We start from the raw sequence: 72,089 nt of genomic DNA, 5'->3' as shown, positions 1-72,089 counted from the left end.
GTCCTCCAGATTTTGCAGGCATCACAAAAACCCAAAGAAGTGTTTAATAGCTTCTCTTTTTGTTATTGTAGCATGATGGTGCCCAATCTGATGATTTTGGTTTTTTTCAATTTTCCCTTGGATATCAGGGTGAGGAGGATTGATCAGCTTGTGTCATAATACCTATGTGAAAAAATTCAGGAGTTAGAATTGTTTTAAATTAGGTCAACTCAGAGAGGACAGTCCTAATGAACTAAAATGGGAATTTATTTAGAAGATAGAACAACTGAGTTTATATCCTTTATTATAAAAATTGGAGACAATCAGCAACAGACTTGTTATGATTCATCTTTTTTTTTTTTTTTACAAAAAAACAAATTAACCATAAAAATAGATAAATAGGTTCACAATATTCACCACTGATGATATGTGGAGGTGTGCTTTTGTGTGGCATTGCTAGACAAAGCAGGTGTGTAGGGTAGAGGGAGGTGGTTGATAATGATAAGTGAATTTTAGAACAGGTAGGGAGGAGGGGCAACAGAAACAGGTGGGAAATGGGTGCCTACTTGTAGAAATTTTACTACATCCATCTGCCCTCTTCAGTTTTTAACACAGTGAGTTTTCTGTATAGATTGAATGGGCAATTCCAGTACCTCATGGACCCCTAGACAAGTGCTTCTCACACTACAGTGCATATGAACCACCTGGGTACCTTGTAAAATACAGATTCTGACTCTGGTGGGGCCTGAGATTCTGCATTTCTCACAACCTCCCAAAGGACCACATGTTAAATAGTAATGCCCTAGAGAAATACTTACTCTACAGCTCTCGCTTAGCTGTCTCAAATCCCACCATTAACGCTACACTGCTTCCTAAGGTGAGATATTATCATTAGTCATCAAGATATTGATGTGAATTTGTTAATCAGATCTTTGTTGATTGGGTAGCAAACATTTACAAGCAAGGAATCATTTTCAACCAGAAAGTACTTTAATATTGAAAAACTATTTTAGCTGAATCCCATTTTACATCACAGAAGTTCACACCTGCAGGAACGGAAAAGGAACAATGATATAATATTGAACCTCAGTGCCCCAGACATACAAAAGGTAGTAGTGCCTCTTGTTCGGTTGCTGAACTATAACCCGGGAATTGGAGGCCTTACGAGGAGAATGGGGTGGAAAGTGAAACAGGAAACGATAAGGATATTGTATTGAGATCTGTGCCAGATGCTGTGTACAGCGTGTGATATGCTGTGCTGTCCAGTCTCTAAAACAACCTTGAAATAGGTTCTATCGTCATCCTCATTTACTTTCTGGGATACTGAGGCTTAGAGGGGCTCTATAAGTTCCCTAAAGTGACTTAGCTAGTAAGTTGCAGCCTTCTTTGTTCCCAGAGACCATCCTTAAATGTAATTTATTTACTCATTCATTCATTTGTTCATTCACTCATCCATTCAACAAGTATTTGTTTCTGTTCCTGGCAGGCTCGAACATGTTGGATTACAATAATGGTTAAAGAGAGTTTGTGTCCTTACACGAGGCTCACCCAGAGGAGAGTGCTGCCTAACCGGCACTGCTGAAGGCCTGTGGGAAGGAGGTTTCTGGCATCTACCAGTGTAACAGCCTCAGGAGCAAGGGTGAAACTTCGTAATTCCTCATTAACTGCAAGGATGTCTTCACCTGTTTTTCTACCTGTGGATGGCATTGCTCCAACAAAATACGCAAAGGATGGCTTGGTGGCAGCTGGCATTTTGTCACTGGGCCCTAACCCTGGTAGCAAACAGTGGCTGTGGTCCTAGTGAGCGAAGGCAGTCTATGGTCCCTGGCATTCAAGGAAGTAGCCTCAGGACCACAAATCTGAACCATGGAAAGTCTTTGGCTAGTAGAGTCTGAAGTGTCTTATCCATGCTTGTCATTTGGGAGAATAAAAACTTGGTAGTCTGGCCAGTGTTGCTCAGTGGTTGAGCATGAACCTATGAACCAGGAGGTCAGGGCACATGCCCGGATTGCAGGCTTGATCCTCAGTGTGAGGCATGCAGGAGGCAGCCCATCAATGATTCTCTGTCATCATTGATGTTTCTATCTCTCTCTCTCTAAAAAAAAAAAATAAAAATAAAAATAAAAAGTAAAGAAAAACATGGTAAAAATTCAGCAGACCTGTGAAAGTTGGGTGCTGTGTTCTGTTTCTGAGTTCGGGCATTCTAGTGATTGTCCTGATTATGGTGAGGGCAGACCCACAGCACTGACAGGGAGCTTCGGAAGGTGTCACCCTAACCTCTGGCCATTTCTCTCTCACCCTTCCCCAATCCAGTGGAATATTTGAAATAGTCAATGATGTGGGACCTTGAGAAATCTTTCCATGTGTTCATTCTCTGCTGGTACTTTAGTCAGAACCTCATGAAAATATGTCACCTAAAATCCTACATAGGAAGGTCTCCATGAACAATGGGAAGTTTTAAGGGCAACTTCTACACCAATCAAAGTGCTTCTCAGCACAGGAAAAAATAACTTGTAATTATGTATGGCAACAGATGTTAACTAGACTTATTGTGCTGATCATTTTGCTATATATACAAATGTTGAATCATTATGTTGTAAAATTGAAATGAATGTAATGTTGTATGTTAATTATCCTACCTAATAAAAGAGTAATATGCAAATTAACCATCACTCTGCTACACCCACAAGCCATGCCCAGCAGCCACGCCCACCAGCCAATAAGGAGCAAATATGCAAATAAACCCAACCAAGATGGCTACTTCCACAGAGAGTAGAAGGGAGGCTTGGGTTTCCCTGGCAATGGAGGAAGTCAAGCTTTCTGCCTGCCCTTGCTGGCCTAGGCCTCCACTCAAGGCTACAAAGTTTCAATGATAGAAGGTAAATAAATCCTAACAGAAATGGCAGCAGCCATGGAGCTGGAAAGAGCAGGAGGCTAGAGTTGCCCCCGGTGATGGAGGAAGCCAAACTTCTGCAGCCCTGGCCTGCCTTGGCCTCCGCTTAAGGATACAAAGTTTCAATGATAGAAGATACATAAATCCAAACAGAAATGGTGGCAGCCACGGAGCTGGAAAGAGCAGGAGGCTAGGGTTGCCCCCAGCAATGGAGAAAGCCAAGCTTTCCGCACACCCTGGCCGGCCCAGGCCTCCGCTTAAGGCTACAAAGTTTCAATTATAGATGATACATAAGTCTCAACAGAAATGGCTGCCGCCACGGAGCAAGCAGAAGGCTTAGCTCCACTCTAGGCTACAAAGTTTCAATTGTAGAAGATAAATAAACCCCAGATACCAGGGTCTCCACTTGGGTCGCCAGGGGGCGTGGCCGGCCTGCAAACCACCACAGGCCCTTCGCCCAGGCCGCCCCACGCCCCAAGGGAACCCACACCCTGTTCCAGGACATCCTTCAGGGCAAACCAGCTGGCCCCCACCTGTGCACCAGGCCTCTATCCTATCAAATAAAAGAGTAATATGCAGATTGACCATCACTCCAACACACAAGATGGCTGCCCCCATGTGGTTAAAGATCCTGCCCCCATGTGGACACAAGATGGCCACCACAAGATGGCCAGCAGGGGAGGACTGTTGGGAGGGATCAAGCCTGCAGGGGAGGACTGTTGGGAGGGATCAAGCCTGCAGGGGAGGGCAGTTAGGGGTGACCAAGTCAGCAGAGGAGGGAAGTTGGGGGCAACCAGGCCTGCAGGGAAGGGCAGTTGGGAGTGACCAGGCCTGCAGGGGAGGGCAGTTAGGGGTGAACAGGCTGGCAGGGGAGGGCAGTTAGGGGTGACCAGGCTGGCAGGGGAGTGGTTAGGGGGTGATCAGGCTGGCAGGCAGAAGCGGTTAGGGGCAATCAGGAAGGCAGGCAGGTGAGCAGTTGGGAGCCAGCAGTCCTGGATTGTGAGAAGGATGTCCGATTGCCCATTTAGGCCTGATCCCATGCAGTCGGACATCCCTCGAGGGGTCCCAGATTGGAGAGGGTGCAGGCTGGGCTGAGGGACACCCTCCCCCCCAGTGCACGAATTTCATGCACTGGGCCTCTAGTACCTTAATAAAAAAAAAGAAAAAACCCAAAGGGCTTCTCAATGATTATTTGGAATATTTTGCTGCAGGAAAACCTTTTGTGATCACTGTTTAATCAGGAGAGTGAGAAGTTTCCTTAACACATTTCCCGCAGCATAGCTAGAGAGCAGGTGAGCATCTTTTCAGGAACTGGATGTAGTGCTGCTGAGACGTTCTATCTCATAAACAGGTGGGACTGACTCAGAGGGGCAGCTGGAGGCAGAGGGGAGCAACTGGAGATGGCGGTGTGTGAACAGGCTGTGTGTTGGGGGCTTGCATCAGTCCAAGAGGAACCAGGAAATCAGACTCAGCACAAGGTGAGAGGAGAACTGGGACGGCAGGTACACCAAAGCCAAGGAACGGAGGCGCTTGGTGCCACTCTGTACGACAGAAAGAGAAGCAAAAGAAGGGGGAAGTCAGGAGGCTTTTCCTCTGTCCCCTGGGGTCCTGGAGCTGGGACGTGACGACCAGGTCAGTGCCTTGGCAGCCTTCCCTCCCTGTCGTCTGACATTGATTGATCCACTTATTCATTCAACAAATATTTATCAAACACCTACAACTTGCCAGGCATTCTTCCAGGCTCTGGGAATACAACAGATAACAAGGCAGACTCCCTGCCCTCGTGGCAAGGAGGAGGTCAGCCAGTAAGCAAATAAACATGTGAAAAGGTCATCAGAGACCATGGTGAACCATAAAGCAAGGTAGGAGGGTTGGTGATGGTGTGGCCTGGGTGGACTAGCTATTTGTATAGAGTGCTCAGGAATGCTGTCTCTGATGATGGGAGACCTAGAGGAAGGGAGGGGTGGGTTCTGCAGACCTCCTTAGCAAGAGTACTTTGAACAGTGCTTTACGGTCCTTAAGCATAGGAGGCCTGGAAAAGCCAGAAGCTTATGTTACATGGGCTTTAGCATCCACACAATTGGCATAACTCACAGAGCATTTGTAATGGCCTCAATGATACCTTATTTAATGAGATGTTGACTTTTTTTGTCCTCACCTGAGGATATGCTTATTGACTTGAGAGAGAGAGAGAGAGAGAGAGAGAGAGAGATCCGTTGCCTCCCAATTGCACCTGAACCCCCAGCCTAGGTATGTGGCCTGACCAGGAATCGTCCCATAACCTTTTGGTGTATGGGATGACTTTCCAACCTGGGCTCTTTCCCCCACCCCCTTTTTATTGTATTCTAAGGTTATGCCAGAAGAAATATTTGTACCTTTCAAATTAATTGACCCCACACTGAACTCAAGTGGAATGAAGCTGGCTCGGGGGTTTCCTACCAAGTGACATTTCAGATGAGACCTGGAGGATGAGTTAAGAGTCAGCCAGGGCCTAGTTGGTTTGGCTCAGTGGATAGAGCATTGGCCTGTGGACCAAAAAGTTCAGGGTTTGATTCCGGTCAAGGGCACATGCACAGGTTGCGGGCTCGATCCCTAGCAGGGGGCATGCAGGAGGCAGCCAATCAATGATTCTCTTTCATCATTGATGTTTCTTCTGTCTAACTCTCCCTCTCCCTTCCTCTCTGAAGTCAATAAAATTATTAAATAAATAAATAATAATAAAAAGTGTGAGAGTTAGGGGTGGAGGTTAGGGCCAAGTAGTCCAAGCATAAGGAACACCATATGAAAGCACCTGAGTTGGTATGCTCATCATGTCACTGTCAAGGTGATACTCCACAGCCTTTAATCTCCAAGCTCAGGATGGATACCTTCTCCTTAGTGCAAGCCAGTGCCAGTAGCCCCATGCACCCCGCAGACATCACGCACATCTTCTGTGCCCCTACCCCATGCTGCTCTCAGGGTTCTGTTTATATTAAACTAGTGGCCCGGTGCATGAATTCGTGCACAATGAAAGGAAATTAATTAGAAGAAGTATTTTAATGTCGCTATTTGCCCTTTCTCTATCATAGAAGTGTCAACCAAATTCACGATTGACAATGACAGACTGAAACACATGTGTGATTGGTGAGAGCTTTATATGTATCGTGCATGCGCACGTCAACTTAGCCTTTTATAGATATAGATAAACTTGCTTAATTAGACCTGCTCTCTGATGTAGCTAAACTTTTTCTAGCCCAGTGAAGCACCCCAACTTCTCTTTCAGATAATTGTCAGCAGCACAGCAGTAAATATCAACAGGAAGCAGATTATTATTGTAGATCATGCAGGGAGAACAAAGGGTAAAATATTTAACTGCAGCAGTGTTTGACTATATTCTGCACAGTGAGAAAACCTGAAGTCATTTCCAAGGTCCATCATTTCTTACTTCTTTTCAGTCGGGTCAAGTTTCTAAACTTTCTAAATCTCCGTTTTCCAGCTAATGAAAAGAAAATAGGATTCCATTGAGTCTTCTATCTACCTTCTACTCCAGGACTTCTGTGAGGATCAATTGAGATGAGGCACAGAAAAGCACTTCACAGACATTTGGTTAAAGTGTGAAATGTTTGCACCTGGCTATAAAGCAAGTTGTGTTCCTGGGCTGAAGAAACTGCAAGGAGGCTAGTCGTTGCTAGGGAGAGGAAGCTGGGCATTGCTATGTGACGTCATTACCTGGTGCCCACAGCCACCGTTTCCAGGCCTGGCTGGACTGTGGGCCGCATGTTGTGCCATGGGGTCTCAGCAGTGTCGGCTGTGATTTGGTGGGGTGTTGCTCTGGGGTGGTGGCAGGGCCTTTGGGAGTGTTGCTTTATGGGCGCTAGGTCCATGGTGCCAATTCTCTGTGTGCTTCAGGGCAGCTCCTGCATTGAATGTCTGCCCCCTAGTGGTCAGTGCATGTCATAGCGACAGGTCGGACACTTAGCATATTAGCCTTTTATATATAGAGAAGATGCTCCCTTAATTTTTAATGCCTTCCTAAAACCTTGAAACTACTGCTTGTGGCTCCTCTGTGGGCCCTGAGGGCAGCCGACTTTCTGGCCCTGAATCCCCGTTCCCTTGCTTCATTGACAGGCACAGCCAGGCTTATTCAGTGACATCTGGAAAATTAGGTTCCTGCTCCATGTTTCAGCTTTTAAAAATTACATGCCGTTCTACAATCTCACAGTCATATTTTGATGGCCCCGGGTTTTAAGAAAAGTTTAGTATTCTTTGAAGAAAATATGAGGTTATATTTATTTTTATACTAGATGTAGCAGAGAACCAAAAGTGTAATTATAGGTGTACCCAGTTTTTGGAAAAACTGATACATAAAAAATTCTCTAAAGATGGTTATATTTGGAGAGGATTTTTCACAGTAAATACATCACCACTGCCCTGCCTGGTGTTTCTCAGTGGTTAGAGCATTGGCTGGGCCACATACCAAAGGGTTGTGGATTTATGTATTTTTTTAAATATATTTTTATTGATTTCAGAGAGGAAGGGAGAGGGAGGTAGAAACATCAATGACAAGAGACAATCATTGATTGGCTGCCTCCTGCACGCCCCTTCTGGGAACCAATCCCATAACCCAGGCATGTGCCCTCGACTGGAATCGAACCCAGGACTCTTAGGTCCACAGGCCGACGCTCTATCCACTGAGCCAAACCAGCTAGGGCTGAAGGCTCATGGATTTGATTACCAGTCGAGGGCATGTATCTGGGCTGCAGTCCTGGTCAGGGTACGTGTGGGAGGCAACCAATGATGTGTTTTTCTCACATCAATGTTTCTCTGTCTCTCTCTCTCTCTCTCTCTCTCTCCCCACTCCCACCCCCCACCCCCTGCTCCCTCCCTTCCACTCTCTCTTAAAAAAAAAAATCCATGGAAAAAATATCCTTGGGTGAGGATTCACAATAGCAACAAAAGTTTAAGTTTCCAGGCTAGTTAGAACAAGAATAGAATTGTTTCCTCATGCTTCAACCTTCATAACATTAATAATTTTAGCAGCCTAGTTAAAGAGACTCCATTTTATACATTCCCTATCCACACTCTTTCCTTGCATGATCTGGCCCCTGGACACCTCTCTGAGCCCATTTTCTGTCACTCTTCTCCAACCACACCAGCATGTGGTGAGAAGATGGTGAGAGGCACCGCCCATCACCCTTCAGGGATTGAGATACTGCTGGCTGACAGTCCTCAGGAACTGAGAATAGCCTCCCCCAACATCTCATCCCACCCTTTTCCCAGGGCAGCCACAGCTGAATGACAAGCGGGTACAAGGGCCCAGCCCCCTCCCTCGCGTGGGACAGCTCTGAAGGGCATCCAATCTTCAGCACTCCCCCTGGGCTGTCTGGGGCGCTTGTTGGGACTGTATCCTGGCTCATCCTCTGCACAGTCTTGCTTCCTTCCACTCCAATCCCTTCTACAGGTTGATCCCAAGAGCACACCCTCATTAACATCTCCCGTGCTAATCGCCACCTCAGAAACTGTTTCCTGGGGAACCCAACCTGGGAAACAAAGCTCTTTGCTTTTCCTCCAATGCCTCAAGTACCCTTTTCCTCAGGGTTTTTGTAATTGCTGTTCCTTCTGCTTATAAGGCTCTTCTCAGAGATAGTCACATAGTTTACTCCCTCACGTTTCAAAGTCTCTGCTCAAATGTCCCAGAGCCAGTGGTCCTTCCTAAACTACCTGTGTGAACTAGCAGGTACCACCATCACCACATTGCTATCAGCCTTACTCAGCTGAATTGTTTTCTACAGTATTTATCATCATTTGATACATACTTCCTTGTTTGTTTAACTGTCTCTTGCTATACTATCCCCCTAAGGGCAGGGAATGCATCTATTTTGTTCACTGCTATTTCCATGGTAACCAGACTAGTGCCTGACACATAGTAGAGACTCAGCACCAAGTCAGGCTGGTACTGGTCATGCTCTGACCTGATGCCAGTCATTGGCCATTGACATAGTCCTTGCAACGGAAGTCCTGCCTGTAGGCTTTCATCTTGACCTGCCGATCCCTTGGATTCTGAGGCAATGCCTTCCTGGCTTCTATCCTCCATGACAAAGGGTCTGTCTGCCTTGTTAGTTCCTCCTCAGTTTTTCTGGAGATTGCAGTCCTGCTCCTATAGCGCAGTTCCTATTTACCTGCTATTAGATGAGCAGAAATCCCACCTCTCACAACCCAGATGTCATTGTATTGTTAATTACCAGACTCCCCCGCCTCCTAATCCAAGTCCTCATTCTCATCAATGTCCACACATGGTCTGGCCAGCCTACCTGTCCATGTCCAAACTATGAGCCACACCTCTTATCTTCAGCACCAAGGAGGGCATTGACAGGCAGTGGCACCGCTGTAGGGAAAGAAGGGCCCGAGTGTGTACCCCCGCTCTGTCATTTACAGGGGTACACCCTTGTGCAAGTCTTTCACTTCCCTGCGCTCTAGCTTTCTCCCTTGGGAAGTGCAATCATTGATGTCAGCCTCTCCCAGCGGCTGCCAACAGCACATGGGGACGTATGGAAGTGTCTGTGCAAAGCTGGCGCTCTGCAAATTTCTCCTGACTCTACCGAAATCCTCTGAAACATCTGCCCTAGTGTGTTCAGTGTGGTAACACCATGTCCTCAGCAGGAAACGCTGAGACTGGGTAGCTCTGTGTGCCAAATAGAATATTTCCCACGGGAAAATATTCAGCATTACATGAAGTTCCATGGCAATTTCAAACACATTGGAACAATACAACAATAACCTGTGCAGCCAAATATATTGTCAGCCAAGTACATACCAGTTCAGGGCATTCTCTCATGTACGGGGAAGCACAGCTTCACCCCAAATAGGTAGGCTTGAGTAGGCAGGTGGCTCAGAAGCATAATGATTTCGCTCTCCCATTCACACATTTGCCAGATTTAATGGAAACATTTATACTTAAACCTTGCCAAATTCCCAGAAACTTTTCCAGTTCTCATTATTATGTTATTCGAAGGAAGGGAGCAATTGCTTCCATGGTAGGATGTGGTATATTTAATAGAGTGCTGAAAGCAAGTCCAACACAAATGACCAATGTCGGCAGGTTGCACAAGTCTAGAGTTATTTCTGTGCAGGGCAATGTTTTTCTCCCTCTCGAGCTGGCTAATGATTTCCAGGGACTAGAACTCTGTCCAGTGCAATCCAGTTAGCCCACATTGAACACAGGGTCACTGAGGGGAGCTGGGCCCACTCTGTCTTAGCGGACTCCCAGTAGAAATGGAAACGGGGATGCGATTGGGATGTTCATTTGTAATTTGTGCTCTCGGTGTGGAAGTGGGTCATCAGCTCAGCAAAGAGAGTCTAAGAATACACAGTAAGGTCACCACAATATCTGGAGTCTGAGCTAGCATCTCTTCGGGAATTAAAACCCATGTGGACACATGATGAACGTGTTTAATATTCTTCCACGTGGCCAGGTATGGAGCTCCCCTGGCCGACCTGGCCGAGCTGTTTCGTGCTGGCTTGGCAGGCAGCTCCAGGCGTCATGCATGTGCCGAGCTCTCTGCAGTCCACGCTGCTCTCCCCGCCAGCTGCCTTTTCTCTGAGACTCTGCCAGGAGGAGTGTGTTTAAGTCATCGTTGGTTACTATTGAGTCTGAGAGACACAGTCTCTCTCCTCAGCACACTTGATCCACTGCGGTGGACAGTTTCCGAGAAGGCAGTCAGGTTCCTTGTTCCTGTCCAGCTCATGTTGTTCAGAGGCTCCCAATTTCCTCCTGGGAAGCTGAGTGCAGGAGTCCAGGGGGCATGTGAGCCAGCAAGTGTTTTCCAGGAGAAGCCTTATATATAGACTCCAGGCATACGACTCCGGGTTTCATTTTCTAAAAAGTATGAAATGCTGATGGTACGAAGGAAAAATTAAACAGGACACAGGGAAGAGTAAGTCTCCCTCAGCCCACTGACCGCCTCCCTGCCCCCGGGTTCCCTTCCCCAGAAGCAACTGCTGTTACTAACATTTTGTGTCCTTCCAGACAGCCTACACATACAAGAGGAGCTTTGATTTTTGAAATGCATTTTTATATGTTCAGCTGAAGTGGTTCATAAGACGCCTTTTCAAACAACTCTCCACCGTAACATAACTTTGGAACACACACAACACACACACTCACACGGACATACACGTGTGCACACACAGCCATTCTCTTAAGCATAAAACAGAGGGGAAATGATGCAACAGAGAGTGACTAGATATATTCCAGTGAGCTGCAGTGGTTAGTGGGTTCTCAGATGGTTCCAGAAAGCTTTTTATACAGAAATAGCTCAGTGAGAACACCCCAGCCTACCCAGCCCACAGAACCAATCCCAGGAACTTGTCTTTGTGCAATCTTCCCCGTGAAGCTCAAGTCTAAACACATCGGAGCTTGGCAGGCCACATGGTTACCTTAGCCGACAGACAAAATACTCTGGTTCCTCAGACTCTGCTGGCTTTTCCCCTCTGAGCCAGTGGAGTCTTCTTGTAGATTGCACCTGCTCCTTCTCCACCCCGAACAACATGCAGAAACGGAAAGCCCCCAAGTTTCTCTTAGTCATGCAGTTGACTAAAAACCCAACTTTCAGACTCTAAAGAAGAGGGAAAACCCAGTATAAAGTATAAAGCTAAGATACATATATACATATTTGGCAGAAATAAGAAAAATCATCCTATCTATGAGGCTGTTCTGAAACTAAGTGGGTGCATAGTGTTTTGCAAATTGGGAAGGCCTGTTTATCTTCAGAATAGAGGTGGCTGATGGGAGTGATACTGAGTAATCTGATAAGTTGTTGGTCTAGAGACTTTTTTCATAATTGAAATGTGATTGAGGACATTGAAGGACTAGCATTTACCTAAGTACTGACACAGAATAAAAGCTGTCATAATTATTTGTAAAGTCAGCCAATTTACAGGAAACTGACTTTAAAAAAAAAATCGCTTATCAAAAGCCAACATTGTAATATAGGAGCCACAATGAAACCAGTAGAAAAGGAGCATTTCCATTGAACAGCAGATGTACTGGGGAGTGTGGGCTTCACTCCTGGTTCAGGAGTAAGTATGGCTTTGGGGACCCTGGAAAGATCACACTCCGATCACACAAAATATTGCCTAACCTGGCTAGTGAGTTGCCTGAAAATCCTTTCTGGTTGAGAAAGCCTTACATTTCTCAATAACAGATAGAGTGTAATAAGCAAAAGCCCCTGAAAAGAACAGCAATAATAATAATAGAGGCCCGGTGCATGAAATTCATGCGCGGGTAGGGTCCCTAGGCCTGGCCAGCTATCAGGGCCGATCTGTGGGGTGACCAGCAGGGTGATGGGGGGGGGGGGTCACTGGTACCTGCCTTGGCTTGTCTGGTGCTGCCCCCTTGCTGGCCCTGCCTCTCCCCCCGCCCCCCACCGCCTCTGGTCACTTCCCTCTGTGGGGCGACTGGCAGGGCGATCAGGGGCCCCTGCTGGCACTCGCCTTGGCTGGCCTGGGGCCTGTGGGCTGGGTGCAGAACTTGTTAGGAAGGCAAATTCTCAGGCTCTTCCCTGGACTCAGCAGATCAGAAACTCTGGGGCTGAGGCCCAAGCATCTGTGGATTAATAAGTCCTTCAGGCAATTTGATGCATGCTCACGTTTGAGAACCACTGGTCTATATACCAATCATGTCATCCTGTCCCTACTTTGCTAGTAATGGGTTTAGGAACCCAGGCCTAGGCCAATCAGCACACAGCATCCCCTGATGTGCTATTAGTTCCTGGTGCAGGGAGTGGCTCTCTCTGTCCTGCTGGCAGCCACTCTGACTCTGGAAGAGCCTTAAGATGCAGCTGACACTGAGGATGGAAGGCCAAGTTGCAGAAAGAACCTGTGTTCCTGACACCAGGGTTCAATCAGTCTGTCCCGCCTTTGAACTTCTGATGACCTGGGTCAATAAGTTTCCTTAATGGTTAAACCCCTTGCGTTGGCTTTTCGGTTACTTGCAGCTGACAGCACACTACCAGGTGGGGTGGGCGTGATTACCTGTATTTGACATGGGAGAGAGGTGGTCGTTCACAGTGGTTCAGCAGCAGAGCTAGGATTGGAACCCAGGTCCCTGTTGTCAAGGCCCGCCTTCAAAATAAAACCATAAAAGGGCCAGGTGGGCCCCTCTCCTGAGAGCAGAGGGTTTTGTATGTATTTTTGGCGGGTTAGGGTACTGAGACTACAGGAAGGCAGTGGGCATTGACAGAGGAAGGATACCAAGGAATGAGGAAAAGGTTCAGAGAGAGGAGGGAGGATGTGTACAAGACAGATAATTCCTGCTGAATTCTATTCAGGGCTGGTCTATGCTCTGGTATTTCTTATGTCCTTAAATTGAATGATGTCCTTTCTCCTCTCTTTTCCCCCAAACAGATGGACATATGATGTTGTTTTGCAAGAACAACACTGGATGAGTGTAAAGCTAGTGTTCTTTTGAGGAGTAGGCTTCTTAGTCCAAGTAGTTCTATAAACTGCATCCACCCACACCAACTCCAAAGACACTCTGTAATTACAAAAGGAATAGTCTGGAAGATTCCACTTGTCAAGCAGCTAAAATGTAGCAGCAGCAGACCTTGCACAAGAGACAGATGCACAGCATGAATTCAGGATTTTTCTAACCCTGGGGATCCCTAGGCTCTGGAGCCCCTCAGTGGATGCCAACATTTGAGGGGGCTCTTGCCTCTGTTCCCCCGCACCACTGTCTCCATGGCAGGTCTGTTGCGTTCTCTCCCACCACAATCCTGCCTCCTCCGTTCCCCCTCCCAGGGTGATGTGGCTGATTTTAACCTGTCGTCTGAAGCCCAGTGCAGGGCAGTCCTGAGGTGGCTCTGGCTAAAGGACACTTCAGGGAAAACACGAAACAAGGCTTCAAACAAGGTGATAACTCCTCTCTCCAACACTCACCCACAGTTTCAAGTAAGGGCAGGTTACCCCCTCCAACAATTCTGATGAAGGACTTTCTCCTATTTGAAACAGACTGCTCTGGGAAACTGATAAGCATTTATTAAGTCTTTGCTGTGTGCAGAGCATTATTTAAGCCCTGGGAAAGGACCCGGGTTAGGGGACAACCCTTCCAAGAATGCTTAGAAACAACTATAAAACAACAAGTCAATAAGTAGACAATGACACTCATAATAAGATGAGCTAACACAAAATTGTTTCTAGGTACTGGGTGTTTACACTAATTTAATCCTCATATTGACATAGGCATTGTTTTCATCCCCATTTTACTGATGAGGAAACGAGGCACTGAGAGGTTAAGTCATTTGCCCAAGGTCACACAGGATTCCAACCAAGGCAGCCTGGCTCAGGGGTTCATGCTCCTAACCAGCCACAGCATACTAACAGGGTGGGACACAGAGAAGATGGGGTTGATAGACAGCTTTCTGGAGGAGTTAAGTTTTAATTTTTTTTTTTTTTATTTTTTTTTAAAATATATTTTATTGACTTTTTACAGAGAGGAAAGGAGAGGGACAGAGAGCTAGAAACATCGATGAGAGAGAAACATCGACCAGCTGCCTCTTGCACACCCCCTACCGGGGATGTGCCCGCAACCAATGTACATGCCCTTGACCGGAATCGAACCTGGGACCTTTCAGTCCGCAGACCGACGCTCTATCCACTGAGCCAAACCGGTTTCGGCTAAGTTTTAATTTTTAATCCTTACCCAAGGATATGTGTGTTTGTGTGTGGTGTGTGTGTGTGTGTGTGTGTGTGTGCATGTGCGCGCGTGCGTGTGTTTAATTGATTTTAGAGAGAGGAAAGGAGAGGGGAGAGAAAAACATCAATGTGAGAGAAACATCCTGCACGAGTGCTGACCAGGTTGAACCCATAACCTGGGTATGTGTCCTGACGGGGATTTGAACCTGTGACCTTTCGGGTTTACAGGAGGACGCTCCAAACAAATGAGCCACACCAGCCAGGGCAGGAATTCTTTTGATAAATTACGAGGAGTCAGTGCAATGTTGGGGGTGAATGGGAATGAGTTAGATTAACTAATTATATTATTTTTAATGACTGCAATGAGCATTCTTTAATGGGAGGCCTTTTCCATAAATGCTTAAATTTTATCATTCCACTAGAGGCCCAGTGCACAAAATTCATGCACGGGTAGGGTCCCTAGTTGCTGCTGGCTGCTGGCCACGGCCTCCCTTCCCTGGGTGCCGGCTGCCGGCTGGGGCCATCCTTCGTTCCGCACCTCCCCCTGGTGGTCAGCGCATGTCACAGCAAGCGATCGAACTCCTGATTGGTCCAACTCCAGAGGGGACACTTTGCATATTAGGCTTTTATATGTATAGGTAAGTACTGGCTATTGGGGCCCTGCTTGCTCTGAGTTCCAATATTGAAGTGCTTTAGAATGAGAGTAGTGGATCTGGAAAGGACGATAAAATCACCTGGTTCACCTCCTTATTTTATAGACAAGGAAACCTATGCTCAAAGAGCTTCTGTGGTGCCCAGACCAGCACACCCCGGACTCCTGATTGTCAGTCTTGGGTCTTTCCTCCCCCACTGCCCTTATGTGACCTCCTGAATGCAGCAGCCTGAGTTGGACTGGGCCTGGGACGAGAGGAGAACAGTTGGACAAGCGTTTCTCAGATGCTACTGGAGGTCTAAGTTGGTCAAAGTTGGGGGATTCTGAGGCACACCTGGCTTACCTATGTTGGCTGGGTCAGCCCAGAGTTAGGGATATGGAGAGGGACTCAGCGAGGTCCTGTCAGAGGGCTTCTGTGGAGTGGACTGGTCTGGGCTCTCTGATGGCTAACCTCTGGGCCTTCCTGCCTGTTACAGCGCCCCCTAGTGTCCCCACGCTGACTCACTCCCTAGAAGAGGTCCTGTGGTCAGGATGGGTGGCTCTGCCTGCCTTGGCTGCCATAAGCACAATACTGGCCACTGTGTTAGATTATAAAAAAGATAGGTTTCCTTTTTTTTTGCTAACCTATATTACTTTTAATGACTGCAACGAGCCTTCTTTAATGGGAGGCCTTTTTCATAAGAGAGATAGAAACATCGATGAGAGAGAAACATAATCAATCGGCTGCCTCATGCACACACACACCTTTCCCCCACCTCCCCCCCGGGGATCAAGTCCATAACCTGGGCATGTGACCTGACCAGATGTGCCCTGACCAGGAATTGAACCAGTGACCTCTTGGTTCCTGGGTCAATGCTCAACTGCTGAGCCACACTGGCTGGGCTCAACATCAATCCTTTTATATAAAGACTTGCAAATAAATATGAACATTCACAATCATCTGGAATTTATATGAGGGCTGGCGGGGTCCAGCACTTGAGAGCTCATGCTGATTTCCTGTAGGCTATCTTATTCCCCCATACCTACTACTATCTACACCCTAGGTCCTAGGGCCTAGGCGTTCGAAGGGTTATGTTCTTTTGCTAAAATCCTGCATCTTTCCCTGGACATGTGTCTGTCTGGGTACTCTGGAGTGGTTGCTAAGGAGCATACTAAGGGAAATTTAGTTGTTTGGGTGGTAATATAAGCCATACTACTAGTAGCTACTAGTAAATATTCCCCTTTGCTACCTGTCTTGCTCTAGGTGGACTTGTGACCTAGTCCTGGCCCAAGACATAAGAGGATTTCCGTGGGAGGGGAACAGCATTCTCCCTGATTAAAAGGAGACATCTGAAAAGAGCTTTTTTCCACCTCTTTTTGCTTTGGATGCTGCCATGTGAGGTGTGAGGGCGTGCTGCCTGGAGCTGTGATAGCAATATCGTGATTAGGTTGGTGACCAAGGCTGAAGCTGAAAGCTAACAAATAGAGGAAGGTAAAAATGCAAAAGATGAAAAGAGATGGGTTCTTAAAAGCAACACTGAGCTGCCAACCCAACCCTGAGGATCCCTTATTTCTAGACTCAAGTAAGAATTGAAGTCATTGGGCACAAGGACTGTTCGTTTTGTTACTTGCAGTTGAAAGCAGCCAGTTGACACAGATGCAATGAAAACGTGCACAAGTGCTCACATGGGCTCAAAGCGTCTTGATCTCTGGCTTCCATCTCTTCCCCACAGTCTGACCACTGAGCTTTTCACAGATAGCAATTCTGGAAGTTTGAGAGAGACAGTGCCTGTTACAGCATTGGCTTGGGTTGCTGTGAGGTTCGTCCAAACCATAAATTACTGTAAAATTAAAGAGAAATGGTAAAAAAGTACTTCTATGTTAGGCAGACACCGACTTTCATGTCGGAAGGGACAAGACACCGCCAAGCAGCTGTCTTTTCTCCTGGGAGAATGGGTGTTGTCCAATCTAAATGGCTGAGGAGGGAAGTTTTGGAAAAAAAACCTCTCAAGACAGTAACTTCAGAAATGACACACTACCCTGCAACGGAGTAGCTTCCTGGGCTTTAATATGACACTGACCTGAAACTTCAAAACCATAAGCCACTGATGATTGGGGTTTACTGAGAGTATGCACACACACACACACACACACACACACACATTAGTTTAAACTGAAAAGTTAGGACCCTGCAAAATGCCCAAGTATTTCAACTTCTTATTCCTCAGTGTTGGCCTAAAAACACTTATCTGCATATCTGTATGTACAAGACAAGCTTAGTATTCTCTCGTTAAGGGCACAAAGCTCAGACCTGTGAGGTTAACAGAGGCTCTATGACCCCTCTCCCGTTTCCCAGTCTGATCTTGGTGTGAAAACTGCAGTTAAGGTAAGGTAGGGTCCCTAGCGGCTGCATGGCGAAGCTCTGCTGTGGAATGCCAGAGGTTGATTCCAGAGAGAATGCAGCTTCTAGACATTTTATTTGGAAACCAAAGCCTCAAGGCAAAGGAAACGTTTTTGAGTTGGTCCGAACACCACAGCTCTGAGTGGGATCCAGGTGAGAAATGTGGATGATCTTCTAAAATATCCACGGCACACCATTTTAAACACAGACTGAGTTTGCAAATCATTTAGGGCCTTTGAGAAACTTAACAGCTCACCCTCAAATCTACTTAGTTTATTTGACTCTAATTTTGGTAGAAGAGTTCTGGTTTAGAGAAAATGAAATGTATTTAAAATTAATTTCCTGGCTATTTGCCATTTATCTGCCTTGCCAAGGTGTTCCTCCAGAGTAGACGTTTATTACTCCAAACATCAGCCAGGGCAGGCTGACTGAAGAGCTGACTCTCTAGGGTGGGGACATTTGCTCACAGGTCCTCAGGGAAGAAGCCTGCAAGGAACGGATCCGTCTAGGGACCCCTGTGCTGGCTGCTAGTTTGCTTTGGATACTTCTTCCAGGCTTTTTCAAAGTGGAACTCTAACCGTGAGGTTGCAGGGCACCTGCTGGCTGTGTCCGGCTCTCCATACTTGAAGTTGGACTGAGAACTGGGCCTGCTTGGAGAAAAGGGAGCGGTAAGAGGTATGGAGAAGTGATGGCGTTTTGGATTTTTTCTTCCTGAACTTTGATCACGTAAGTCAAAAAAGCATTGCCTTTTTGCTCAAGCTGGCTCAATTTAGGTTCTATCATTTGCAACCTGAATCCTCAGCTGTTTTTAAAAACTTGTGTATATACCCCACTTCCCCTCAAACAAGTCAAATATTTTCCACGAACATGCTAAAAGAATTTTGAAAAATAAAGTTATTTTGTAAATCAAATATTTACTTTCAAATTTGTTTTATGCAAATTCAAATTTTTAGGTACTAGGTTTTCTTATAATACTTCAGTGTTATATACAATGGGAGGGAATAACAATTGAAATACAGTGTAGGCGAAATTCTAGTGTTCAGATTCAATTTGAACAAATAGAAAAGTGTGTTAGTCACACAGAGAGAATTAAATATTTTATTTTAGATGATAAAAATGTTATACCCACTCTAATATATCATAAAGGATAACTGAATATTTGCATAAGTAATGAAAGGGCTAAGAAATTATTTGGGTTATAATCAGAGGAACATAATAAGCGTAAATCTGTAGAAGGGTATTTTCCAAATAAATTCCAATAAAAGGCTAAACATTCTCAAACATTTTATATATATTATTTCTGATTAACATGTTTTTCCTGTAGTGTCAGAAAAATCACAACAAATTTGGTCAATGTATAAGTCAGTTTTCTGAGTTCTCTAGTGCCATCTGTTTATCTGTTCAGAACATAGCACATTAGGGTAGGGGAAGAGAAACACTAGGGTGAGGGGAGAGGAATGCCTGATGATGCTGACACAGTTAACTAACAAGCGGTGAGGCTGGAGACCAGAACCCAGTGGGACCATGTCACTGAGTGGGGCTGCGAAGGGAAAGCAGAGCTGAGCCCAAGAAAGTCCAGTCAGGATCATGTTTACAGTGGCTCAGGGTTCTGGTTTTTAATGTGTTCAGAGACAAATTCCATCAGGATGTGTGGTTTTCCGTCATCAAGCCTTTCTTCTTGAATTTGTGACTTCTCAACTGAGGCACTTGGCATACTTAAGGGAAAAAATGAATACATTCAGATTCAGTTTTGTCAGATATTAAGCTAGAAAACCAAAAATTCGTGTTTCCTGTAAGAACTGCACACACACAAACAGGTTTTGCTTATTAATGGGGCAGGTAAGAAGAGGAAGTGGAGTTTAGCTCTTTCAAAAAGACAAAGGGAGAGGAGACAGTAGGAATGCAGAGGAGCCCTTAGGAATGGAGCAATTAATACAAGGAAACAGTTTCCATCTGTGATGTTCTGCTTCAGGCATCTGTACCTTAGGCACCTGTGCTTGAGAGGTATGCTTCAGGATCTACCTGTGGTTAATTTCCCGAGGGCTAGACACAGATTTTCTGAAGCCTTGCCAGGCATCTGCCCCCTTCTGAGTGCGAATGCTTCATTTCCTCAAGTGATCTGAATCCTGCCAAGCCAAGCGGGCCCAGGAAGTTGTCGCATGGTGTCCCGTCGTGGCATGCTTCCACTCTTCTGAATATCTGGGCCAGCAGTGGGACAGGGACACCTGTATGTTTGGCTCATATGCTTTTCAGGTAGAATACACTTGACTAAATAAAGGGAACATCATCCCGCACCCTCTGAACCTCCACATCAGCACACAATCCCTCCATCAAAAGGAGAATTCATTGTTCCCAAGGCGGAGGGGTAAGAGGCTGCTCTGTAATGCATAAGACCCTACAGCAAAATCAACGGTCCAAATTAAGTGACGGGCTGATGCAGCCCACTATCAGCAGTAGGAATGTCATTTGGACCAGCAGTCGCCAACCGGTGGTCCGCAGATCGCTGGTGGTCCATGAGGTCCGAAAGGTTGGCGACCGCTGATCTGGACTACTTTTAGCAGGTGAAAGAATGTCACCCCACTGAATGTTACCTTAAAAGTATTTTATCAGAATATAAGGCCACTTCACTGTTTGTAACCTGTACAAGTTAATGTTTGCTTTGAAACATCATTACATACAATACTTTCTCCCTTGGGTGCTCTTTATTTTGGAGGAGTGTCCGTACTCCAAGCCTTTTCTCTAAGCTCTACGAACCAAAGTTATGAAGTAGCTGCAAATGTGGTCTTAATGGGATGTCATTTCCTTGAGTCTTTACTACTTAAGGTAATTGCTAAATGTGCACCATTTTCTGGGGATCCTTCTCTGAAAGGGAATATATTGATAAAATATTTTACGGAGCAGTTAAGATCGTTTTAAATCTAGCTGAAAAGATTAAGTTATTATTCACTTTGAAATGCAAAAGTACTTGATTGATTTTCTGACTAATTTGGAATTCAGAATCTTTGTGCTACACAGATGTTTTTTAAAAAAGGCAATGGCTTACACTTTCCGAAGTTTAGAAATGCCATCCACAGGACAACAGGTGACTTTTTTTTACGTGCGGTTGGAACAGTGACAGTGGGTATTCATTCTACCCGTTTGGTCAGGTGGTCTCATCGTGGTTTCTCCACTGTACCAGGTTATGTACGTCTGCCTGTGGAGGTCAGCAGAGGTCCTACCAATGTCATCTGTTCTAAAATGCTCATTTTCTCCTCCCTGCCAGTCATTCCAAGAAGATGCCTTTGGGAAGGTGCTTTCTCAAAATAACCCATTTTATCTAGGAATTTATTTATTTTAAATACAGAGGTAAGGTAGATACGAGAATATTTTTAATAACCAAAGAAATCAACCTAAGTTCAGATGATATCTGGCATGACAGTTTTCTAATTTTGAAAGCCTATGATCTGAGCTTGTAAGGAGTTATTCCTAAAAGTGCATACACTCTCTAAGTATCCAGATGCTGCCACAGACCGCCTCCCTTTGTATAAAAGGCAGAAGGCGAGAAGGAAGCAGACCCCATCCCACACACTGAAGGAGACGCCCACGCTGAGAATCAGCAAGTTTTCCAGGCAGGCACAAGTGGAGTATGACCACAGCTCTCCCATCAGGAGGGAGGGGAAGAAGGGCCCAGGGAGAGAGGGAGGGAGAGAAACCACAAGTACAAGAGTCCCCATTACAATTACAACACCTCACAAGAGTTTCTAGTCAGAAGGCACATAAAAATACCCATAACAGTAAGTTACTGAGACAATGGAAACTGAAAGAAAAAACCCCTCACTTGGATGTAAAGTACAGCTGTTTCATTAGGGATGCTGATGCTAAGGTCAGGGCAGGTGAAGCGGATAAGGTACTCTGGGTTTACTTTCAGTGATTCTTCAGCACTCAGTAAAGCCAACGTGCCTTTTAAATGGAAACCCCAAGTCCTCTGTGTGACAAAAGATTTACAATGGTAGTTACACAAATATTTACTGTTGCTATGTCCCACAGGTTAGGCCGAGTTCACCGATCCAGCTGAGTGGAGTCTTCCGTGTTTTGTCCACCGCCACTCAGCATTATAAAGTCAGCCAAACAGAAACAAGTAAAGGAGAAATTATGAAATTCCTGACTTCTTTGCCTTGGTTATAGGTTCATAATTTGCATAAAGTAAGTAATATGCTTTAAGTAAAAATCGGCATTAAAAGTTGAAACGAGGGGTAGGAGAGCACAACAATCTGGTATTCTCAAGGCAAAACAATAGAGATTTCTTTAAATATACACTTTATTATATCCACAGGCGATAAAATCCCAGAGCTACTGTTAGGCATGTAAATACAGACCCTGTAAGAAAAAACAGTTAAGCACAGTATTAGTTATTTTAATAGTGACTTGAGGGAACATCTCTTTATTAAGAAAACATATCCACCTATCTACCAAGGGGGAAAAACACACTAAGAAACTTCTTCACTGATGTGCCACATTCCATGAGACACCTGCCCATAAAAAAACCCCACACCTTGAAATCATCTTCTTCCAAGTACAAATGTATCCAATAATCAAGAGAACTTTCAATATGAGTTTAGAATCACAACGTCTGTGGTCACAGCATATGTAGATGTACTGGAAGGGACACAGACTTAGTTTTATGAGCAAAATGTCACTTCTTAATACTATTGTAGCTTTAAAATATTGATGAACCCAACATACTAAATTTGAGTTAAAATAATGGCTAATTTTTTTGTACATGAAGCTTTATTCCCTGTTTTGTCTCAAAAATTGCAAATAACTCCTTATGAGGAAGGTCACCAATAGAAGCAGAAAGATCACAACTTAAAAGCTTTTCGTTCTATCTGTCCAATATTCCATCTTGAATTCCATTTAAAAATTTTTAAATAACTGTAATTCAATGATAATATCTTATCAGATTTAAGATTCCATTTTTACTTCTAAGAAAAAATTGCCAATTGTAATATGATACTGTCTATTGGAAATTATAAGAAGTTTGCCAAATTCAGAGATATTAAAATATGAAAAAATATGTTAGAATCAATGAAATGCTATCTACCCAACTTATTTTATAAAATTTATTTATTTTATTTTCAGCTTGTTTCAATTACCTAGATGTAAAACAGCTTACCTGCTAAATATTTAATATTATCAAGCTTGTGTGACTCGAGCATGGTTTTGAGGCCAGCAACCTCAGTGTCTATCTTCCTGTCTGTCTGGGTGACGGCCCGATCTTGCTGGGCATGCTTTTAAAACAAAGAGATTCGCAGCATTATACCACTTGGGATATACTGTCCCCTCTGCTGTCAGTCCTGAGAGTTCCTGCCCACCAAGGTGCAGTCAAGGGGACCTGGGGTAAGATTAAGGAGACTTGGGCTTTAGTCTTAGTTCTACTATCCTCATGCTATGTTGCGTTGGTCAGGGCCTTTAATATACTTAGGCCTGTTTCTTTCTGTTTGAAAAAAAGGAAGAAAAAAAAAATACCATTAGTCCTGCCTCCACACAGGCTATTTAGAGAATCCAGTGTGATAATCTACGTAAAAAAGCTTTTGTACGTTATAATTGCTCTGCAAGTAATGTTAACATTATGAAGCCAGTCTGTTCTTAATGGCAATAAGTATGTTCCACTCTTCTGAGTTCTCCTTAATGAAAAGCATACAAAAATGCTTTAAAAAACGCCCTAACTGGTTTGGCTCAGTGGATAGAGCATTGGCCTGTGGACTGACAGGTCCCAGGTTCGATTCTGGTCAAGGGCATGTACTTTGGTTGCGGACACATCCCCAGTTGGGGTGTGCAGGAGGCAGCTGATCGATGTTTCTAACTCACTATCCCTCTCCCTTCCTCTCTGTAAAAAATCAATAAAATATCTTTTAAAAAAAAGAAAAGAATCTTGGATAATTTAAAAGCAACAGTGCTTACCTTGACACTGTTTCTATTCACTTTTTAAAAAGTTTTCTTCTTTTATAGTTCAAATACCAAGTGTTTTATTATTATGAGGCTTGGCTATACCGAAGGCCTATTTGTGTGTTTTTTTCCCTCAAATATAACAGTCAAACTAGATACATAATTACCCCCAAAGGATGGTGAGTTTGGCTGATGTTATAAAGGGGTTGTCACACATCACTAATGCATCAAAGCACTAGAAATGCTTTACTAAAAATTCTAGGGCAGGTAAGTAGTGCCCTATGGATAACAATTCAGGTAACAAATAAAAAAAACAAGAGCCTGGATGAACAAAAAGTATTCCAGAGGAATATTCCAATATTCTCTCATGGAAGTCTCTTGTGGGTTTCAGAGGTCCCAAGTAATATAGGATGGAAAAGAAGTAAACGCATGCCATAAATTAAAAATATAATTTAAAAATCCATTCCTTATTATTCTTAAATCACTGAGATTTAAACTTTTATTATGATAATCAAGTATTTGGTTAAGTACAAAAAAATCCTACGACACTCCACTTCCAGGTATACGCTAAAAAAAAATTGAAAACAGGGACCCAGCAGATATTTGTATCCCCATGTTCACAGCAGCATCATTCACAACAGCCACCAGAGGAAGCAACCCCACTGTCCAGAGACAGGATAATCAAACGTGGTGTATCCACCTAATCACTGTTGAACTGTAAAAAGGACAGGATGAAGCTAGAGGACATTATGCTAAATGAAAACAAGCCAGTCACAAAAGGACAAATACCGTATAATCCCACTTATATGAGGTACCTACATTAGTCAAATTCACAGACAGAAAGTAGATAGTGGTAGTCAGGGGCTGGGGGGCAGCTATTGTTTAATGGGGAGAATTTCAGTTTTTCAAGATGAAAAGAGTTCTGTATATGGATGGTAGTGATGGTTGCATAATAATGTGAACATACTTAATAACATCCACTTAAAAATGGTTAAAATGGCCCTAACCGGTTTGGCTCAGTGGATAGAGCGTCGGCCTGCGGACTCAAGGGTCCCATGTTCAATTCCGGTCAAGGGCATGTACCTTGGTTGCGGGCACATACCGAGTAGAGAGTGTGCAGGAGGCAGCTCAGCGGATCGATGTTTCTCTCTCATCGATGTTTCTAACTCTCTATCCCTCTCCCTTCCTCTCTGTAAAAAATCAATAAAATATATATATTTAAAAATGGTACTGTTTATGTGTATTTTACCACAATTTAAAAAATCCTATGATACTAAACCTGCACATAGTTTCCTATAACACATCACTACAAATAGCAGTAACCATGCACAGGATGAAGCAGAGATGAATAAAATGACCAAGAAAAGTCGGTCTCATTTCTTACCAATGCCACCATTTCTGTCCTCATTTCCAGCAGCTTCCTTTCATTTAATGAATACTGAAACGAACATACCACATAGGTCAGATTCTGATTTCTTTCTTTCTCTCTCCTCCTCCACTAGGGTCTCAGATACTCTGGTCTCACTACTTCCAAGAATATATAACACTAGAAACTGCCTCCAGCAGAAAGGAGCCTTCGTGACCCTTTCTTCCCTTTAGATCTATTTTTTGAGGTTTCTTATTTATATTCACTCATCACTCCAGTATCTGGACTCCCTTTTGTCAGCCTTCACCTTTCTCTCTCTGTTTTTCTCTTTTCATTTCTTAGCTGTGGTGTCTCCAGGCCCCTCCCACTCCCACACCGGCACTCTGGGGACCAATTTAGATGGATGCGGAGTTACACGCTTTTTGGCTTTGACAGGAGAGAGTTGAAAAAGTAGGGAATAATTCCAATAAAAATTGCCCCTGGGACTACAATAGCATTGCTTGTAAATAAAAAAAATAAATAAAAGAAAAAGAAGGAAGAAGAAGATGAAGAAGAAAAAGCCCCCAAACCCCAAACTAAGGACTAGTCATAGTACCAAAGAATGCTCATCTCTGTCTTTAAATGCCAGGGCTTCAGACCAGGAGAGAGCTATGCATCTGATCACCACCAGAAGGCAGGGGGGACTGGATTTTCTTCATACCTTCAAATTCTGGCCTTCAGTAAGTCAATATTGATTCAGCCACAAGAGAAAAGAAAAGCCTACATATCTTGATATTGCCATGATTTTTAAAATAAGTCCCATCTTTTTGTATCCCAAAACAGTTTACTTGCCATACTACATTTGAAACTGGCTGTAAATATCACCCCAGTTAATGTTATTGGCACAATATTACAACTTTATTAAACAAGGGAATGAGAGGGTCAAATAACTCATCTTCATCAATGCATGTTAAATACATACTAGCTGCATAATATTACGTTATTGTCCTGCACTTCAGAGTAATCTAAGTTTAGGATTACCAAGAACAACTTCTCAGCTAGGTCAGTAAATCATATAAACTCACAGGCTTTAATCCAGGCTCACATCCCATATTTCCCAATCTTCTAGGTATATTTCTTCCCAGCTTGGTTAACAACAGGCATCTTCTTAAATCAAGTGAATTCAGCCCTGGCCGGGTAGATCAGTTGGTTAGAGCACTGTCCCCATATGCCAAGGTTGCGGGTGTGATCCCCAGTAAGGGCATTTACAAGAATCAATCAATGTAGGCATAAATAAATGGAACAACAAATCTATGTTTCTCCCCTCCCTCTAAAATAAATAAACAAATAAACAAAATTTTTAACAAAGTGAATTCAAGAAATTTGTTAGGTACACAAACCATAAGACAAAGATAGCCAAGAGTTTCTCCTCTTCCAGATATAGTCATATGCTAGTGATCACTAAATATTTTAGTGTTACTAAGTTATTTAATCGTCATGGTTGAAAAACGTTTTAAGACTAGAAAGACAGGTAACAGGAACAGAATCATTATTTGATATAACAAAGTTTAGCTTAACTATTGAATCCATATCCAGTTCCAAAATATAGTGAAACACTTGTTTGTGTTTCAATGTTAGTTTCATTTATCAGTGTAACATATTTTAGTTGAAGCAAATTGTGAAAAATGAGAATACAACGAACAATTGTGAGTACTTGGTTTCTGCATGTGTATCCAATTCTATGTTAGTGAAAAATACTTTATATGCCCTTTCTCATTATGCCAAGAATAAAAAAGTTATCTTCCAAATGTTATTAAATCCAAATAAAGACTGAATAAGAAGATAGATGGGTTAAAAATCAGAGGCAACCCAACACATAAAGATTAAAATATACAACTTATTGCCCCCATGTTCATAGCAGCATTTACAATACCAAGGTATGGAAGCAACCTAAGAGCCCACTGATGGGTGAATGGATAAAGAAAATTTGAGGTATATAGTATATATCTCAAATGAAATATTGTCATAAAAAAGAAGAAAATATTGCCATTGCAACAACATGGATGAACCTTGGGAGCATTATGCTAAGTGAACTAAGTCAGACAGAGAAACAAATACTGTATAATCTCACATGTGGAATCTGAAAAACACAAACAACCTTGGGAGCTCAGAGATACTGAGAACAGATTAATGGTGGCCAGAGGTGAGGGATGGAGGGTGAGCAAAATGGGTGAAGTCAAAAGGTACAAATGTGCAGTTAAAAGATGAGTCCTGGGGATGTAATATACCACATGGCAACTGGAGTTAATAATACTGTGCTGTATATTAGAAAGTTGCTATGAGAGTAAATCTGAAAAGTTCTTATAACAAGAAAAAATTTCTTAACTATGTAATATGGTGATGGATATTTACTAGACTTACTGTGTTGATCATTTTGCAATATATACAAATATCAAATCATTATGTTGTACACCTGAAACTAATACATGTCAATTACACCTCAGTTAAAAAAAGATTACTGTGAAAGCTCTGAGGGAAAAAATATCGTATGTATATGCATTATCTTTGAAAAAGCGAGGGCAACAGAACTGTATTTCCAGTTTTCTTAGTTTATCTATCTGGTAACAAATGTGTAGCACTAACTTTCCTAATTAAAAGTTTCAATTTAACATAACTTACTCATTTAGAATTTGCATTTCAAAATAATACAGTAAAGTCATTACAATTTCTCTAAGAAAAAGACAAGAGGGAAATATTCTTTAAATCTTGAATTATGGTATAAAATTTAATATCATTTACTATCAAGTCAAGATTGAGTTTAATTTCTTTATTAATATCTAAGCGATACATAATTTAGTATCTCTGAAACAAAAAGGATTCAAACTTATTTGACCAATATTTTAATTTTAAAGGTTTTATTTTGTGTGTGGTTGTTGTTTTGTTTTTTAGAGAGAGGAAGAAGAAGAGAGAAAGAGAGAGAGAGAGAGAGAGAGAGAGAGAGAGAGAGAAAGAGAAACATTGATTGGTTGCCTCCCATACGCTCCCTGACCAGGGATCAAACCTGCAACCTAGGTATGTGCCCTGACCAGGAGTCAAATCACCACCTCTTCTGTGTGTGGGACGATGCTCCAACCAACTGAGTAAGCCACATCGGCCAGGGCAACATTTTCATTTTAATGTTACTTATGAAAGCATCAAATTTAAGCCCTAATCCAAAATATAATTAAAATAAAGAAAAAAACTGTGTCTTAATAATGATATATAGGTAAATATTTAATAGTACTTGTGAACTGTATATAAACTTAGACTTGACCAAGCATTCCATCCAGCAAAGAATTCAATTCATACTCTATTTTTAATAAGGGAACATACCAATTCTTTTACTCTGCTCTTTTCTAGATTGAAGTCTAATTTGGAGTCTGTTCGGACCTTGACCACTTCATCCTAGTAGGAGGGCAAACAACAAAGAAAGAAAAAAATCCAAAGTAAGAAATTCAAACCCACCGAGTGTGTGAAGCCTGTGGAAGCTGCCTCCACTCTTCTAGGTAAGGGGTCAGCCCAGGGGCTCCCAGAGCTGGGAACCAGTGATTGGGGAGACTCTGGCCAACCCACATCTGGAGTCAGCCCTGCCTTGGGACTTTCCAGTTATATACAGAAATAATTCCCTTTTATGTTTAAGAGTGAGTCACTGTTGTTTTTTATCTCAAACTTCCCAAGATAATATCCTGTGGGATTTATGATTAAAGCTGTTTCTTGGACAACTTTGGAAAGCAGAGATGGATTCATAGAAGTAAAATATTACATTCTTATTTAAATACAGCCTTCTTTATGACACTCATCAAAATATTTTCTTCTTTCACATCAATGTTCTTGCCATTTAAAAAAATCAAACTGGCACAGTGCTAATCCTTTTAAAATCACATGTAATTCTCTAAAGACATGTGAGAACCCTTCAAAGAGAATATAAGGGTTCCACTTGGCTACTTCAGAGAATTTCTTATTTAAAAAGGACTTAATTCCTTCCAGAACACAATTTTCTTAATGAATCTGGTTACACACATCAGTAATTTATTCATTGGCTGTGTTTTTAGCTAAATCTTTCAATGTGTAACTTTGAGGCATATCACACAAACATTTAACATAGAATTAAGTTTTTAAGAACATATAAAGTATTTCTAACATTATATTTATTATTAAGCTTAGGTAATTATAAGCAAGCAAAAAGGAATGAGGATCTTACCATTATTTGTTGTTTTAACTGATGTAGTTCAAGTTTTATTTTCTAAAAACACATTAAAAAGAAACAAATCAACGATATGTTTAGGTTAGAAGAAAAAGAAAACTTAGTAATAAACTAATATTAGAACAGGTACTTATGCACAAGGTCTTCCCTCATTCAATGCGAAGTTGCTACATTCAGAATACAACCTTAGCTGAAGAGTCTCCATAGGAGAAGTGATTACTTGTCATGCCAGGATGGTGCAATTTTTTTTTAACATACACATTTGCCTTCAGAGACCTTGCTTTATTGAATACCTCTTTAAAATTTTTTTTTTTTAACTAAATGCCCTCAAACAGCTGACTTGAAGAATAATTCTGAGAGTTTCAGACTTTATCGTTTTCTGGCAAAAGAAAGCATCTTTGCTAGAACGTTTCTTGCAAGACTAAGACTAACAAACTGGTAATAAATGCGCTTCCTTTATGGGATTCCGATAGGACTGACAACACAAGGAAGATGTAAAGACAGCATTTATTTAAACGCTGATCCCATGTCACACTTTTAAGAAACTAAGGGCTATTTTATAGCTGCATTTATTCATAATAACCAAACACTGGAAATAATTCTAATATGCATAATAGTATATTCATATGATACCACAGACAATGAAAAATAATGACCTACTGCTGCAAGGCACACTGAAGATCCCATCAGTTCAAGTCCTAGAATGGGCAAAGCTAGTCAACGGTGACAGAATCCAAGACAGTGGCCACCTCTGGAGTGCTGGTAATGTTCTACTCTGACTGCTACTGCACACTTTGTGGCGATGCATCAAGATGTACTCTGACTTGTGCACTTCCGTTTATGTACGTTATATCTCAATGTCTGAATATGAAGCATTTTATAAAGATAAGTGGCTGTTTAGGTTTACCTCATTTTCTGCTCTGAGGGCTGAAAATTCACTCTTCTCCAAAATAATCATATCCTTTTTCACGTTAGAAATCTGAGACATTATTTGCTGAAGAGTGATCTCCTAGGAAAAGGAAAACAAAACATATAACCTAATGTAGTCTAGGAAGTCCACCTCCTATGGTTTCTACCTGGTATCATCTTAATGAGAAACTAGACGAATATGGACACAAGATAAGAAGTTTCTCTCTTCCAAAATGAGAAAAGGAAAAGAATAAAAACTCAAGTCCAGTATCATCACCAAGTGGATTACAGTTAAAAGGGTGGCAGTCTGAGGACCACTGGCTCAAAAACACACTGCTATAATTTTGGCCACACCTCCATTTATTAAAGTACTAGCGGCCCAGTGCACGGAATTCATGCACTCAGGGGGAGGTCCCTCAGGTTGGCCTGTGCCCTCTTGCAGTCCAAGAGGCATCGGGGGATGTCCAACTGACGGCTTAGGCCCACTCCCCACGTGAGCCTGGCTTCTGGCTGAGCAATGCTCCCCTTGTAGGAGCACACTGACCACCAGGGGGCAGCTTTTGCATTGAGTGTCTGCCCCCTGGTGGTCAGTGCGCGTCATAGCAACCGGTCATTCCGCTGTCAGGCCGAAACCGGCACTTCAACATCCCCTGAGGGTCCTGGATTGTGAGAGGGCACAGGCCAGGCCAAGGGACACCACCGGTGCACGATCAGGGCTGGGGAGGGACGCAGGAGGTTGGCCAGCCAGAGAGGGACTGCGGGAGGGCTCCAGGGCATGTCCAGACTGTCTCGCTCAGTCCCGATCGGCCGGACCCCAGCAGCAAGCTAACCTACCGGTCGGAGCGTCTGCCCCCTGGTGGTCAGTGCACATCATAGCGAGTGGTTGAGCAACCTTAGCATATCATTAGCATATTATGCTTTGATTGGTTGAACGGAAGACCGGACGACTGGACATTTAACATACTAGGCTTTTATTATATAGGATGGAGAACTGAAACAGTTTCAAGCAGAGACTTTTCAAGCATAGTGAATTTCTAGCATAATGATTTGATTCTACAAAAGTTTACTAAATAGCTTTGAGTAAATACTTTTTATGCCACTGCAATAATTAGCCTCTCAACTATGATAAAAATTAACTACATGCTTTTTAATAGGACATTATCCAAAAATATGTATTATAAGTGACATCTTCCCTTTAGATTTCAAATTTGCAAAAGTGCCCTGACAAAGCTAACCTGTTGCATCTTGGTGACCATGTCTTTGTAGATGATATCCATGTTGGCATCCGTGATCTTCACCAATGCAGATACAATGATTTCTGCTTGTTGAGTAGTAAACCCTAAGCAAACACACAAAGACAATCACACTCAGGAGACTCTAGTTGTCAAAGGAAAGCCTTCGTAGAAAGGGAGACAACACGAAGTTATACATGGAGCAAATGTCTGAATTCGAGAAGTAGGTGGAAAGCGGATGAGGCAGGCGGATGAGGAGACTACAGTCACAGGCTATTATGTGTCTGTCATCTGGACAAGTATGACACATCTGAGTGTTTCCTCATGTGAAATGAGCAGTTGGGCTAACTGCTCTCTAACGCCCTTCCGCACTGTCAAAAATCATGTTTTCAGAAAATGTCCAACAACATAGGGGATGCCTGTCATGCAAGGTCAAATGAAAAAAAGCAAGACTCAATATTATAGATACAATGTATCACTTTTGTGATTTAACGAAAATTCTAGATAATTTTTATTTTCTTCAATGTATGTGACTTCCTTGATTTTAAAATGTATATATTTAGCAAAAATAATTTACTTACATAGAAAAGCTCATTTGTTTTATATCTAGCATAAATCAAATTATTGACTATGGAAATTATAATTTTGCTGCTAATTAAATGTTCAAAGATAATGTTAAAATAAATTCTTTCGTTTTTCCTCCACAGTTCTCTTCAGTCACTAGTGATAGGGGCCCATACTGGAAAATATATATATACTTTGATACTCAAGAAATGATGCTGAATTGAATTATATAAAGATTCAACTCAGTAGTATTACTGTTTTTAATAACTTTAGATAGTAATTTATATTTCACATTGGAAATGCTAATAAAATGTTTAAAACCAAGCCCCTGGAAAGTAATTCTTTCTATTAAATATGTCCATCTATAAGAATTTCAGAAGAATCTATTGATTCTCTTTTTGTTAATCCTCACCCGAGGATATTTTTCCCATTGATTTTAGATAGAGTGGAAAAGAGAGAGAAAAAGGCAGAAATATCGATGTGAAAGAAACACATCGATTGGTTGCCTCCTGCAACCAAGGTAACGTGCCCTTGTCAGGAATCGAACCTGGGACCCTTTGGTCTGCAGGGTGACACTCTCTCTCCACTGAGCCAAGTTGGCTAGGGCTCTGTTGATTCTTATAATTAATTAATGGCACATTTGTTTGAATAAAGTTATAGCTGATATAATATGGATGAGATTAAGCATGAGACCATAATAAAAAAAAACAAGGCACAGCCCAGGTGGTATGTGCCTCAGTGGTTGAGCACTGACCTATGAACCAAGATGTCACAGTTTGGTTCCCAGTCAGGGCACATGCCAGGGTTGAGTGCTCAATGCCCAGGAGGGGGTGTGCAGGAGGCAGCTGATCAATGATTCTCATCACTGATGTTTCTATTTCTCTGTCCTTCTCCCTTCCTCTCTGAAATAAGTAAAAAAATGTATTTATTTATTTTTAATCCAATTAAACAATGGGCAAAGGACCTAAATAGACACTTCTCCAAAGAGAACATACAGATGGTCAAGAGACATATGAAAAAATGCTCAAAGTCACTGATCATCAGAGATATGCAAATAAAAATGACAATGAGGTACCACCTCACATCTGTCAGAATGGCTACCATCAACAAATGACAAGTGCTGGCGAGGACGCAGAGAAAAAGGAACCCTCGTGCACTGCTGGTGGGAATGCAGACTTGTGCAGCCACTGTGGAAAACAGTATGGAGTTTCCTCAAAAAATTAAAAATGCAATTCCCACTTGACCCAGTAATCCCACTTCTAGGAATATATCCCAAGAAATGAGAAACACCTATCAGAAAGAATATATGTACTCCTATGTTCACAGGAGCACAATTTATAATAGCTAAGATTTGGAAATAGCCTAAGTGCCCATCAGCAGATGAGTGGATTAAAAACTGTGGTACATCTATACCATGGAATACTATGCTGCTGTAAAAGAGAAAGAACTCTTATCATTTGCAACAGCATGGAGGGACAGTATCATGCTAAGTGAAATAAGTCAGTTCAGAAAAAGACAAGTATCACGTGATTGCACTCATATGTGGAATCTAAGTAACAAAATATACTGATGAACAGAGTGGATACAGAGACAGGGAAGCATGGAACAGAGTGTGGAATCTCAGAGGGAAGGTGGGGAGGGTGGGTGGGTGGGAGGTAATCAACCAAAGACCTTGTATGCATATATGCATAACCCATGGACATGGACAATAGGGAGCTGAAGGCCTGGAGTGGGGTGTCAGGGGGCAGGCTGAAGGAAGTCAATGGGGGATAAAGGGGGACATATGTAATACTTTAAACAATACAGAATAATTTTTAAAAAGAATGTTGATGGGGAAAAAAATAAAAAGCACTTAAAATAAAATAAAAATATATTAAACAACACAAAACAAGGCACAGACTTAAAGGCGACAAAAAAGACCTTCAAACATGAGGGTCCTAGCTGGTGTGGCTCAGAGCATCACCCCATACACTAAAAGGTGGCAAGTTCGATTCCCAGTCAGGGCACATACCCAGGTTACTGGTTGGGGCATGTGCAGGAGGCAACCAATAGGTGTTTCTCTCTCTTCCTTCCACTCTAAAATCAATAAAGTTCTAAAAAACAATTTAAGAAAAGATCAACTCCCTTTACTTCATTCAAAATCCTTTAGCTTTCAATGTGTAGATCATGCACATCTGGAAAAATAACCCAAAAGGTCGACCCACCAAAGTGTTAAATTGGGATTCGGAATAGTTTTTCATGTTTCTTTTCTGTCTTCCTAATTTTTGAAAATAAACATGTCTTTTGCAATTTTTAAAACTTTAAGAAAAGTTCAGAGCTAAACATAATGAGATCTGGCAATTATGAAGAAAATAAAAATAGAGACTGGAAAATACTTTCGTTGATAATAAAGAGCAAATAAACTCCAAAGCCTTAGAATTTAACAAGCACCTGTGGAAGGTGAAAGGGAATAAGGAAAAGCAGAAGCCTGGAAACCTGCTGAGTTATCAGATACAAATTATTCTTTGTAGGAATGAGAGAACTAGTCACATCAGGGTTAGTGAGATTATAGACAAAGCAAGTTTTATTAATCGGGAGACATAACTGAAGAAAAAAGGATAAAGGCGGGAATATTCCTTGAAGGGTTCTTCCTTGCCTCACCCTAACCCAGACAACTTACACATCCATCACTGATCTCAGCATGGTCATACCCTACACACACTTCAGTGGGGTCTTCCCATCGCTGGTCTTGAAATATGAAAATATTCACGGGCCAAGGTTTAAAACCAAGAAAAGCAGAAAGTACATATACCAAAACATCCTATCTTTAACATATGCAATTTCTGTCTAAGTAAACAAATTCTGAAAGAGGGAGAGGGGCAATAAATCCCACCTCTCGTTGGGAGGAAGGATTGGTGGCCATCTAGAGTCCACTGCAGTTACCTTGCATTGTTCCACGTAACAAAATCACGGTGCTCCCTTAATGCCATCAAATACCTAGTGGATACTGAAATGTCCCCATTGTCTCCAATATCTCTTTTCACAATTGGTTACTTTGAATACAAACACAAAGCCCCCTGCCCAAAAAAATAGAGTAAGAAAAAACTAGGAAGACTGCTATTCATCAAGATAATTTTAGATGGTCCACTTCTCACTTCCACTTTTCTTTTTGGCCAATGAAAGAAGTTTTCGGTGAAAACGGCCTATTATTTCAAGTTTGAGAAGAAAATGGTTGCCAAAATTACTATACAGCATTTGACATTTTTTCCAGAGTACACTTAAGTACATTATTTCATTTAATATTTAAAAGGCTCTTTGGAAAAAAAAAATAGAGAAAAAAAAGTAAAAGGTTCTTTGGAGCCCAGCTGGTGTGGCTCAGTGGTTGAGCCCACGCACCAAGAGGTCATGGGTTCAGGGCACATGCCCGGGTTGTGGGCTTGATCCCTGGTAGGGGGCATGCAGGAAGCAGCTGATCAATGTTTCTCTCTCATAGATGTTTCCAACTCTCTCTAAAATCACTTAAAAACATATATTTTTTAAAAAGGTTCTTTGGAATTCTTATTATGCCCATGCCATCAGAGCTTCTAACTGCCCATAGGAACACAATTCATTCCATCACCTTGACCTGGGCATGTGTAGTACATGTACAGAGAGCAGCTTTTCACATTCAATCATGCACACTGGGTAAATAACTATACAATAAAGTGAAAGCACATATATTTCCAAGGCAGAACCTATGATATATGAGTTTCTGATTTTGAGAATATATGTGTCACAGTATTGGTGTATTTGTCTTGATAAGATTAAATATAAGAATGTTATCTATATATTAAGTGCACTTTCAACAAAATTCAGAGCAATCTTTTACATTAATGAACGCAAGAGCAGTAAGGCAAAATGTTAGATGGAATATTTTTTAAAAAGAACACAATGTGTTGATATCAATAACTACTGCTCAGCAACATTTTAATTTCATAAAAATTGTAAAAGCACACAAGATGCAGTAATAAAACATCACTTTTGTGCTTCAGATAGTCATCATAAGAACCACTCCTGAGTGTTGCTGACTTGTGTCTAACTTTTTTTTTTTTTTTTTATTTTTTTATTTTTTTTTTTTTTTGTGTGTCTAACTTTTTATCTTTATCGCTGTCCTTCCGGAGTGATGTTAAGAGAATATGCTTCACTTGGACAGACTGTGTGAGAAAATTTCTATTGTGCTGATGAAGCAAAAATGTCCTTCAACAGAAAATGAGGACTTAAGAAATGGAGACTGACCAAAAGATTACTTGTAGATTTAAAAGTCAAAGAGAAATAAGAGAAATTAGATGAAACCATAAGAGAAGTCATAATTTACTGCGTTCTTCTATGGCACTGAGTGACCAAGGAAAGAGGATTACCATTTTCTTCGAGTAAACACACTAAGGCATGGGTGTCAAAGTAGAGCTTCCTACTCCCAGAGGAGGTGAAATCTCCGCGTTTGTGCTTCAACTGTAGGCACCCAGCAGAGAGGCTTAGCTCTAGAACAGAAAGGACAATAAAGTTCAAAACAGACTTAATGGTAAACAAAAGCAACTCAGTAACATGAAAAAAATCAGTCATACCTCAAAAGCCTGTTTGTTTTTTTCATGAGAGCTTTATTGAGCTATAATTCACATATTACTATACAACTCACCCATTTCAAGTATACAATTTGATTGTTTTTATTATATAATAGAGACCTAGTGCACGAATTCGTGCATGGGAGGGGTCCCTCAGCCTGGCCTGCGATTGGGGCCAATCGGGCCATCTCGCCCAGTCCCCATCTGGGCCAGCCGGCTTGGGGGAGTGACCGTGGAGGTTGGCACGCTGCAGGAGGTTGACTGTGGGAGCGTACTGACCACCAGGGGGCAGCTCCTGCATTGAGCATCTGCCCCCTGGTGGTCAGTGTGCGTCATAGTGACTGGTCAACCGATTGTTCGGTCATAACGGTCACTTAGGCTTTTATATATATAGATAGAGTTGTGCAAGCATCTCCACAATCAACTTTAAAACACTGTCATCATCCCCCAAAGAAGCCTATACCCAAACTCCCAACACCCCCACTCCCAGGCAAACGCTGATTTACTTTCTGTCTCCGTGGATTTGCCTACTCTGGATACTGCATATGAACAGAATCATAAGATATGTGGTATTCTATACTGGTTTCTTTCACCTAGCATGGTGTTTTCAAAGTTCATTCACCTTGTAGTACGTGTCAGTACTATGTTTCTTTTTATTGTCAAACACTATTCCATTGTATAAATATACCAATTTTATTTAACCTATTCATTAGTTGAAGGACACTTGAGTTGTTTCTTCTTGGCTATTATGAATGCTGCTGCTATGAACACTGGTATGTAAGTTTTTGTGTAAACATGTTTTCAGTTCTCTTGGGTACATATTTAGGAGTGGAGCTGCTACACCATACAGTAACTTTGTTAAACCTTCTGAGGTTATGCCAGACTGTTTTCCAAAGTGGCTGCAGCTTTTCACATTCCCAACAGCCATGTATGAGGGTTCCAATTTCTACACATCCTCAACACTTGATATTATCTTTTTTTTATTATAGTCATCTTAGCGGGTGTAAAGTGGTATCTCATTGTAGTTTTGATTTGCATTTCCCTAATGGCTAATGATGTTGAGCATACTTCAATGTGCTTATTGGACATTTGTATGTTTTCTTTGGAGAAATTTCTATTCAGACCCTTTGCCTATTAAAAAAATTGGGTTATCTTTTTTATTGCTGAGTTGTAAGAGTTCTTTATATATTTTAGATACATGTTCCGTATTATACATATGATTTCATATATTCTCTCCCATTCTGTGAGTTGTCTTTCACTTTCTTTGTAGTGCTTTTTAAAGCACCAAAGTTTTATGTTAATGAAGCCCAATTTATTTATTTTTCTTTTTGTTCCTTGTGCTTTTGGTGTCATATCTAAGAAACTATTAGTTAATTCAAGTACACAAAGATTTACATCTACGTTTCCTTCTAATTATTTTATAATTTTAGCTCTTACATTTAGGTCTTTGATCCATTTGAGTTAATATCTGTATATGTTGTGAGATGGGAGTTCAACTTCATTCTTTTGAACGATGTGGGTGTCCAGTTGTCCCAGCACTATTTTCTCCCTTAAATTGTCCTGTGACTCTGGTAAAAAAAAACAAAAAACAATGGACTATACTGTGAGGGCTTATCTCTGGGTCTTCCATTCTATCCCACTGATCTATACTAGTATGTCTGTTCTTATGCCAGTACCACATTTTCTTGATTACTGTGTAGTAAGTTTCAACATCAGGAAGTGAATCCTCTAACTCTGTTCTTTTTCAAGACTGCTTTTGGCTATTCTGAGTCCCTTGCATTTCCATATGAATTTTAGGGTCAGTTTTTCAATTTCTGCAAAGAAGGCACCTGGAACTTTGATAGAAATTGTGTTAAATCTGTAGATAAATTTTGGGGGAGTACTGACATCTTAACAATATTAAAGTCTTCCAATCCACGGCACATGGAATGTTTTTCTATTTATTTATGACTTTAATTTCTTTAATAATGTTATATAGGTTTCAGAGTACAAATTTTATGTTCTTTTGTTAAATTTAGCACTAAGTGTTTTATTCTTTTTGATGCTACTATAAAGGGAATTCTTTTTTAGATTTTTCAGATTGTTCCTTGCTAGTGTATAGAAATAAAACTGATTTTTGTGTATTTTAAAAATATATTGATCTTGTATCTTGCTGAACTTATTAGCTCCAATCGTTTTTTAGTGAATTCCTTAGTTTTCTACGTACAAGGTCGTCACCTGTGATTTACTTCTTCCTTTACAATCTGAATGCTTTTACATTTTCTTGCCTAACTGCCCTGGTTAGAAATTCTAGTACAATGTTAAATGGAATGATGAGAGCAGACATCCTTGCTCCTGACCTTAGAGGGAAAGCATTCTGTCTTTCCCCATTAAGTATGCTAGCCATGGGTTTTTCACAGATGCCCTTTATCAGGTGAGGCAGTTCCCTCCTAGTCCTAATTTGTCAAGTGGTCTTCTTCTTTTTAAATCATGAAGGGGTGCTAAATTTTTTTCAAATTCCTTTTCTTTGTCTTTTGAAATGGTCATGTGGTTTCTCTCCTTTATTTGGTTAATAAGGTGCATTACATAAATTGATTTTCAGATACAAAATGAACTTGGTATTCTTGGGACAAAATCCCATCTGGTCATGGTGTATACTCCTGCTATGTATTGCCAGATTTGGTCTGCTAGTATATATTTTTTTTAATCCTTATTTACAAGAGACATTGATCTGTCATTTTCTTTCCCTGTGATGTCTTTGCAAAAGCCCGTTTTTGGAGAGATGAATTCTAACAATTTGTATATTACCATTTTTACGAATTTCTGTGCACCTAACCACAGATCCAACCCGTTTTGTATACTTATTTCAAGGTGCTCATTTGAAGGAGGTGGCATAGTAATGGCTTCCTGGCTTTTGTATTTCATGAACCACAATAATAGTTTTGTTTTGTTTTTTAATGGAACAACTGCAGTGTCAATTTATAATTTTGCCAAAAAGGACATTTACGTAATAGCTCCTTACTATTATAATCATACTAAAAAAGACATTTTGATAGCAAAGGAAAAAAAAAACACACAGATGGACAACATAAAACAAAAATCCTTCATTAAATGTAATAAACACAGATATGTGATTCTTGCTACATATTTGTTCTTACTTTTCAATGATGCCAGGTGTTGTAGAAGAGTGGTAGAAGAGAGAACAGTCATCTACTAACTCAAAGTTCAAAGTTTTCTCAGTAGATCTCCTAAATGACCAGAAAGATACTTCAGCTAATCAACTCCTATTCTCAGCCTTACACACTCTAACAGAAACTGCAAAGTAAGCAAAAAGATGACATGGACAGGACCCCACGGGTCTGATTCTTCTCTGTAAGCCTAGAACAGTGGTTCCCAACTTACTGGAGACTTGGAATGAGTATGATTGCTGTGGTCCTAGTCAGCATCAAGTAAGATCAAGAGATCCAATAATCACTCTGTAGCACAGAGTTTGCAGACTGACAAAATATAAAATGCAACAATTGTCTATCTGTGTTTAATGGTTAAAAGGGGCCCTTAGATTCAAAGAATCACTAGCCAGCCTATACTATAAAGTCCTTAGCAAAGCACACAAAGCCTGTGCCAATTTGGCCCCCACTTACCTTTTCAGCTTTCTTCTAGCCACCTAAGCTATTCTGTTTCCTGAACTTTCCTTCATACTTTGGTATCCCATCCTGAAGCTTGGTTTGCTCCCCTTTCTCAACGGGTAAATTTTAAGCACCTTCTTTACCCCCCTTCATTTAATTTGACAATTTCCTAAGTCTTCATTATGTTCTGGTTATGACTGTACAGTGTATAGTTCTCTCTGCCAACCCCACCCAGGTCAGGGAGCAGCCTTTACTGCTCCCTTATCTGTGTTCTCAGCTCAGTACAGATGGCTCTATCACAGCACTTGCTTTACTGCTTCCGTATCTGTATCATCTGTTAGTCCACAACCCCCAGAGCAGCCAATCTTAGTCATTTTTGTATTGTTAGCATCTAGCAGAGGGCCTGCCATACTGCAGGCCAACAACATTATTAAAAACAAAAATTCAATTGTATGATTTCTAAGATCTGGATCGTGAGACTGTCTAGAAGGAAAATTTGAGATCAACTCCTTTCTCTTCTTAACCTATCGTCTTCCCTTTTTACATAAACAAGTACCTCTTTTTTGTTCCCTTTTTTCTATTTTTAAAGGGAGGCGGAGAATCACACCGTGACTCTGCAGGTCCACTCAGAAATGACACCTACCCCTTCTATTCGTATTTCATTGGCCAAATCAAGTCACAAAGATGGGAAGGAGAACCCAAAACATTCAGTGAACAGCTCGACGTCACCCCTTTTCTTAATCATCTGTATCATAGACCCCACCCTGCTTTAATGCTCTTCATTGCACTGCTCCCTACTGGGTATTATATTTACTTGTTTATTGTTTGCCATCTCCTCCTAGATCTAAGCTCTGCAAGGTCAGGGTGTGCCTGGTTTTGTTCACTATGTACCTGCAGCACTAAGGACAGTGCTTGGTATACAATAGGCACTCAAGTAACTTGCAGTCACATGGGTCAGTAGTAACACGAACAGTTAATATCTGAAGGCACTTACCATGTGCCCCACAATGTGCTAAATGTGCTGTTCATGCAGTAACTCACTTGATCCTCAGCTCAATCCTATGGGGGATATAGGTCTATTGTGACCTCATTTTCCATACAAGAAATGTAAGACTCTGGGAGGTTGAGACACTTGCCCAAAGTCACACTGCCAGTTAGTGGGCTCAGCCAGTCTTTTGACCTCTGAGAAGCCCTGCTGGGCCCAGCCACTTATGATTAGGGGGCAGAGTCACGATGTCTATGCACGCAGCTGAGTGTCCACCACATGTGGGGACAGGGCTTGGGAGCCTGCTCAGAAGACAGAGTAACAATGGCAAAAATAATAAGGTTGTCACCAAATATTAGGTGACAGATACCTTGCTAAAGGAGGCACATCTGATTATATGCTCACAAAAATCACAGGAGCAAGTGTTGCTCTTTGCCTATGGTCTTCCTTTTTCACATAAATGAGTATCTCTTTTTTCATTCTTTATCTCCAGTCCTGGGACAAAAAGTGGTCTCATGAGAAGAGAACCTGAATATCTGCTGACACAAAACAGACCTAGCTCTAAAAACATTGGGTGGGTGAATGAATGAATGAATGAATGCACCTCTCAAGGGGCTCTCTACAGGCCACCCCATCCATCATAGAACTGTTCAGGACTGTAATGGGTTAGGGAGCTTGAAAACATTGGAGTCTAGAAGCTGGCTTATGAAGAGTGACGGGATTAGTCTACTCCCCATTTCCTTGTTTCTAATAACAAAATAATATGCCCCCCCCCGCAATAAAACAAAGCATCATTACTATTTTCTAAGCAAGAGCCGATTCCAACTTAGATACTGCCAATTTTTTTTTCCAAAAAAGTATTGGAATTTATTTCAATTGCAAGCTTATTTCAAAAAAATATTGTCATCTGAGAAGTGGAGAAAAGGTCTGGCCACTTCCCAGTTGGCCGTCCGACCCCTGCTGACAGAAGGTGAATGCCAGTTTGCTTTCTGTCAAAGGGTAACAGCAATACTCAGACATCCAGAACACCTCTGACTCACTTTTCCTCTTTTATTGTGACAACAAAACAGGGCCCAAGAACTATAAATTCCTACTTATAACCAGGAAGCAAGTAAACTGAGCTATGTTAAAGTGTATTATGAAATTCTCCTTTGGGGGACCTTCAGTATATCAAAAGGATATTAAAAAACACACAAAAGAAGCCCAAAGTTACCTTTGACCAGAGGAGGGAACCAAGTACAAATTTCCTACCTGTAATATCCTTAAGTCTAAGTAGCCCTACTTAGAACCTTTGGCACCAAACAAACCATTAGGCTGAAGACAAAGGAACAAAACTCTCATTTACTCATGGGCAATGGGCATACACGATTCCTTAACCGTGTTGGCTGTGTTTCCCCACAGTATTTATGAATCCATCCACACTGTGAAGAATGACATAATCTGAGACTAAAACAACATTACTACCTTGCTCGTCAGAAAACAGATGAGAAAGAACACTCTCTCCTTTGCCCCATAATCTTGAGTTTTTAGAGGAAAATAAATCACAAGTTTCCAGCTTGTCAAAAAAGAGCACCAAAAGGCAAAGTACAGAAATAAAGTTCAAAGCCATCTCTAACTCAAAATCACTGCAGGACACTGACAGAGTTCATTCATTACTCATTCGCCAACCTCTGTAGGTCAAGCTTGGTTCACTTTGTTGCTCTACCAATCAGTTTCTTCCCCAGCCAAAGGTATTCTTAAATTTTAGATGCAGCCAACATTTACTGGGTGTTTCTATTGGGGGAGGTGGGTGTGGGAGCTACCAGAGTGGTTACTGATGGAAAAGTATAGTCTCCCAAAGTGATATTTTGGCCAAGTGTGCTAATTAACATTACCCAAAATGATGACATTTTAATCAACAATTTGCTACCTAGTAAATTGAACCTGTTTAGATTGCCTTAATCTCAGGTAGGGCAGTGACTGCTCTCATCCCCTTCAAGTATTTAGCCACCTTCTCAATGAAACCTATTCTGATGATGCTATTAAATTCGTAACTGGAGGCCCATCTCACTTCCTAACCCTTACCACCTCTATTTTTCCTATAGTATTTATCCATTATGTACATATAAATATCATATGTGCATATGTAAGTTGTATATGTATACAAAAATTATATCTATATCTATTTAAACATATGTGTGTATCATCTCCTCTGCTAGAATTAAGCTCCAAGAAGTGTGGACGAAAGGGGCCACATGCTAACCTGACAAGCTCAGGAAAGGCCTGCATGGCGGTCTTGCAGACTCAAGTGACCTAAAGTAACCACAAAGGATGGTCTGAAATTAAACTTTAACTAAAAGCAGTTATGGTGGGTAGTTGAGTCCTAGGCTGGTATCTTCACTGACAAGGTCAGCCTTTATCTTAACTGAGCCTATCTGTCTTTTTGCATCTATAAAACATACCCTTGAAATGTCTGGGTAACTTGTAACTTCCCGTTTTCTGGACCCCTTGAGGCACAACCTAATATGCCTGGACTCCAGGACAGATACCACAAATTCCTTCATTGTTATCATATTAATTGTTCCTGCACCCACCTGAGTATGTGTCTATCATTTTACTTTTTACCCAATCCTAGGGGTTTCCCCGCTTTGCTTTCTCCCGCCTCTCTAGTCTATCACCAATGGATTTCATGTAACCCACCTATGTCCTTTTCCTTTGATTGCAATGTATGAATACAGATGTAGCCCGCCATTCTCTGGAGCATTATCTCAATTCGTTGAGGTTCTGCTTCCTAGCATATGTCAACAGTGTGGCTCAAATAAACTCACAAAAATTCCTTACAGGTTTCAATGTTGTTTTTTTTACGTTAACAGAAAGAAGGCGTTTTGTTGACTGATCGATCCCAAGTATCTAGGAAAGTACCAGGCACAGAATAGGAGCTAGTGCTTAACTGAAGGAAACAAGGAACCCATTAGAGTGTAAACTTAAATTGTAAAACAGTCCCTTCATTTCCCAGAGCTCCGCTTCTCAAACGTGCAAGCCTTCCGCACACCCTTCATCAGAGGTGCTGGCAAAACAGCAACCTGTACGCTAGCGCCCACGTGGTAGCTCTGCACCGGGGCGTGCACAAACTCACTGCCCCCGCACGCACCACCTCCCCGCATCCCATTTCAATTTTGCGCCCAAACCCTTGGGCAGGCATTCCGAGTAATTCAGGTCTTCTTAGCCGGCCAAGTCCTGGATACCGAGGACCAGGAGGGCGGGGCCAGACAGTACTTCCTCCCCACGCCCTAGGAGCCTGGTGACCTCAAGTGACCCGACCTCTGGGTCTCCTGGCCTTCTCCCCGGGAGGTCAAAGCCAAAGCTCCTCCCCGCCCCACGGTCCCGGCCGCACCGGGCGAGCCCCCTCTCCTCCGACCGCCTGACCCTACCTCTCCGGGTGGAAGCGAGGGCGGGCACTCGGCCATGGCACTGGTGGAGGGGGCCTGCGGCACAGGCGACGCCTGGGACGAGGCCGGGCTGGCACCTCCACGCGCAGCAGCGCCCGGCTGGGGGAGCCGCGGGCCCCAGGCGCGAGCGCTCCCGGTCTCCCAGCGGCCGGCGCGGGGCGGCGGCGGCCAGGCGCGGGACGGGCACCTGCACCAGGAGGAACAGCGCCGAGGCCCGTGACGCGACGCGGGCCCCGGGGGCGCCGGGGCCCAGCGCCTCCAGACCTTCCGCGAGCGCGGACAGGCAGCGGCGCGCCGGAACGCCGCCCGGGCTTCCGCAGCGACCGGCAAGTAAGAAGAGCAGAAACCGCCGGCGGTCCGGCGGGCGCTTCGGCCCCTCTCCCGAGACGGAGCCACCGTCCATCCCGGAGGCTGTCACTGGCCCGGGCGCGCGCGCATGGCGTCCGCGCGCGGCGCCGGTCACGGGCGGCTCCGGCCCGAATCCGCAGGCGGGACGCGGTGCCGCAGCGCCGGTGGCCCTTTCAGCCGGGCGGGCGGGGCTCCGGGCGCGCGCCTGGGGCGGGCGGGGCGGGGCGGGGGGCGGGGCTGGTCTCCGTTTCCGCGCGGGAGGCGAGCCCCGCCCCGCTGAGTAAGGCAACCCAGGGAGGTGGGGCGGGGCTGCGGGCGCTCCTGGAACTGGAGTGAGCCTGTGCGGCATGGTTTGCATATTTATTACACTGGTGTCCCCACCGAGAAATTTACCACGCTGGTGCCCTTCAGACTTGGGTGAAAAGTCCCTGCATCACCAGGCTGCCCTCGATTTTACCCTCCCCGTTCGAAGTCCCCCAGAGTATGGCGCGTGGATGCATTTTAAGGAATTATTAACAGGGCCAACGGAAGGACCTGTACATAGTCAATACACTTAGAGGCTAAACATTCAGCGCTTTTATTTCCGGATTAGTGCACCATAGAAATGAGAAAGCCTCAATCTGGAAATTTAAAACGCGGGGCAAGTCTGTTGAATGCGACCCACTGGTACAATAAAAGGATATCTGAAACTAGTGCTCAGTTCAGTGAACGTCCTCAAAGCCTGCCGAACCTATCTCAGTTACTGGTCCATTGTGCGAACTCAATAGACGTTCCTTGAGCCAATGAATGCCATGCACAAGGCACTAGGCTAGGAGATAAGAAAAATGAGGTTGATCTTGACCTTCACAAGTTGTTTTCTTGTACACCCTTAAGTGTACACATGCATGAGCCATAAGAGACCTACAAAGTGCTCTCTTTGATAAGATAGAAAGTGCATATGCTTGTGGAAGGGATGCAAATGGCTATCAAATTACAAAGAATTAAAAAATATTAAGGTGCAAATAGACACGTTCATGAAAGGTTAGTAGAGCCCTAGCCGGTGCGGGAGGCAACCAATCCATGTGTCCTCTCTGTCTTTTCCCCTCCCTTCCACCCTCTCTAAAAATCAATGGAAATTGCTCAACATGAACATATAGGTTTCAAGTGTCGGTTTCTGTTACAATATCTGTATACTAGAGGCCCGTTGCAGGAAGAGTCCTGCAATAGGGCTTCCTGCTGTGGTCTCCGCTGCCCCGCCTGCTTCCCTCCCTTCTCCCCCACCCTAACCCTTGACCCTTCAGTCTGCGGGCTGACACTAACCACTGAGCAACCCATCAGGGCTGGATGGAGTTGTTTTTTTATTGAGATGGGGCTGATGGTGAGAGTGTTATTGTCGTAATTAGCTAGTTTGTTAATATTAATAATAGGAAGAGAGCAAAGGGGAGGCCAGACTTAAGCATGGTCATCTGGGTAGCTTCATCAGGAAGCTACAGCTTCATGCTCCCCAGGGAACCACTGGTCCATTCCCTGCAGATCACTGGGGGAAGGGATCCAACAAAGGGGGAGATGGGCACATGCCAGTGAAGTCAGGGTGATATAGAGAGGGTGCTTGTCTGTCAGTTTAGCCTGCAGAACAATGGGTTGGCTAGGGGATGGACTCAGTGCAAGCCTGGGAAATCTTGGAAGGTTAAAATTTCTAACCAAAGAGTTCCCTCCTTCCTGATTCCCTCTTACTCTTGGTCACTTGTTCCCTCTTGCTCTTGCTTACTCCGTGACCTGCATTCACCTGTGCATTCACGTGTTTTCTCTCGATAGCCATGTGGCATGAAGCAGCTTCAGGACCTATGGTCATGGACGCCACATGCAGGATGCTGTACTGGACTGGACTTTAATATGGAACAGAAATTCTGGGTAGTGGCCTTAATTCTGGCCCTGCTAAAGACAATATTGGACTTCTTCCATGACGAGACAGACAGAGATGGGACCTTGGAAGGGAACCCCCTTAATTTTACATCATCAATAAAGCTTTCCATGAACCTCCACCTCCTGTGAGGGCCTCAGAAAATCTTTTCCTCATGGCACCCCAAGAACTACACTTCCACCGATAACAGGAGGAGCAGGTTTGAAGTAGGGCAGGGATAGCAGTTTGTTTCTGGATATGCTGAGTTTATGATGAATTCAACTGGAGATGGTGTGGAAGCAGGTGGATTTGAATTTGGTTTTCAAGGGAGAGGTCTGAGTTGGCAGCATGCCTTTTAACATTACAAGCCTGGGTGAGATGGCCAAGGGATTGAATGCAGACAGAGCAGAGAGGAGGTGAAGAAAACTTAGCAAAAGCAGTCCCTGAGGTGGACAGAGAACAAGAAGGGAGTGGTTAGAAAGTGTCAAGGAGGGAGAGAGCAAATGGGTCAAAAGATCCCCATAGATCAAGTAGGAGGAGGACTGAGAATTAACCATTGACAAGCATGAAAGGCATTAGTGAGATTGACAAGAACCCTTTTTGATGGAAGAGCAGAGGAAAGCCAAATTGGAGTGGGTTTCAAAAGAGTGGAAGGAGAAAAATTGTAGTAAAACTTTCCAAGAGTTCTACTGTAAAGAGCACAGAGATGTGAGGTGAAAGACGGAGGGATAAGTGGTATAGAAATGAGCTTAAATTTTTTTTTAATATTTTTTATTGATTTCAGAGAGGAAGGGAGAGGCAAAGACTGAGAATCGAACCCTGACCTCCTGGTTTATAGGTCAGCACTCAACCACTGAGCCACGCTGACAGGGCTTAACATTTTTTTTAATGTGAGTAATTACAGTATGTTTGTATGTTAATGAGAATAACCCTCTAGAGAGGAAAAATATTGCAGCTGCAAGAGTGAGATGGGACCAATGCCGGACTGATACATTTGGGTAGAGGAGAGGATCTCCCTGGCACACAGGAGAAGTGGTCACCCTCAAGTTCATTCACAACAAGAGGAGAGAACCGGTGCAGCCTTTGTAATGCAGGTAGGTTGGTACTTGTGGTGGGAACAGGAGGAAATTCTCTGATTCTTCTATTTTTCAGTAAAACAGGAAACTAAGGTCATTTATTTGGGAGGGAGGTTTTAGAAGTTTGAAAAGAGAAATAATAAGGTGTGAAAGGTTCATTTGGTGGAAAAGAAATAGCTGGGTGGGTCCCAGTGTACAAAATTCTACTTCATTGGATGATCACAACCATTGTTTGTCATTTTAAAATCCAGATTGATGGTATGTCCAGAAGCTATATATTCTGAAATATCGAAATGAATAACCACCATGTCTAATAGTGGTAGCAAGTTGATATCCCCATTTTTTCTATTTTACCAGGCAGTGAGATGGGAAATAGAGAAGGGTCAAACTCCACACAATTACCGTTGTTTTAGTGAGAAAAGGAAGATATGAGTTAGAGGGTTACAGAATAACAATTTTAAAAAGTTATCTTTCCTGTGGACAGTTCAAAAGCATTCCTATACCACCAAAATACCACTAAGAAGATCCAATATTTGATTATATCTAGTGTTTGGTTTTTCAAAAGGATTTTTCTTTTCCTATTACTATTATTCCATTCTTAGGAACACTTTCCTTAAACATAATTTTCACCTTTTTCACATTTATCACTCAATGTTATAAAGAGCACACAAATGTTGTAAAGTAATATAATTGTATTGCTCACTCAATAGTTGTTTTTTTTTAAAATTCAGAAGTGTTAACTTTTCATTACTATGTCGTTGTATAAGGAGATGAAGAATTTTATTCAACAGAACCTTGTCATGAGAGAAGAATATTATTTATCCAAGAACTGGGTGGCGAGTAGGATTTGACCAGGAGGGAGGAGCTTCTAGGCAAAGAGAGGAGCACAGAGGAGGTGAAAGGAAAGGTGACTGGCAGAGTTTCCTGGGAGAACTGAGAGAAAAAGATGCATGAAGCAATTATGGAATTTGAAAGAATTACAAAGAAGAAGAAATGGAAGCTCCTTATTATTCTATTCTTGAAATGGTAAAAATAACACCTGGAATTATTTTCAATTACTTTTGTTTGTTGGACTTTTTATTTTAAATTTGAATCTGAAACTGAATTCTGTGTATTCCCAAGATATCATAGGGTTATAGCTGTAATCAACAGGACTCTGACTCACATTTATCACTCAATGTTATGATAAATAAAACCAATACTTTAAAGTAAAGTAACTGTGTTGCTCACTCATCAGCTTTTAAAAAGCAAAGCTGTTAATTCATTATTTCTATATTGTTGTATAAGGAATGAGGAGTTTCATTTACCAGGAAATTTCATTTAAAATTATAATGAAGCCTCATTTGTCTTTCTGTGCCTTTAACTGCCACAGTATTGTGTTTCTCAAACTAAGGAATATTCTTTAGTATAGTGATTTATTTTTCTGTTTTGAGTTGTGTGATATAGATGAACTTTTTACATATATTCAAACTTTAAAATATATATATATATATATATATATATATATATATTTATAATATATATATATATTTTATTGATTTCAGAGTGGAAGAGAGATAAAAAACATCAATGATGACAGAGAATCATTGATTGCCTGCCTCCTGTACTCCCCTCACTGGGGATGGAGCCCACACCATGCACGGGAGTTGAACTGTGACCTCCAGGTTCATAGATTGGTGTTCAACCACTGAGCCACACAGGCTGGGCCAAAGTTGTTTTTATGATTAGTATTACCATTTCTATTACCAGTAGCATAATTGCCTTCTTTTAGTGGCTTGTAATATGTTTAGAAAAAGAATAGACTTTACTTTGCTGGTGCATTTTTTTCCCTTAATCAACATTATGTTTACAATAGACACCAGTAATATTTATCTTTTCTATAATTTAAAGAACTATATGGAATCTGACATAATTATTGTGCTTTGAGAATATAATCTGTATGGACATAAAGTAGTTACATAACTATAATTATTTGATACTGGTGAACCTGGAAAACATGTTTCCTTTCAAATTTGATTATGTTTTGTCTTGATAAAATGACATTTTTGGCAGTTGCTCACCAAAGGAGCTCTCTGTGAAATATCCTCTGTAGGCATTAAGTCTGTATTAAATGAAGCATCCCATCTAATGAACTTCAGGAATTTCGGAGTTGGTGGGAAGAAGAGGGAAGAACACTAGCCCTTTTCCAGATGGAGGGTCCAACTGTGGCCAGAATTGCCGGCACTGCACTGGCAGGCAGAGAGGTGCCATCTGTGGAGGCAGTTCAGCTCTGGCCTGTTCCCAAGAGACCAACACCAGTGCCATAGTTCCTTGTGAAACTAGAAAGCTACTTTAAAACCTTTTTCTGTTCTTTCAAAGACAATGACTTTGATTATACATGGGAAAATATACATTTATAAAACTGAGAAATTGTGATAAATTTTCACTTAAGCCTAAGGGTTAAAAGTCTAAGTTCACCTGGCTGGCGTAGCTCAGTGGTTGAGCATCAATCTATGAACCTGGAGGTCACGGTTCAATTCCCGGTCAGAGCACATGCCCAGGTTGCAGGCTCCATCCCCAGTAGGGAGCCTGCAGGAGGCACCCAATCAATGATTCTCTCTCATCATTGATGTTTCTATCTCTCTCTCCCTCTCCCTTCTTTCTGAAATCAATAAAAATATATTTAAGAAATAAACAAAAAACCCCCGCTAAGTTCTACGGCCAGGCTGCCTGAGTTTAAGGTCTGGTTCTATTACTTTTTAGTCCTGTGACTCTAGGTAGGTTACCCTATGCTTCTGTTCCTCAGTTTCCCCATCTGCAAAAATGGGGATGATAACAGTATTTATCTCAAGGCTGTGTAAACTAAGTGAAATTATGTAGGTAAAGCACTTAGAGCACATAGTGAGTATCCAGTAGATGCTATTGTTATTTCATCATCATCATTTAAATAATGGACTCCTTTATGTTTGAAATATTTCATTATCCTAATATATAAAAAGCCAGGGGACATCACGACCTAAATGATCAGATGGAAGACGAACAGCAGGCTGCGTGGGGCAACCAGGCCAGCAGGGGGGTTAATGAGGGACGACCAAATGACTGAACAAGCAGGCTCCGTGGGGTGACCAGGCTGGCAAGAGGGGCAGTTGGGGGCAACCAGGCCGGCGGGGGGGGGGGGGGGCTGTTGGGGGCGACCAGGCTGGCAGGGGGGGGCAGTTGGGGGCGACCAGGCCGGCAGGGAGGGCAGCTGGGGGAGACCAGGTTGACAGGGGGGGACAGTTAGGGGCAACCAGGTCGGCAGGGAAGGGTCAGTTGGGGGCAACCAGGCCGGTGGGGGGCAGCAGTTGGGAGCAATCAGGCCGGCAGGCAGAGGCAGTTAGGGGTGATCAGGCCAGCGGGGGGGGGGGGGGGGGGGCAGTTAGGGGTGATCAGGCAGGCAGGCAGGTGAGCAGTTAGGAGCCAGCAGTCCCAGATTGTGAGAGGGATGTCCGACTGCTGGTTTAGGCCTGATCCCGGGGATTGGGCCTAAACCGGCAGTTGGACATCCCCCGAGGGGTCCTAGATTGGAGAGAATGCAGGCTGGGCTGAGGGGACCCCCACCCCCCCATGCATGAATTTCGTGCACCGGGCCTCTAGTGTGGTATAAATGAAGGATCACTGACCTTGGATTCAGAATAAATGGGTTTTCATCCCACTTTTACCATTATTCCTATGACATGCCTTGAGCACGTTGTTAACCTCTCTGGGCCTGAGCTTCCCACCTATAAAATAGGATATGATGATATCTAAATACTCTTTCAGCACAAATATTATTTGCCTCTTTTTATGATTTCTGCTAAAACTTAGAGATGCCTTAAAAAAAACTATCCTAGGACTGAACCTACAATGGTAATGTATACATATGCACTCACAAACACACACACTCACACACACCTTCTTGTGGGATTTACTTTGCACATTCCTAGGCTGATGCAGAACCAATGAGCAAAATAGAAATTGTATGAACTCTTTTTCAGGTCACAGGGATACCACACTGAAGAAAATAACTAGTTTTGGGTGTTTTTTTTTTTTTTTTCCTAACCCACCATTTAAAAAATTTAACAACATTAAAAAAACAAAAAACTAGCATGAAACATACAGGTTTTGGAAAAAATTACCATCATAGTATGGGTTCTTCTGAAAGTTGAGGCTGAATCAAAGACTAGAGAGAGGGGTAATTCTAGGAAACAAGAAAAGCGTAGAGAGAGGTAGACCAGAAAAGAGGTGAGTTATTCAGGTGATGGGGGTTCAATTCCACTTGCATGAGCAGGGGGTACAGGCAGCCTCCCAGATCTCTGTGTAAGATGAGACTGTGGGGCACTATCCACTACCAGATCTTTTGTCCTCCGCTGATTGAGGGTCACCTTAAGAGTGCTGGTTTTTATGAGGGCCAAGTGGGCTCCTGAGAGTTCAGAGAAGGGCTTGAGGCAGGACATGGAGACTGAAGGTGAACGCTTGGGGTGAGTGCCATAGGTCTGAGTCCACTCCAGCAGGAACTGTCTACTGCAGTGGTGACTAAAACCAGAGCTGAGTCAAGGGGATGGGACACAGGGCATCAAAAGAGGCTGCTGCAATTTCTCATTAACATGGGTACCTGATGTCTCATCCTGTTTGGACACACACTTTTTCTTGAGCTTCTTTCCATCATTATGGGGGCAGTGCCTGCAAGGAATGGGACCAGATGGGCCATGTGTGAAGAAGCTCAGGGATGTCTGGATGTCTGTGGCGAAAACTGATAATGAAAAGAAACAGTTTTAACACTTTGGATGCAGTTATTTCAATATGGAGGCAAGGAAATGGGATAGGCTTAGCGATGGGGTGAGGCTCAGGGTGAGGGGTGTCAGTGTTGTTTATTTGAAATATTAATAAGCCGTAAAAATGGGATTTCTTCATTTTGATGCATATCTTTGGCACAATTGACAAACAGCTGGTAAAAATGTCTTCCTCTCACCCTCCACGTTAAAATGGCCCATTCGGATCAGCAGTATAAGCTCATCCCATCTAATTGGATGTAAAAGAATGAAAATGTAAGTGGGTTTTGAAGCAGGTAATCTTTATGCTAATGTCTGTACTTAAAAGACAGATTCCAGGAGAGACATATTTAGGTGATATATCATTCTTGCTCTGTAACTACGAAGGGGGCAATCAATATTCTGACACAACCATTTTGACAGTGATAATTTGTTGCATGATAAAAATGTCATTCGGCTTTTAAAAATTACCAAATGGCACGCTTAACAGACACAGCCACCTCTCCTGGACCCCATCCCATCTTTTGACTCTCATCCTCACTTCCCTTTCTTTAAAAAAACATTGTATTTTAAAATTTATATCTTCATTTATGGATTTTCAAAATTTTAAAACTTGTGATAAAAATCCATATATTATAAAATGTACCATCTTATTGATTTTTAAGTGTATGAGTCAGTGACATTAAGTACATTCCCATTGTTGTGCAACCAGCACCACCCTCCACTCCAGAACTCTCTTCTAACTTGAAAAACTGAAACTCTATACTCATTAAACAATAACTCCCTTTAGCCCATGGCACCCACCATGCTACTTTCTGTGTATGAATTTGACTACTCTAGTTACTCATTTAAGTAGAATCACAGTATATGTCCTTTTGTGACTGGCTTACTTCACTCAGCATAACATCCTTGAGGTTTATCCATGTAGTAGCATGTATCAGAATTTCCTTCCATTTCAGAGCTAATAATATTCCATTATATGCGTATGTCATATGTGTTTATTAATTCATCTGTTGCTGGACACTTGTAATGCTTTCCCCTCTGGCTGTTATGAATAATGCTGCTAGGAACATGGGTGTACAAATATCTCTTTGAGATCCCGCTTTAAACTCTTTTGGGTATATGCCCAGTAGTGGAATTTCTGGATCTTACCATAGCTCTATTTTTAATTTTTTTGAGGAACTGCCATATAATTTTCCACAGCGGCTGCACCATTTTACAGTCCACCAACAATGTACCAAGATTCCAATTTCTCACATCCTCACCAGCACTTATTTTGCATGTTGTTGATAGTAGTCATGCTATGGGGTGTGAGGTGTTCCTTCCCTCTTCACTGGTACAAGGTTGTGAGGGCCCCAGTTCCTGGGGATCAGTTGCCTGGGAGAGCTTCCGGGCAAAGGAAGCCCGTAGCTCTTGGCAGTGGTTAAAGAAACAGAGCACAGGATATATTGAGCTAGAAAAAGCATCACCATGAAGGAGTTAATTGGCATCACAGAAAATGGTTTCATCACAGCCATTTATTGTGCTTTACTAGACTCGCTTAGGATAAAGGGAAAACAAGCCCTGTGAAGTGATGGTGCCGTGGTGGATATGAAGGGAAGCTCGTACTTCTGTTTTGATCCAGAAGTCCAGCTAGCAGTCTCTCTAGGTAGTGAAGAGAGACCGGGGAGGAACAGCTGTGGGGCAGTTAAAGTTGCGGAGTTTTACTTTGGTGAAATGCTTCTTGGAACAAGCCCACCTCGAATTCTCATTACTGCTCACCAGGGAGCCTTGAGGCAGCAAAAGAAAAATGTCCCAGGCGGTGTTATGCAGGGTGAGGCCTTGGGGCTCAGCCAGCACCGTTGGCTTCTGCTTTCTTTTTTTTTCTTTGCTTCTGAGGGTGATTCCAGGCATTTTTAACCTCCTGTCTATACTTCCAAGGTTTGTTTCCCCCCAAGTCTCCACATTTGTTTTCCCAACAATCACTGGACACAAGTTTATGGCACCCATTTGGAGCGGTTAGGACGGAGCTTCACACCAATGTTTGTGAATGAGGGGGCTTGAACACAGGCAACAGGGATGTGACGTGTTTGCTGTGGCAACAACCTAAGGGGGCACTTTTGCACAAAGAAAAGACCTTGAGATGACACAGCAAGAAGGCAGCTATCCGCAGAAGGGCGAGGCCTCAGAAGAAACCAACCCTACTGACAACTTGCTCTGGGACTCCAGCCTCCAGAACTGTGGGAACATAGGGTGTCCCCCCCAAAATGTATACTCATACTTTGTATACGCATACATTTCATTTTCAAAATTGAGCTGTTAGCTGTTAAAGTGTATATACCTTTTTTGGGGGACACCCTGCATTTCTGTAAGCCCCCCAGTCTGTGGTACTTTGTTGTGGCAGCCAGAGCAGACTAACACAGTCACTTTGTCTTGGTGAGGCAGAGATGGAGGAAAAACCGGTTTGTCTGTGTGTGTGTGTGTGTGTGTGTGTGTGTGTGAGAGAGAGAGTGAGTGTGTGTGAGAGAGAGAGAGAGAGAGAGAAGAGAATGGTGGAGGTGAGAGCAGGATTTTCTTTTCTTTGGAGAACAGAATTAATGAGCAGTGACTATGTCTTCCCTCTGCCCTTCCTGTGAAGAGGGGAGTGTTCATATGTCTGCCCCATCCCATCCAAGGAATTAATAAGCACTCCTTTTAGAAGTTGGGGTCCCCCAGAGAATTAAGGTGGGGGAGAGCTTAGCATGCTGCGTGGGTGGAAGGGACTTGGCCATAGGCAAGGGCACATGGAGGGCAGGGCAGGGTGAGTATTGTTCCCCTCTGGTTGTCACAGAGAAGCGGTTATCCCAGTGGAAATTCTGGCATTTCTTGTGGAACAGGATCTCTGCTAGACTGGGGTGCCAGCAGGGACTCTCAGGTCCCCAAATTGCTCCAACCCCTTTGCAGTCCCTGGAGAAATGCCACTGGCACAAGAGGCCCACCCTTGGCTCATTAGGCAACAGCACCTGCCAGTCACCAGCGTCTGGGACCCGCAGGAAGGGATGTGGGACCAGGTGAGTTGTAGTGCAGGTGAGGCACAGGCGAGGGCAGGAGTCCCGCCCTGCGATGGGAGAGGGGCTCCACCTGGGTAGTGACCCCAAATGACACATGGATGAATCTAGTTTACTGACCTAGACTGAAATTACCTGAAGTTCTGAAATGCTGTTAATTATTAGCTTTCAAATTCTTCCTCTCTGGCTCCTAGGGCATGGAAGGGGAGAGTGGGTGCAGTTCCACAAAGCAAAGTCATTATTACTGAGAAAGCTAAAACCTCCCCTCATTTGTTCTGAGTGAGCTGAGAATCCGGTATCCTGAGAATCCTTAAAGAGTTGGTTCAAAGACCACCATTGGATAATAGCTATTGTGTAAGCAATACTTCTAGATTCTGGATTCCAGGACTAATACAAAATAAAGCTGTTGTAACTATGTTCACACCAGAAAACTAGACCTTATGGCAGAAAGCATTCCTAGACATGAAAAGGATCACTTCATCATGATAAACATTAAATTTACCAGAAAGAAATAACAACACTTGTGTGCACTTTATTACAAAGCCTTTAATACACAAAGAAAAAAAAACATTAGGAGAAATAGACAAATCTACCTTCCTAGTGAGCTATTTTAACACACTCTTTATTGAAGATCAAAAGATGGTAAATCAATAAGGACATGGAAGATTTCAAAAATACTACTAACAATATTATAGTATAACATTATAAACCCTTGCATCCAAAAATTAAAGAATATATATTTTTAATGAGAACACATGGAGCATGTAAAAAATCAACCATGAGTGGGCCACAAAGTCCATCTTGACAAATTTCAAGATCATATTTTTTTTACCACAGTGAAATTAAGTTAGAAATCAACAGGAAAACTAGAAATTCTAATTAGTTTAGATTTTTTTAAAAACACATTTCTAAATACCTCATGGATCAAAGATAATACTACACATTAAAATGTAATGGATGGCCCTAGCTGGTTTAGCTCAGTGGATAGAGCATCCACCTGTGGATTGAAGGGTCCCAGGTTCAATTCTGATCAAGGGCACATGCCCGGGTTGCAGGCTCGATCCCCAGTAGGGCAAGTGCAGGAGGCAGCTGATCAATGATTCTCTCTCATCATTGATGTTTCTATCTCTCTCTCCTTTCCTCTTTGAAATCAATTTAAAAAAAAAAGTAATGGATGACCCTGGCCAGTGTGGCTCAGTTGGTTGGGTATTGGCCTGTACACCAAAAGGTTGCTGGCTCTATCCCAGGTAGAGGGCATGCATGGGGCCGCTGATTGATGTTTCACTCTCACATTGATATTTCTCTCTCTCTCTCCCTCAGCCTTCCTCTCTCTCTAAAAAACAAACAAAAGAACACAAAATATTTTTTAAAAACCTTAATAGATGTAGCTAAAGAGGTATTTCATGACAAATTTTTAGTCTTAAAAAGAAAAGCTAGTCCAGCTGTTGGGGCTCAGTGGTTGAGTGTTGACCTATGAGCCAAGAGGTCATGGTTTGATTCACAGTTGGGGCAGATGACTGGGTTTCGGGCTTGATCCCCATTGAGGTTTGCAGGAGGCAGTCAATCAATGATTCTCTCTCATCATTAATGTTTCTATCTCTCCCTCTCCCTTCCTCTCTGAAATCAATAAAAATATATTTTTAAAAAAGAAGGAACTCTGACCCTTTATGAAAAGAGAAAAAGAAAAAAAGAAAACCAAAAATTCAGGAAGGAAAAATTCAGGAAAGACCAAAAAAAAAAAAAAAGAAAGAAAGAAAGAGAGAAAGAAAGAAAGAAATACTAGTAGAAAATGAAGAAACAATAAGGAATATTAACAAAGCTGATTTATTGAAAAGACAAATTTCTGGGAATGATAAATAAAATGAAATGTGCAATCAGACACATGGTAAAAAAAAATTGCGAAACATCAAAGACAATGCAAAATTATTAAAGTAGGTAGAGAGGAATCAGAAGAAACACTGATTATGCAACAAAGAACAAAATTAGACCCGTAATGGAGGTACCAAGAGCAAAACAGAAACCAGAAAAGAAGGAAACTGTATTTAGTGCTGAAGGAGCATAGTTATCAACCTGTAATTATGCTAGTAATCCATGGTGCGATATCACGCGCAGTAGGCCGCCCGCCACTTCTGCGGGAGTTGGCAGGAACCGCAGCGCGCCACTGAGAGCTGCGCTGCTCCCATGGGAGCCGGGAGGGACCCACGCCGATTCCGCGGGAGGCGGGCTCGCCGTCTCCTCTCCGGGCCTGTGCTCAGCCACAGAGGCTGCGGGGCAGCCCCCCTGTCCCTGTCTGTGTCTGCTCTGGCTATGGGGGGCCAGCCTGAGCCGGGTACAGCGACGAAGCAAGCATTCCGCCAAGCTGCTCATGCTGCCTGCTCTCAGCAGCTGCCCCCCCCCCCCCCCCATGACTGGGGGACTCCGGCGGGGCTGAGAGGACTGGGCGCCACCATCTTGTGGCTATGGGTGCTGGCATCTTTGTGATGGAGTGACGGTTAATTTGCACATTACCCTTTTATTAGATAGGATGCTGAGCAAAATTGTTCTCCAGGAAGAAGGCTGACATATAGACAATTCTGATAAATAAACAGAGTTTATCACCAACATATCTTCACTAAGGGAATTTCTAAAAGATACACCTCAAGAATATGGAGAACCAACTCAGAAGGAAGAGCTGAGGTGCTTATCTGGGTCCTTTTGACATATTATCACAGAACTTAAAACAACTCTCTGAAATGCTATATATATTTTTTATTCATTTGGTTTTTGTCTCCTCCTCCCCTTATCTCCCACCAGATCCCATAGAATATAAATTCCAGAAGGGTAGAGATTCCCAGGGAATAATACATAGAGTCCCTCAATAAATATTTCTGGGGATGACAGTGTATTCACATCATAAGGAGGCCTTTGCCCTCATAGAAAGATTTAAGTGATAAAATAAAAACATTTTTTAAACTTTTCTTCTTATCCAAAGTTATTACAGGATTAGCTCCCTAACCTGCTGACTGTGTCTGATTCACAGGACAAGTCTGGCCCTGGCAACACTGCTCCTTTATTATTATTTTTTTAATTTTTAAAAATTTTTTCTTAATCCCCACTTGAGGATATTTTTCCATTGATTTTTAGAAAGAGTGGGAGGGAGAGGTAGAAACAGAGAGAAACATTGGTGTGAGAGAGACACACCCATTGGTTGCCTCCGGCACACACCCTGACCAGGGCTGGGAACCTGCAACCAAAGCACGTGCCCTTGACCGGAATCAGTCCGAAGGCCGACACTCTATCCACGAAGTCAAACCGGCTATGGCAACACTGCTCCGTTAGTCACAGTCACAGAAGGACCCCCACCACAAATGGCACTACCGTTTATTCTCTGTCAGGGAGAGGCTGTGATTTGGCTTGTTGTAGGAGAGGCTTTTAAAGACAAAGGTTCAGGATCCTTGCTAGTTGGGGATTAATTAAAATTGAGATAATGCATTTCTGACTGGGTCACTATTTTCGCTCCTCAAAGTATAGTTTATACGGTAACAGGTGTTTCCCTGGCTTCCCACTTGAATATTCATAGTAGTAGTGGAAAACAGTAACAAACAATGATTTGGAGACTCTGAGCAGTCCAGCTACTTCTGGCTGGCAATGCCTTAAAATTCGTCCTTCTGGTTAAATGTGAACGTATGTGCCTGACCCATGTGGCTCAGTGGTTGAGCATCGACCTATGAACAAGGAGGTCAGGGCACATGCCCGGGTTGCAGCTTGATCCCAGTAAGGGACGTGTAGGAGACAGCCAATCAATGATTCTCTCTCATCATTGATGTTTCTATCTCTCCCTCTTACTTCCTCCCTGAAATCAATAAAAATGTATTTAAAAAAATAAATAAAAGGGAATTTATGTGTGAGTGTGAACATGTAGGTCATGTGTGTGAATGGGTGGGTGGATGGGCCTGTGGGGTATGTGTGTATGAGTATGTATGAATGTGGTGTGTGGGTGTGTATGTGCACGTGTGTGTGTGTGTGTGTGTGTGTGTGTGTGAGCATGTGACTCTTTGGGACACTTTATGACTGCCTCTCCCTCCTGGCACCATATGGCCCCTGGTGCTCAGGTCACTGTGGAGACTGTACCCTGTCTCCCTGTCCTTCTGTAGCCACTGCTAACAAGCATGGCCACCTGTCTTCCCCTCTGGAAGCTTTCTTCTTCGGCTAACTGCATGTGACCCTGCACTGCTGCCCCTGCCCCTCACTTTTAATCTCACTGCTGCCACTGACTTCATTTCTCAGGGAGCTGCCAGTAAGAATCCCTCTAGTCCAACCCAGCTGCCTGCTGATGGGCTGCCAGCTTCCCCTCCGGCTCCCTCTTCCTCTCCCCTCCCCCTCTCCTTCCCCCTCCCTCTCTCTCTTCTGTTCTGGCCTCTTTAGGAAGCTGCTCTACTCCCTCACGGCTGGTCTTTTCCTCTCCGTTCGGGAGTGATCTAATCACCTCTTTTCAAAAACACAGCGATTCCACACAACAATGTACGAGTAGTCTCAACACAATAGTTGTTTCCATTTTATAAATTACATTTTTATGACTGATATAAATATTTCCCTCATTTGTAACTTCGAACTTGAGCTGCTTAAAACAAGAAGCTTATACTTGGTAAATGAAACACTTTTCTCTTCTGGAGCATTACCTTTTGTCATTTATAAATCCCCGTGGACACATTTTCCTCCCTATCATTAGGGAGCAGAGGATGTTCAGCTTTTCAAAACAATACTCACTAGTTTCATAATTTTGCTTGTTCTTTTCTCTTCTTAATTGCTATTTGGATTTTCTCCAAAATGTTAATGTTCATCTCCAATTAAAATGTGCCGAAAGCATGGCCACATGTCTTCCCCTCTGGAAGCTTTCTTGGAGCAAAGTTAACTCATTTCATAATTGAGTAAGTTCTCATCTAACGCCAAATTTGGCTGGGAGAACTGTGAAAGGAAAAGTCAACCATCAAACTCTAAGAAGGACATTTTATAAGGAATACAGTAGTACATTTTAAAATTGGGGCTCACCGTCCTATGTGTAGCACAGTCTCTCTCAAACTTTGAATTAGATGGAAAGTGTTTTAATAAGGTGCAAATCTCTGCCCACCTCATGCGAAATTAGACTCTTCAGGGAGTAGGGTCCATACACGTCTAAGAATTGCTGCTACAAAGTGTAAATAGCTGAAAACAAAGGGCCTGTTGCTATAGAGTGGTGATCTTGAGATTGAATTGGTAGCAAATTGACTTATTTATTATTTTATTCACTGCAATAAGGCAAGGAGAGAAAGGAGACTAATAATTAGTGAGCATGAACCTCGGAGCCTGCCTTTGCACTTGCTATTTCCTTTACCTGGAAATCATCTTTCTCCTGCTCATCACTCAGTGCCAGATAAATGTGCCCTTGTCTGAGAGTCTTTCATGATGGTTTTTTCTAAAGAAGCAAGCCCTGCCGAAACCGGTTTGGCTCAGTGGATAGAGCGTCGGCCTGCAGACTGGAAGGTCCCAGGTTCGATTCCGGTCAAGGGCATGTACCTTGGTTGTGGGCACATCCCCAGTAGGGGGTGTGCAAGAGGCAGCTGATCGATGTTTCTAACACTCTATCCCTCTCTCTTCCTCTCTGTAAAAAATCAATAAAATATGTTTTAAAAAAATAAAATAAAGAAGCAAGCCCTATTCTCACTCGCACTTTCTATTATCTCCCTCCGTTTTGTTACAGTCTGAAATTATCTTATTTATAGGCTTATAGACAGACACCTGTCTCCCTTTCATGGACTCTATCTCCTGAATTCTCAAGCCTAGGACAGTACCTGGCAACATACGAGTACTTAAAAGTGAATGAATGAATAAATACGTATTGTAGGTTTAGCATATACACCAAACTTTAATAATCACTGATCGCCACAGCCACCCAGTAGGGTAGGTGCTACTCTCTGTTTCACAGACGAGGTAACTGCGGCTCAGAGAAAAAAACCACCTGCTTGGCCTAAACTCACATGGTTGATAGTTTGTGGTATTGGAATTTGAAGCCAGGTCTGCTTTACCTCAGAGTTCATGCTTCTTCTCGTAGCATTAGATATTGTTCCAAGTGAACAGAGATGCAAATTATTTCCTCATAGTCAAGGCGATTATATCTCAGTGGGGTGACATATTTCTGAGCACATATCAAATGGGCCAGGTTTGGATCTGATGATGGCAGTTAATGGGGTAATGGTTAACCCTGTGCTGTCCGCCTTTCCCTGGGACGGGTGCCACCATCCACCTAGTTTTCCAAAGGACTCTTCCCTTTGCTTTACCACCGATGGTCAATAAATCACAATGTCTTCTTATCTCTACCTCTTTGTTGTAGCTCAGATTGGAAGGGTTCTCTATGTCCTCACAGCAATTTCCCAACTCAACTGATTTACTGCAAGAGCTTCGTCATTCATAAGCTCCAATCCATCCTCCATCTTCCACCTAATCCATTTCAGATGTTTCTCTGAAGAACACATTTTATTTCATCCCTTTGCTTTAAAGCCTTCCATACCTCACCACAGCTTTTCATGTAAGGTCCATAGTCCTGGGATGGCCCCTCACTGTGTACTCCCTCAGCTTCCTCTCTTACGACTTCATCCCCTCTCACCCTACCTTCCACCCTTCTGTTAGTTAATATGTCATCAATTCTCACTTCCTTACTTTTGCACATGCTGGTCTTTATTCCTAGGATATTCCTTCCCCTCTCAGCCTAATATTTCCTACTCATCCAGAAGCCCTCCGTGACCACCCACGTCTAATTAAGTGCCCACATCTGAACTTTCATGATGCCCTCACTGTTCACCCTGTATCATTGCCCTTACCATATTATCGTGATTACTTTTTTGTTTATATTCTTTAAGAGGACATTATGCCTGACAGAAAGAAGGTGATTAATATTATTATTATTTTGGTGGATGACACAAGTACATTGCTAGTTATGATGATGGAATTACAGGCAGGAATGGAAAACCTATTTGACAGATATAGGCCTGGTTGTCTGCATTAATCTGCTCAGGCTGCCATAACAAAATACCACAGACTGGGTGACTTAAACAACAGGGATTTATTTGCTCACGGTTCTGGAGGCTGAAAGTCCAAGATCAAGTGTTAACATTTTGGGTTCTTTTTCGGTGTCTCTTCTGGGCTTGCAGATGGCGGCCTTCTTTGCTGTGTTCTCACATGGCCTTTGTTCTCTGTGTGTAATTCTCTGGTGTCTCTTTTGCTTCTTATACGGACACAAGTCCTATTGAACTAGGACCTACTCACATGACCTTTTTAAAATATATATATTTTGTTGATTTTTTACAGAGAGGAAGGGAGAGGAATAGAGAGTTAGAAACATTGATGAGACAGAAACATTGATCAGCTGCCTCCTGCACACCCCCTACTGGGGATGTGCCCGCAACCAAGGTACATGCACTTGACCGGAATCGAACCTGGGACCCTTCAGTCTGCAGGCCAATGCTCTATCCACTAAGCCAAACCAGTTAGGGCTCACATGACCTTTTTTCAACATTAATCGCCTCTTTAACACCCCAACTCCAAATAGAGTTGCATTCTAAGGTACTGAGGGTTAGGACTTCAACATAGAAATTTGGGGGGGGGGGGGCGCGGGCACAGTTCAGTCTGTAGCATTCTTTTATCTCAATTTGGGACAATCTAAAGGGCTGTTCCAGTTCCAGAGCTCTTTGAAGGATTTGCTGAGGCATCGGTCACAATTGCATTGCAAAGCAGTTTTCCTTTTGCCTATTTCCTGCCTTCCTCATTTTTTTTTTTTTTCTGGGTGCATCTCCTGAGAGCACTTGCAGATGAACCAACTTCATGCCCCTCTGTGTTAGAGTCTATTTCCAGTGAGTCTTTCTATAAGACATGTAGCTACTTATTTCATGTTATAGGCCATATAGCTACTTATTTCATCTGCATATACTCATCTCCGCTTCAGCATTACTTACACTAAGTGTGACTGAAAATCTTATCCTCTGAGAATAAGCACCATTTATAAAAATAAAAAAAAGGTGTGCTAATATTACTAGTCTGAAGGATGATATTTGTATAATCCTTAATAGTTGAAAAGCCACAGAACAAAGACTATCAGGTGAAGTTTCAACCACTGTGACCCATTTTATAAACCCGTTTTCTGTTTCTTTCCGTTTATTTTGGAGTTATCACGTTGCTAATAATGTGTGGAGCCTACTTTTAACTTTAGAGCTTCCTTTCCAGCAGGCTGCCTGTTTTGTTGACTTTAACTGCAGACTTAGTAACCAACACTTTCGAGACAAGAGGGATTATGTCTGACCGGTGCTTGCATTGTAGATGGCAGAGTAGCTTGGGATATTTAGGAAATTGTTTAATGAATTCGAGACATATATTTATTCTTCCCCTTCCCCTTGAGGATTTTCTAAAAAGTACGGAAAGAAGGTAACAGTCAATACATCTAAAAAAAAATCAAAATTCTTACCATGTTCCCAGGCGGACCATAGATCTGTGTTTGTTTGGTAGTCATGGAAACCTCTTGCTTCTCCGGCACTTGCCCTTCCTTGCTTTCCCTCCAGGTAGAAGTTTGGTTCTTAGAGGGCTTTCGGCTATTTGTGATGAGGCATTAGCTAATCACAGCCAGGAATTTGTACAGTTTTATGGTCACTGAAATTATAAATTCAATTTTGGATTGACAAACTGCTAAATGTGGCTTCAGCCAAAGGATACTTACTGAAGTTAAAAACTTATGAAAACTTAGCAATTACTAACGTAATCTAAATCACCCAATTAACTAGTATCTAAAAAGCAGAGCTGTCCTCCTCCCAACAAAGAAATTCCTAGGACCAGATGCTTTTACTGGTGAATTCTTCCAAATATTTAAAGAATTAACACCAATCCTTCTCAAACTCTTCCCCCCCCCCCCCCAAAAAAAAAAAAAAAATCAAAGAAGAGGAAACACTCCCAACCTCATTTTATGGGGCCAGTGTTACCTGATACCAAGTTAGATAAGGACACTACAAGAAAATTACAAGCCAATGTACCTGATGAATACAGATGCAAAAATTCTCAACAATATACTAGCAAACCAAATTTAGTAGCACATTAAAAGGGTCATACACCATTATCAAATGGGACTTATTCCTGGGATTCAAGGATGGTTCAATACATGCAAATTAGTAAGTATAATAAAAAACATTAGTAAAATATAAGATAAAAATTATATAATTATTTCAATAGATACAGAAAAAACATTTGACAAATTTAACATCCTTTCATGATAAAAACTCTCAACAAATTAAGCACAGAAGGAACATACCTCAACATAATAAAGGTCACCTATAACAAACTCACAGTTACATCATACTTAATGGTGAAAGGTTGAAAGCTTTTCCTTTAAGATGAGAAACAAGACAAGGATGCCCACTCTCACCATTCCTATTCAACATAGAACTGAGAATCCTACCCAGGGCAATCAGGCAAGAAAAAGAAATAAAAGTCATCCAAATCAGAAAGGAAGGAGTAAAATTGTATCTTTCTGGTGATGACATGATCTTAATACAGTCATCTCTCTATACCCAATGCATTCTATATCCATGGCCTCAACCAATCACAGATTGAAATATGTGAAAAAAAAGTTACGTTGCTGATGTGTATACTATGTAGTTAGGTCTATAATGGTTGCCTCTGTATTGAACATGTACAGACTTTTTCCCCTTGTCATTATTCCCTAAATAATACATAATGACAACTATTTACTTAGCATTTATTTTGCATTAGGTATTATAAGTAATCTAAAGATGATTTAAAGTATATGAGAGGGTGCACATAGGTTATATGCAAATACTACATCATTTTATATAAGGGTTTTGGATTTTGGTATTCGAGGGATGGCTGCATATACAATACCTTAAATAGTCATCAAAAGAACTCTTAAAACTAATAAACAAATTCAGTCAAGTTGCAGAATACAAAATTGACATACAAAATTAATAGCACATCTATAACCAACAGCAGACTATCTGAAACATAAATAGAACATAAATAAAGCACAGATTCAATGCAACCCCTAGATTCAAAGCAACCCCTACCAAAGTTCCAAAAGAATTTTCAAAGGCTAGAAAAAAAACCTGTATAGAACCCCAAAAGACCTCAAATAGCCAAAGAAATGTTGGACAAAGCTGGAAGAATCACATGCCTTGGTTTCAAACTATACCACAAAGTTATAGTACTCAAAACAATACGATTCTAAAATAAAAACAGAAACAGACCAATGGAACAGAATCAAGAACCCGGAAATAAACCTCTGCATGTAACTCAGTCAACTAATATTTGACAAGGGAGCTAAGAATACCCAGTGGGGGAAAGGATAGTCTCTTCAATAAATGGTGTTGGTAATACTCGATATTCATATGCAAAAGAATGAAACTGAACCACTGTTACACTCTTCACAAAATATCACTCAAAATGGATTAAGGGCTTAAATGTAAGACCTGAAACAATAAAACTCCTAGAAGAAAACATCTGGTAAAAGCTCCTTTACATCAGTCTTGGCAATAATTTTTTTGGCTATGACACTAAAAGCACAAGCAACAAAAACAAACATAAGCAAGCAGAACTACATCAAGCTAAAAAGCTTCTGTGCAGCAAAGGAAACTATAAACAAAATAAAAAAGCATCCTATGGAATGGAAGAAAATATTTGTAAAACCATATATCTGACAAGAGGTTAATATCCAAAATATATAGGGAATACATAAACTCAATAGCAAAAACCATGGTAATCCAATTCAAAATGAGCCAAAGACCTGAATAGACATTTGTCCAAAGAAGATATACTAATTTTTTAGGAATACTTTTGGTTGCAAGTAATATACTAACAAACAGTTGCTGAAGCTATAAAGCCTTAATTATCCTAAAAGGAAATTTGGGGACAGGCACTTTCAAGTTTGCTGCAGCAGCTCAACACTGTCTTCAAGGACACCTAAGAACCCTTACTATCATTCTGCTGTTATCTTAATTGTGTTGCTTTCTCATGCTAAGGTTGCTGCTTCATGGCTCCAGATAATACAACAGCTCCAGATAGTGTGACTACCTTTGAAGATAGGAAGCAGTGGATAAAGGGGGAAGGGCAGAGTGGCAAATGTCTTTCTTCTTATGAGTGGCCCATTATCAGGTTGATATTCTCTATTTCCCCAAGGAGATTTCTCTTATAAACCTTTGACCAGAACTGGGCTGTTTACCTATCCTGGCTGTAAGGTAGGTTGGCAAAGCAAGTTTCTGAGGTTTTTATGCTCTATAGTTTGAGGTAGGTAAGGCACAAACAGGCAGGGGATGATTTTGAAGTAAGCAACCAACAGCAACTGTTATGGTGGGGGTGTTGGGCAAAGAAAAACAAGTAAGTTTACCTTTCCCCTTTGCTGATTACATATTTACTAGAGGCCGGTGCATGAAAATTCATGCACTGGATGGGGAGGGTCCCTCAGCCTGGCCTGCCCCTCTCACAGTCCAGGAGCCCTCAGGGGTGGGAGGTGACCCAGCGATCAGGGGAAGGCGACACCCCATCACACCTCTGCTGCTGCCACTGCCAGCAGTGCAAGCCTTGGCTGGCCCTCATTACCTGAGCCTCGGGCGGCCTTGGGCGGCTAGGGGGCTGAGGAGACTGGGGGACTCCAAATGCAAGTGTGCAGCAAAGCCGGGCCTGCCTGGGGGCGGGCCTGGCCTTGCTGCGTGCCTGCTGCCCCAGCAGGGCTGAGGGGACCAGGCGCCGCCATCTTGTGGCTGTAGGCACCGCCATCTTTGAGGGTGGGGCAGTCAATTAGCATATTCTCTCCTTATTGGCTGTGGGCACTGCCATCTTTGAGATGGCGTGAGGGTCAATTAGCATATTCCCTCTTTATTAGAAAGGATGCTTTAATTAAGGGGCTGTGTGGTAGGCAGTTATACATGAGCAGAGCAAGGATGATGGGCCAGGTACAGAAGGTCACCAGGCTGGAAAGCCCCAGGTGCCTAGCAACGGACAATTGTAGGGTGGGACCTCTCTCCAGGGTGACCTTTCCTCTCCTAGTGTATTTCTGGTCATGCAATTAGGACCCCCTGACCTTTCCTCGTTAGAGATAACATTTAGGCCTCAGTTGTATTTCAGTTACAGGCCCAGAAAAGCAGCAAAACCAGAGCAGTGACCCAAAGACTGGCCTCAGGATCAGCTGCATTGACTAATGACCCCCTGCCCTGGTGCTGACCAATCAATCAGTGGAGACCTAGACCCTGAAAGGACACACTTGGAAAGCTGTTGAATATTGTATTAGGATCTTCCCCTAGCACCTCCCCTAAAATCTCCACCCTTAAAACCCTTAGGACGGAGGACCCAACATGCTCTCCCTCCCAGGAACAGCTCTGTCCCTTCCCCTCCAACTCCCTCCTCCGCCACCTCCCACTCATGCAGGTGCATTACCATTACCTTCCATACTCCCAAGCTCCTAGGGCCCTTCCTTTACCTCTATAACTTGTTTTCTAAGCCCATTTCTTCTAGGAATTACTTTTTTTAAAAAAACATATTTTATTGATTTTTTACAGAGAGGAAGAGAGAGGGATAGAGAGTTAGAAACATTGATGAAAGAGAAACATCAATCAGCTGCCTTCTGCACACCCCCTACTGGGGATGTGCCTGCAACCAAGGTACATGCCCTTGACCGGAATCGAACCTGGGACCTTTCAGTCCGCAGGCCGACGTTCTATCCACTGAGCCAAACTGGTTAGGGCAGGAATTACTTTTTTTATCTCTGTGATTTTATAAATAAACTAGTGTCCCAGTGCACAGATTTGTGCACATTGAAGGAAATTAATTAGAAGAAATATTTTAATATCACTATTCGCCCTTTCTCTATAATAGAAGTGTCAACCAAATTCACAATCGACAATGACAGATTGAAACACATGCGTGCGATTGGTGCCAGCGAGAGCTTTATATGTATCGTGCATGCCTGAGTCAACCTAGCCTTTTATTTTTAACTTTTTTTTTTTTAAATATATTTGATTGATTTTTTTACAGAGAGGAAGAAGGAGGGATAGAGAGTTAGAAACATCGATGAGAGAGAAACGTCGATCAGCTGCCTCTTGCACACCCCCTACTGGGGATGTGCCTGCAACCAAGGTACATGCCCTTGACCGGAATCGAACCTGGGACCCTTGAGTCTGCAGGCCGACGCTCTATCCACTGAGCCAAACCGGTTTTGGCTAGCCTTTTATATATATAGATAAACTTGCTTAATTAGACCTGCTTTCTGATTTAGCTAAATTTTTTCCAGCCCAGTGAAGCACCCCAACTTCTCTTTCAGGTAGTTGTCAGCAACACAGCAGTAAATATCAACACGAAGCAGATTATTATTGTAGATCATGCAGGGAGAACAAAGGATAAAATATTTAACTGTAGCAGTGTTTGACTATATTCTGTGCAGTGAAGTCATTTTCAAGTTCCACCATTTCTTACTTCTTTTCAGTCGGGTCAAGTTTCTAAACTTTTCTAAGTTGCTGTTGTCTTGCTAATGAAAAGAAAATAGGATTCTACCAAATCTCCTATCTACCTACACCAGGACTTCTGTGAGGATCAAATGAGATGAGGCATGGGGAAATGCTTCACAAACATTTGGTTGAACTGTAATATGTTTGCACCTGGCTATAAAGCAAGTTGTGTTCCTGGTACGAGATGTCATTACCTGGTGCCCACATCGACCATTTCTGAGCTGGGCTGGGCTGTGGGCCGCATTTTGCGCCATGGGGTCTTGGCAACATTGACTGCGATTTGATGGGGTGTCACTCCGGGGTGGTGGCGGGGCCTGTGTCCCACTTGGGGAAAGCCGAGTGTTGGTTTGTTGGCGCCAGGTCTGTGGTGCCATTTATTTTTAAATGGCCAGTGTCATGGCAGCTCCTGCATTGAGCATCTGCCCCCTGGTGGTCATTGCTCATCATAGCTACCGGTTGGAGGGAAGGACAGACACTTAGCCTTTTATATATATAGATGTTCTCTTACAGTTTGGGTCTTGGCCTTGAATTCTTTCCTAGTGTGGATGAAAGGGGCCACATGCTAACCTGACAAGCTCAGGGAAGGCCTGCATGGCGGTCTTGCAAACTCAGAGACCTAAAGTAACCACAAAGGATGGTCTAAAATTAAACTTTAACTCTAAGCAGTTATGGTGGGTAGTTGCGTCCTAGGCTGGTATCTTCACTGACAAGGTCAGCCTTTATCTTAACTGAGCCTATCTGTCTTTTTGCATCTACTAATACGATAACATATCCTTGAAATGTCTGGGTAACTTGTAACTTCCCTTTTTCCGGACCCCTTGGGGCACAACCTAATGTGCCTGGGTGCCAGGACAGATACCACAAATTCCTTCATTGTTTTTGTTATCATGTTAATTGTTGACTGTTAACTATCCGGCACCCACCTAAGTATGTGTCTATCATTTTACTTTTTATCCAATCCCAGGGGTTTCCCTCTTTGCTTTCTCCTGCTTCTCTAGTCTATCACCAATGGATTTCATGTAAGCCACCTACATCCCCTCCTTTGATTGCAATGTATAAAAATAGATGAAAGACCGCCATTCTCTGGAGCATTATCTCAATCTGTTGAGGTTCTGCTTCCCAGCAATTGTCGACAGTTTGGCTCAAATAAACTCACAAAAATTCTCTACAGGGTTGAATGTTTTTATGTTAACACTAGCCAGAACCCAAGGACTGAGGTTGCTGAACCCAGGTCCAGTCTGACCGCATGGGTCTAACATCTTGTGCTGTCCCCGCCACGTACAACCGTTGGAGAAATAAGGATTTATTTTAAACTGCAGTTTAGGTTATACCTTTAGGATTAAAATGTTTACATTTATTATATTTTAGGCATATGCCATAAGCAAATCATACATACTTTCTCCTGATAACAAAAAATGCTGAAAGCAATATCTCATTTGTTCGCTTCCTGGTATTTAATTATACTCATAAAAGTCAACTTCCAGGCAGGGTGCAAATGAGAAAATATAGCCACCTCATGTTCTTCATGTCTGACCTCCTATTCCATTCTTCTAAGTGCTGTCCAGATATGAACAACAACTTGAGAAAAGAGGGTGCTAGGTTCAGGCTTCTTGGAAGAAAGATAACCGACACTTTGGGGTGGCCACACTGATTAGGGCTGCATATTTTGGGAGAAGTGCTTTCCTCTTCATATGAAGGGAGATGGGATATTCAAGTCAAGCCAAGTCAAGTTGAGTCAAGTCAACATATTTTGCTATGCGCCAGTACCAGTTACCCTAATTCCAAGATGGGAAAAAAGTTCAGTGTTCTCTGGAAAAGCTCACTATCTTAGGGCTCTTATCCATTTCCAAGGAGGCATTAGCAATGCTTCGGCAGAACTGGTCTGAACTCTGGTACCTGCTCCTCCCTCCTCCCCAGCCTAACTTTGAGCAGAAAACCCTCGTGGAGAAAAAAGGAGGCTGTGACCTGCTGGGGGAAGAAATGGGAGTCGGGAAGAGGAAGTTTGCCTTTAACAATTGGGACAACTTGAACACACCTCTTTTTTGTTTTTCTTTCTTTCTTTTTTTTTGGTTGTTAATTCTTACCTGAGGATATTTTTTTCCCATTGATTTTTTAAGAGAGAGTGGAAGGGACCGGGAGAGACACATCAACTGGCTGCCTCCTGCAAGCCCCTGACTGGGGCCGGGGATGGAGCCTGCAGCTGAACGTATGTGCCCTTGACTGGAATCAAACCCGGGACCCTTCAGTCCACGGGCCGACACTATAACCACTGAGCAAAACTGGCTAGGGCACATCTTTTTCTCCTTTTTCCCTGCTCTATGGCCTTGGGTGGTTCACGGCCTTTCCCCATGTGGGACAAACAGCAGCAGCTGTCCTGTGCTGTGGGCATTGGGGAGTGATAACATCAGGGCAGCAGTGGAGCCACTACTGAGCATTCTTTCCTCTTCCTTTCCCACTGCAATAGGTGATTACACCCATTTTACCTTGCTGACCAATGCCTGGGGCAAAGAATTAAAAGCTTACCTGAGGGTCAGGGTCAAGTGTGTATGTGTAAGGCTCGTGGTCAAATTCCTTATGAAACAGGGGACTTTTTGCTGTGACCTAGGACCACATACTTTCCCTCCTTAAATCTAATAAGAACGAAACCTACTAGAGCCTGAACTTGGGCTCCTCCCACAGATACACATTTCTAGCCAACATGGGGAAAGGGGGCAATGAACTCCCAGGGGAAAATGAACTCACAGACACCTGAGGGGCACAACACAATGAAAGAGAGACAGTGAACTAAGCAAGCTGCCCTTGTAGTGGAGATAACTGCTGCTCACCCAATGTCTCTGTGCTCATCTGTCATGTTCCAGCCTTCCTTGCAGTTGGGTAAAGGCCCTGTGTCTTGTTCTGGCTAATGGGATATGAGTTCTCCTTTATTTGTTTGTTTGTTTATTTGTTTGTTTGTTTATCTATTTGCTATTGTTTTGTGACTTAGAATGAAGAACTCCAAAATGGTGAAGTTGCAATGTAGAAGCAGCTTGAGTCATAGCCAAAGAAAAGTAAGGGATGGATGTTTGCCTGTGAGTGAGAGATAAAGCTTTGGTTGTGTTA

At 42.6% G+C, this 72,089-nt stretch overlaps 1 protein-coding gene across 8 annotated transcripts; it reads right to left on the bottom strand.

The window, feature by feature from the left end:
* Positions 1-18,511: 18,511 nt before the first annotated feature.
* On the bottom strand, positions 18,512-44,939 carry MCUR1 (mitochondrial calcium uniporter regulator 1). Of its 8 annotated transcripts, none has more exons than XR_008557101.1 (10): positions 44,370-44,938; positions 36,169-36,288; positions 31,232-31,335; positions 29,995-30,096; positions 29,085-29,126; positions 28,217-28,288; positions 24,884-24,937; positions 22,727-22,841; positions 21,583-21,930; positions 18,512-19,289 (listed from the first exon to the last, which is right to left on the bottom strand). XR_008557101.1 is itself a non-coding variant. In XM_008146138.3 (9 exons), the coding sequence occupies exons 1-9, from the start codon at positions 44,788-44,790 to the stop codon at positions 21,875-21,877; spliced, it is 1,086 nt and encodes a 361-aa protein (XP_008144360.2). In that variant the 5' UTR covers positions 44,791-44,938; the 3' UTR covers positions 20,530-21,874. The 8 variants fall into 8 exon arrangements, 6 of the variants coding, with proteins under 6 accessions (XP_054577429.1, XP_054577428.1, XP_054577425.1 ...); XR_008557102.1 differs by lacking the exon at positions 18,512-19,289 and adding an exon at positions 22,106-22,209 and having other exon boundaries at positions 21,881-21,930; positions 44,370-44,939; XM_008146138.3 differs by lacking the exon at positions 18,512-19,289 and having other exon boundaries at positions 20,530-21,930.
* Positions 44,940-72,089: the final 27,150 nt, after the last annotated feature.

Source organism: Eptesicus fuscus, chromosome 9 (genome assembly GCF_027574615.1).
Source record: "Eptesicus fuscus isolate TK198812 chromosome 9, DD_ASM_mEF_20220401, whole genome shotgun sequence".
NCBI lineage: Eukaryota > Metazoa > Chordata > Mammalia > Chiroptera > Vespertilionidae > Eptesicus > Eptesicus fuscus.
This window is presented reverse-complemented; position numbering and strand designations above follow the sequence as displayed.

What these genes read in the sequence shown, in the direction of transcription:
- MCUR1 (XM_008146138.3), bottom strand. Translation starts at nt 44,790, where the DNA reads ATGGACGGTGGCTCCGTCTCGGGAGAGGGGCCGAAGCGCCCGCCGGAC. An exon ending in TGGTCACCAAGATGCAACAG is followed by an intron (nt 30,097 to 31,231) that starts GTTAGCTTTGTC and finishes TCCTTTTCCTAG; the next exon opens with GAGATCACTCTTCAGCAAAT. An exon ending in AGTTAAAACAACAAATAATG is followed by an intron (nt 28,289 to 29,084) that starts GTAAGATCCTCA and finishes CCCTCCTACTAG; the next exon opens with GATGAAGTGGTCAAGGTCCG.